The sequence below is a fragment of the Tenrec ecaudatus genome, chromosome 12 (assembly GCF_050624435.1).
Source record: "Tenrec ecaudatus isolate mTenEca1 chromosome 12, mTenEca1.hap1, whole genome shotgun sequence".
Classification (NCBI taxonomy): Eukaryota; Metazoa; Chordata; class Mammalia; order Afrosoricida; family Tenrecidae; genus Tenrec; species Tenrec ecaudatus.
This window is the reverse complement of record NC_134541.1, coordinates 30,559,520-30,612,204: the sequence shown is the minus strand read 5'-3', so window position 1 is coordinate 30,612,204 and position 52,685 is coordinate 30,559,520. Positions and strand designations below refer to the sequence as shown.

General features: G+C 46.2%; 1 protein-coding gene across 5 annotated transcripts; it reads left to right on the top strand.

The window, feature by feature from the left end:
- Positions 1 to 812: 812 nt before the first annotated feature.
- TPX2 (TPX2 microtubule nucleation factor) lies at positions 813 to 48,163 on the top strand. Of its 5 annotated transcripts, none has more exons than XM_075563816.1 (18): positions 813 to 923; positions 3,994 to 4,044; positions 16,460 to 16,621; positions 19,461 to 19,580; positions 23,621 to 23,747; positions 26,765 to 26,887; positions 27,863 to 27,967; positions 29,679 to 29,800; positions 30,547 to 30,692; positions 31,405 to 31,576; positions 33,331 to 33,472; positions 34,668 to 34,884; positions 38,048 to 38,143; positions 39,782 to 39,958; positions 40,300 to 40,446; positions 45,243 to 45,354; positions 45,986 to 46,173; positions 47,773 to 48,163. In XM_075563816.1, the coding sequence occupies exons 3-18, from the start codon at positions 16,516 to 16,518 to the stop codon at positions 47,881 to 47,883; spliced, it is 2,211 nt and encodes a 736-aa protein (XP_075419931.1). In that variant the 5' UTR covers positions 813 to 923; positions 3,994 to 4,044; positions 16,460 to 16,515; the 3' UTR covers positions 47,884 to 48,163. The 5 variants fall into 5 exon arrangements, with proteins under 5 accessions (XP_075419931.1, XP_075419936.1, XP_075419930.1 ...); XM_075563821.1 differs by having other exon boundaries at positions 3,994 to 4,080; positions 46,007 to 46,173; XM_075563815.1 differs by having other exon boundaries at positions 3,994 to 4,080.
- The last annotated feature ends 4,522 nt before the right edge of the window (positions 48,164 to 52,685 follow it).

Below are 52,685 nucleotides of genomic sequence, written 5' to 3'. Positions count from 1 at the left end.
AAAAAAAAAATCATTTTATTGGGGGCTTGTACAACTCTTATCACAATCCATCCATCCATCGTGTCAAGCACATTTGTACATTGCTGCCATCATTATTCTCAAAACATTTTTTCTACTTGAGCCCTTGCTATCAGCTCCTCAATTCCCCCCTCCCTTCCCTTATTATGATTTTGTCATGTCTTACACTGTCTGGTGTCTCCCTTCTGCTGTCCGCCCCCCAGGGAGGTGGTTATATGTAGATCCTTGTGATCAGTTTCCCCGTTCTTCCCCTAGACTTCTCTAAATCTGTGTTTTCTCTTCCACAACACGGTTATAATAAGATCAAGGTTGAATGTCAAACTTTAAAGCTACTACCACACCTGAGGCGCTCAATAAGCTGGGCGGGGACAGGATAGTTGTTAGGATTGGAAGGGACACGGGTTTGTTTATATTACAAGCAATGCATTCCACAATAAAACTAAGCGAATTCTTGTGCTTCTTCAAGGTGCAACGCACAACCACAAGGAGAATAACAGAAATAAATATTTCCTTCCTGGAAGTTTTACTCAGGTCTAGAATACGCGCCATTAGCTTAATTGGTTTCCATCTCTTCAATTAGTACCGTTTTCGCCGATGCTTGGAGCAGAGGATTCTGGGGTTTGTAGTATTTTTTTTCAAAAAGTAATTTGTTTCATTGGCTCACGCTAGTGTCAGAAAATACATTTCCCAGAAGCCTCCAGGACCGGTGCGTTTGCTAGTCCCTTACCCTGACTTCCGGTGTCGTCATGATCTCCCGGCCAATCAGGGCGCAGTGAGTGTGTGTTTCCGGCTCTCTGATTGGCGCATTCGACTAGAAAGCCTTGGTTCAAATCTTCAACGGTATTGAGCGAGGCCCGTGGCGGGTCCCTGCGGTTGCTTGGTGCTCACAGCGGAGGCCGGGCGAGGTGAGCGGCGTGACGGGACGGCACGGCGACTGGGGCGCGGGGCGCCTTCCCCGGGTTCTCGAGCAGCTGGAGGGCGACTCCTCGTCCCTGGGGGTGTTGGCGCCACTAGGCCGCCTCTGCCGCGGCGGGTGCTTTGTGGGGACGCCGCCCCAGCCGAGCTGCCTGGGAGCCCCGGACCCCTCCCTCTTCTTGAGTGGGTTCTCCCGCGAAGGAAAGCACAGTGTTGGGCCTCGTTCTGTCCGGACCGAGTGTAAAGGGTGTCTGTGGAGGTAGAGGAGGGGGCTGGCCGTTTAAATGGGTGGGTGGGCGGGCGGGCGGGGAGGGAGAAAGAGAATTTGGGGAAGGCTAAAGAACTGCGGTGACAAAGGTGATTCTTGTAGGTAAACTAACCTGAATATTGATTGACTCTACTAAGTTCTCTGCCGGCATTTTCTCCTTAATTATCGCGCGAAATCGGGAGGGGTGGGGACCTGGGAGGAGGTGATATTGTTAGCTCCGTTTTAAAGGGGACTATGAGGTTGGGAATCAATGCAATGCAGGTGGGTTTGGAGATGGAGAAATGCATGAGCTAGTAGCCCCACCCGCAAGAAGTGTGTCCTGTAGTGGAGAAAAACAGACGTCACGAACGACTGCATTTCACGGCGGGTGTGTCAGATACAAAAGAGAACGACTGCATTTCACGGCGGGTGTGTCAGATACAAAAGAGAGAGAAATGGGATGTTGTGAGGGAGCGTTTAGTTCCACTTGGGGCTGTTTTTACCTGGAGCTTTAGATGCGTTTTATTCTAGCGACATCTGCCCAGCCCAACCCTACCTTTCTTGTGTCTGTTTTAGGCATCAATGCCTGTCTTGTTTTCCTGTCCTGTGGCCATTTATAGGGGTCTTGGGGGGCTGGGTGGCCAGAATGCTGGCTGCTAATGAAAAGGTGAGCAGCCTCAACCCATTGTGGGAATCTGCACCCCTAAAGGTTAACCCCCTCTGGGGCAGTTCCACTCGGTCCAGTAGTATCTCCATGAGTACTCCAAATTGGATAGCTCGGAGTTTGTTTTTCATGCAAAAGAATATAATATACATTTATTTATAGATCATAAGACAGTAAAATGTCAACAAAAATGGTTCATTTTCAGTCTTACCTTATGATGTATGCTCTCAGAATACATTTTATACAACTCATCAACGAGGCTTCTTTTAAGCTTTTATTGAAATGAACATAATAGACATGAACACTTCTTTCATATAGTAGCTACAAGAGTCAATCGTCCTTTTAAGAAAGAGATTTCATTTCCTCCCAACTTGGATTCACCATAAAGATGATCCACAAATGACATTGGAGCCTCACCAAAAGTATTATTCCATTGTCTTGGCTGGACAATCATCTCCATTTGGAAGACAGCCTTTAGAAATGCGTTTTTTCTATTAATTTCTGTAGGCCTTTTCCCTATAATCTGAAACTTCCTGTTAAATCCGATGTTCCTGGTCTCGGCAAAGTCTGCATTATAAAATTGGCCCCGTGGCTGATTATTTTTCTTTTCAAATCCCAGCACCTCCATTTCCTTTGTATCAAGTTACAGAGACAAGGTCTGTTTTTGTCTGTAAATGGCATTTACAGATTGGCGGGAGAGAAAAAATGGAGTCCCCCTTATATGATACTGTTGAACTAGTTTGCCCTGCCTTCTTTTCTAAAAAACACTTTATGGTGTTTTTGGTGACAGTTTGTATGGCAAAGTAGGTCCCCATTGGAGAGTTTACATACAAATTGTTCAGGGACATTTGTTACAATGCTTTACTTCTTAGTTGTGTTCTGGTTATTTTGTGTGTGGCCTCGTTGTGTCGCACCCACTCTCCATCCACCCCCCAATCGGACGTGGTGTACCTCTCGTTGGTTTGGAGTAAGTACTGTTTGGTGTGTCAGTTTGGTCTTAAGTTGTCCTTTTAGGGTCGAGGTTATTGTGTCTTCCAGCTTATTTAACCAATGACTTGACCTCTGATGGTGGCCTGTGTGCCCAGATTGGCGGTAGGACTGTGGGAATACAGAGAGCAGATGTATTCAAGTATTTTATTGAATGCTTGCATTTTTTCTTTTAACTTTCCTGGACCTCTTCCCAAATTTTTTAATTTCTGGGAGAGAGAGGAGGAGTGGGGATTTTTAATATTCCTGGCCAAACTTCTGTTTTTATGTCTCATGTGGAGGAGAAGTCAAAAGCAAAATTGACAAGGAGAATCAATAGCCCAACGATGCTTTGACTAGATTTGGAGGTGTATTTCCGACCAATGCTTAGTAGCCGAACGTATAATAAGAAAAAAGAATGACCAATGGGTCAGAGGGTTGGGTGGGTTGGTTTGCAGAGAAACTTCCTAAGAGGGAATTACTGTTAGTGACACAAGTATAACCGTATCTGAGGATTATTTAGGACATTAAAAAAGAATTGCCTTTGTACTTTTCTGTAAAAGAAGAAAACGTTTGTTTGTTTTCAATGTGCCTCCTATGGGTCCTGAGGAGCCCTGGTGACGTCGTGGGTACTAGTTGGGCTGCTAACCACAAGATCAGCAGTTCAAAACCACCAGCTGCTCTTCTGGAGAACAATGGGGCTTTCTACTCCCGTGAAGAGTCACAGTCTCAGAATCTCACAAGGACAGCTCTACCTTGTCCTATAGAGTGGCTATGAGTTGGCATGAACTTAATGGCAATGAGTTGGGTTTTGTTTTGAGCTATTGATCCTGATGTTTGAGCAGGGTAGGAGTGCGTACTACCTTGCCTTTGGTCAGTGTTCCTAAGTTGCAGGTTTGGAAAAGATTGCTTTGAAGCGAGAGTATGACATATGTATCAAAAACACTAAGAGATGGCACATGTAGACCCCCAAATGTAAGGAGACATTTCCATTGATGCCAACTATTTGTTTAGAAGTTTGGCCTCCTGGGGAAGCCTTGCTGTTAAGACCTTAGCTCCCAGAAGCACGCTTTGGTTTTGAGGGTGGGTGTACATTGTCTTTTATAGCTCCCTTCTGTTCTCTGTTAAACCTTATTCTGATGAGAGAAATTGAACCTGTCTCATCCCCTTTCTGCTTTTTCAGAGTTCGTGATAAGAAGTACTGTCTACCAGACTTGAAGACTTCATACGACTGGTGAGAGTACCTTGCCGCTTTGAATCAAGCCCGTAGGTGGGTAGACGGGCAGACCCATTTTTCTACAGGGAAGGCTTTTTCCACAGATATGTTGCATTACAAAGGAACAGGGGGAGTATTACTATGTTAGCCTCATACATGCCAAAAGTAACTTCACTGATTCTTTTACAATTAGTTTGATTGTGTTATAAAGAACACATCACACAATTGAGTAGCTCAGTCATCTTTAAGAAGGGTTGTGCCGTCACCACCACCATCACCTTAGGAGCATTTTCTTCCTTTTTGTAGCCGTGGCTGTTGACTTTCTCCCTCAACATTTCTTGTACTTTATAAAGTAACACATGTTTTGGAAGATTTATTTATGATGAAAAAGCAAGAAGGAGAAAATAAAATCATCTACTACCTCACCTCTTAGAGAAACCATGGCTAGTGTCTGATAAATTTCTTTTCCATTTTTTTTCTGGGCTTATATTTGGAAAAATCATATCCACTCATACTCCGCATCGTGTCCGGTGAGGCAATGTCTGACTATATATAGGGGCTTCAAAAAGTTCATGGAAAATTCCATTGTTTTTAAATAACATTTCCCATGAAATATTTGAAATCCTCCCCACTCCCCTGTATCTGTGGGCGCATAAGGTTATGAGTTCAGAAAGCCTGATCCTTAGATGGAATGTAGAAAAAGCTTTCCACATGCAAGCACAAAATGTGTGTCATCTTGTGTCTCCTGTGCAAATCAATTATGCTGCCAGGTGCTTAATAGATGCTATTAATATTAATATATAGTCATAATAGATGCTAGGTGACTGGTTTATGTATGTACCGTATTTCTGTCTAAAATGTTTACTATGTTACAGATTGTCCTTGAACTCTTAAGCAGTAGCATCCAATCTCCTGTATTGTGTATCTGTTAAGTGTTGCTGTACTGCCTGTTTCTTTCAAAAATATTAACCTTGAAGTGCATCATGGCTTTCAAACACAGTGGGATTAATGCTAGTGATAACAGCAAGAGGCAAAAGAGATGTAATGATTTGAAAGTGAAACAAAGGCTATTGCATAGTAGGAAGATGGAAAGCTAGTGAGCATTCTTGCTCAGGATTTTGGTATGTTGCACTTGGCAGTCTTGATGATCTCCAGAAACAAAGGGAAACTTCTCCAAGTTGTTAGAGACTCAGCCCCAGTGAAGGCTAACAAAAATGCAAGAGGAAGGTAGTAAAACTGGTAATGACTGTGAGTTGATGGCATCCAGTCGCTCACAGTACTTGCAGATCACTGCTAGATTGTGAAGCAAGCTTGAGGTGCTTAAAGAACAAGCAGGGCCAAACTTCAAACCACAAAACGCCCTATTTTACAGAACATGACTGTGCTAAAAACCTTTGTTTTGGTTTTTTCACTTAATTACGCTATAACATTTTCTGTGTCGTTAAAGAGTCTGGGTATACTTATTTGTACAGTAGGCCCTGAGAAAGCTAGAGCATCAAGCTGTTGCTGACGCGTAGTGACCCTATAGGGCATGACACAACTGTGCCTGTGGGTTTTTGAGACTGCAACTCTTTATTGGAATTAAAAGCCTCCTGTTTGTCTCTTGGAGTGGCTGTTGGTTTTGAAATGCTGACCTTGGGGTTAGCAGTCTAATGACTACCCACTGTGCCACCAGGGCTCCTAGAAAAGTGGTAAGATCCTGTCGAACCCTGAAAAACAGGGACTCCCGCCAAGTTCCTGCTTTCACAGGTTTCATTGCTACATGGCTCTCCCGTGGTATTTTTAAGACTTGGATATTGATGCCAATTGCCTTATGGAAAGATTGTGCTGATTTGCATAGTCACTAACAGCATACCGTATATACTCATGTAAGTTGAGTTTTTCAGTACATTTTTTAATGGCGTTTTTGTGGTAAAATTAGGTACTTTGGTGGATCTTTGGGTCGGCTTATACTCTAGTATGTATGGTCTATTTACATAAGCACTAAAGGGTAGTGAGTGCGTCTGGATGTAAAAGTCAAAACAGTCTCATAGTTAACAATCTTCCATTCCTATCCCCATCTATCCCCTTCCCACCACGCCTTAGGCAGTGTTTCTGTTAGGTTGGGTTTGTGCAGTAGTGTGTGCCCAGAAAACTCTGGAAGATTAAAAAGCTCCCCTAAGACTGAATTGTTGAGAGTTGACTAAGACTTGCTCTCTGTGCAGCCCACCGCCTATCATTCCTCACAGACTGGCTTCTTTCTGCGGGTTATAGTGGCAGTTTTCTGTTTGTCCTCTTTCAGCGTCACTTTGTTCTACAAAGATCTGTCAGGATTTGACCTCAAGCTAAGTGTGCACAGCATCAACGCTGATTTCTCTCTAGGTCTGGTCCTGTTTGTCGTGTAAGGGTGGATTGTGGTTTGTAATCCTTAAAATACAACGATCTAAAACTCACCACATTGGGAACAAGAATGATAGGAAAATCTAGCTGCTTATGGTTTCTGGACAGTGATAAATTAGGACAAGTGTCCATGTGTCCTGTGCTGACTTCTGAGTGTTGAGACACTGAAGGATTGTCATTGGATTTTAAATTGACCCAATTTTGGAAGCTTCATAGGTCTGTTTCTGTAAACAGATCCAATTTCAACATAGAAGTTAGCAAACATAAATGTGGAAACACAGTCCATTAAACTTCCTTCAGACTTAGTTTGTGACTTTGATGAACAGCTAAGATTGCACGCTGGATTAGGTTGCCATTTGCTGACTTTTGCTAATCCCTAGTGTACAAGGGAAAAAAATGTAGGTGCGTTCTCCCTGGGTACGATGAAAACAACTCGGCTCTCTGTCACTCGTGGTTCTGTAACAGGATCTCTTACCCCTTGTGAAAGAAGGAGAGGGTGTCCCTGGGGAAGTGGCACACAGCCCCACATGGGACCATCTTAATCCTCTGGACTGATGGCCAGACTCTTAAATTGCATCCTGGTTCTCACTACCAGTCTGCACCTACTTATGAAAACTTTAAGAGAGACCAGGGTTTACAGGAAGTTTTCCTTGTGGAAGGACCATTTGAAAGTCTTAGAGCACACCTCTTAGGCCCAGAAGAGAAAACATTTTTGAAGCCACCACACATCTATGGAGGTCTCAACATCATCTCTGTATTATATTACATGTCATTTAACTCTTGATTTTGCCCCCCTCGCAAAGAAACAAGGTAAGAGACACAGCTCGGAGGCTGTGGATTGAGGTGCTTGAGAGCATCCAGTACCCCAGAGTTGTCCATTTGCTTGGGAGAGACTGAGCCCTCCTGCAGCCTTCCCCCAACCCCACTGGGCCTGCAACTTTTGATTTATAGAGCTTGTCAAGCTAGTTATTTTTGGTTTGAGAGTGAAGAGAGACAGGCGGCAGTGGGAGCTTAATTTCAGATGAATGTGGAAACCGCTTACATCTTGCATCTTCTGCAGAGTTCCTCCTGTGTGTGCTCCCCTCCCTCCCCCACGGGTTTCCCTGCCGGCTTTTCCCTTTCCTTGGACCAAGTCAGTACTCATCCTTAGCCTGGGAGCTCTGCAGGTGTGTCTGCCTGGAGTCACTTCCACCGGGAAGGCTTCTCTGACCTGCCCTGCCTGCCTCCCTACACGCCTCTCCCCCCACACCCCTTAGCTCTCTTTTCTGTATTTCTCCAGTGCCCTCTGTTTATCCCCCATAGAAGCCAGGATTCCCCTAGATTGCAATTCATTGTCTGCTTGGCCTCTTCCACCATCCAGTTTTTTCCAATTTTAGAACGTTTTCTTTACTCTTTAAAAGAAAATCATTTTATTGGGGACTCATACAACTCTTACCACAATCCATACTTCCATCCATTGTGTCAAGCACATTTGTACATTTGTTGCCATCATCATTTTCAAAACATTTTCTTTCTACTTGAGCCCTTGGTATCAGGTCCTCATTTTTCTCCTCCCTCCCCTATCCTCCCACTCTCTCATGAACTCTTGATAATTTATAATTTTTTTTCATATCTTACACTGACCGATGTCTCCCTTCACCCACTTTTTTGTTGTCCACCCCCCTGGGAGGGGGTTATAGTAGATCTTTGTAATCAGTTCGCCCTCTTCTCCATCTTTTTCCCCTTCCTCTCCGGGTGTGGCTACTCTCAATATTGGTCCTGAGGGCCTTACCTGCCCTGGATTCCCTGTGTTTCCAGCTTTGATCTGTACTGGTGTACATGCTATGGTCTAGCCCAATTCTAGGTACAATTGGGGTCATGATAGTGGGGGGAGGAAGCTTAAAGAACCAGAGGAAAGTTGTATGTTTCATCAGTGCTGTGCTGCACCCTGACTGGCTCATCTCTTCCTTGTGACTCTTTTGTAAGGGGATGTCCAGTTCCCTACTGATGGGCTTTGGGTCTCCACTCCGCACTCCCCCTCATTCACAATGATACGATTTTTTGTTCTCGGTCTTTGATGCCTGATACCTGATCCCATCGATACCTCATGATCACACAGGCTGATGATGTGCTTCTTCCATGTTGGCTTTGTTGCTTCTCAGCTAGATGCCTTTAACTCCCTAGATGCTATTTGATAGCCACGCACCATCAGCTTTCTTCACCACATTTCCTGATGCACCCATTTTGTCTTCAGTGATCCTGTCAGGAAGGTGAGCATCATGAAATGCCAGGTTATTAGAACAAAGTATTCTCGCATTGAGGGAGTACTTATGTAGAGGCCCAATGTCTATCTGTTACCTTAATACTAAACTTATAAATATTTGTATATAGCTCTATTTCCCCATCATCATGTATAAATGTATTCATATATGTACTGCCTATATGTAGAACTCTATAAATTTGACTCCTAGTTCTTTCCTCTATTTCCTTTTACTTTCCTTTTGTCCCACTGCCATGTTCAGCCTTCATTTGGGTTTCAGTTATTCCTCTTGATTACATTGCCCATGATCAAGCCCTACCAGGCTTCCTACACCCTCCTCACCATCGATTTTAGATCACTTGTTTCCATGACCCTGGGTTTGTTAACACCCACTTCCTTTCCTCGACCTCTTCCCCCTTGTTAAGTCCCCCTCCCACCCCAACAGTCAGGCCTGTTGTTTTCTCCTCCAGATTATTTATCTAGATAGACCTGCAGAGATAATAATATGCACAAAAACAAGACAGCAAAACAAAGCAACAAAATTAAAAAAACAAAAGCAAACCAAGAATGGACAGAGAAGAAGAAAAATGAACTGATTTCAGGAGCCCAAGCAAAAAGCGAGAGTTTTGAGAATGAGGGCAACGAATTTTTAAGTGTGCTTCAAACAATTGATGTATGTGTGGATTGTGATAAGAGTTGTTTGAACCCCAATAAAATGATAAATAAATAGGGAAATAGAAAAAAAAACTAAACAAACCAAGAACAAAAAAGAAACCCTCTAAATAGTTCAAGGTCTGTTTGTTGACCTTTAAGAATGTTTTCAGGTTGAGTCTGATGGGGTGCCATGCCCTGACCCCAAAGTCTATTTTTAGTATTTCCTGGGGATTTTGTTGGTCTGCTCCCCTTGCTGCTTCGTCTCGGTGTGGTGCACATGTTCCGCACTGTGTCTCCAGTGTTGTTCCCCATAGTGCTATGGGTCAGTAAGGGATGTTGTGTCTCATAGTGGGGCCGGTGGTCCTCTCTGTGAATTGGCTGCTCTGAGTGGGAATATCGTCCTCAGGGTTTGGTTGGCTAGGATGTGTTCCACTCTCTTCATTTGCTCCTGTGTGCTTGGATCAAACATGTCCTCTCCCGGAGCTGTAGCTTCAGTGCTGACCTCTGAAGTGAATTCTTGCTTGGAAGCCTGATTTGTTTGGGGGGAATGTGGTTGACACATGTGTCTTTTTCTATTTTTTTTCCCCCCTCTTTCGGTGAGACCTGTTGACAGAAATTCAGTCTTGAATTAGGGACACAGGAAGGGGTCCAGTCAACACCTGTGGTGCGCTCATTTCAACAGTTGGCTTTGGCCTCAACCTGTCCCTTTGCCACCAAGGCCCTGTGGACTTGATTTTTTGAAGGTTTCCCTTCCTCATCATATGTTACGAAGTCAGTACTGTGGTGAGCTTGGCATAGTCCAGTCGGTTTTCTTCAACCAATCCTGTCCCCTTCAGTGAGGTGAGAAGACTTCAGGATGAATATGTAACTGTTCATTGTCCTCTTTTATAGAGGTATGGGGGAGGAGATGGTATCCTCTATTGCCCATACTAGACCAGAGTATTTTTTTTAAAAACCAACAACTTTAAAAAGGAAAAAAAAAATTCTCTTTTAAGATCGTACCTAAACAAAGGTTTAGGTATATTTGGATTTAGACTCTTACACCGTGCTTCCATGAACCTCACCAATGCAAGAAAATCTTAACCCTCAACGTCATTTTTCCCGCTGATGCTTGAATATTTTCATTCCTCCATACGAAGGAGACATTCAGACTAACGTCCATTTTATAGAGAGCAGACACTTATAGACCCAGTACCAACTTAGAGAAAAGAAGGATTGATGCTCTACTTACTCGTGGAAGAAACTAGCTCAAACCTTTCCAAGTGTATTTATAATAGGGTTTGTAAAAGGCCAAAGTTTTCTTTGCGAATGACTTACCAGGGATACTTAAAAACAATCAATCAAACAAAAAAACGCTGTGTGGTTTAGGTGAGATTTTTCCAGAGCAAATTGATTCTTCTTCAGCCCTTGATCTATAGATTATTTGCGAGGCTGGTTATAAGCCCCCGCCTTCAGCAGTGCTCCTCTATTTCCACCTTCCTCCAGGGCTCCCTGTGTCTGTTCACTGCCCCTTCCTGCCTTGTTAGCTTTGCTTTGGGGCCAATGCTCCCCGTTTGATATGAGAAGTTGATTGTTCCCTGCCGTTCATGTTTCAGAAAGGTGAGCTTTAGGAGTGGTGTCAGCTCTTAGCTTAGAAGGATGTCTAAGGGCCCAAATCTCAGGGTTTCCACTAGACTCTTTCAGCCTAGTAATTCTGGTCGTTCTTAAGAATTTGAATTTTGTTCTACCTTTTCTCCCACTCTTGTTTGGTACCTTCTATTGTGAGAGCATGTTTGGACAAGTAGAAGAGGGGCCAAAAAAAGAGAAATTGACACAGTGGCTGCATCAATGGGCTCAGGCACAGGAACAATTGTGAGAATGGCCCACGACTGTGCAGTGTTTTGTTCTGTTGTGCAGAGGGTAGCTATGGGTCAGAATTGACATGATGGCACCTAACAACAACAACAACAATGTGACCCCTGCAGGAGAAAAACAGGACTTTCTACTTTGGTAAAAAGTTATGGTCTTGGATACCCACGGGGACAGTTCTACGCTGCCTTACAGGGCGGCTATGGGTCTGAAGCAATTGGACGTCAGTGAGCTCACACTCCCAGTTGGAGCGCTTGGTGCCATCAGGCTCCACCTCGTTCTTCTGGTTTCAGCTGAGCTTCCTGTGGCCCATTCGCCCGCTGGACTAGTGGTTGCCTTGAGCCTTTGGTTTTCTTCACGCTGCTTTGCTCCAGACGAAAGGGGCCAATCCTTGTTAATTAGAGATATGTTTTGGATACAGCAGAGTTTATGTAACAGTTATGAGCTAACAGTTATGCATTTTGTAGTATTTTATGCTACTGACCTGATCTTCAAAACTCCACTTTGCTACCTACTAATTGGCTATTATGGAGTAGCTGAACTTCTCTGACCCTGCTTTCCTCACTTGTCAGTGGGATGATGCTGTCTACCTTTTCTGTTGTGAATGCAGTGTACGTGAGATGATTCAGTGAAGTGCTTGGTTAGGTGCTTGGGCTGTAATAGATCGTATTTGGAAGTTACTATTATCCTTGAATGTGTCACGGTGTTTTTATTCAGATCTATTTTTAAATAAAAGTGAGTGGCAGTGCGTAGTGTAATGGGTAAGAATACGTGTTGGGCCAAACTAGACCTTTTGGGTTCAAATGCTGACTCTTCTACTTCTTAGCTGTGTGATCATGGTCAAGGAGCACATCTCCCTGGGCTTCCGTTTCCTCATCTGAATGAAGATGGTCACAGTACCTCCTTTGTAGTGTCATTTGGAGGACTTAGTTTATGTCCATAACACTGGATTGTGTCTGGCATTTAAAAGTACACAGTCATTAACTGTTCTTTTTAACTTTTCTCGCTAAATTTATATTCTTAGGTATATTAAGATAATGAATAACTTTTCTATGCAGAAGTGTTAAAAAAAAAAGAATTTGGAACATTTGGATGAGTGAGTGAAGTTAGTAGCCAATTAACAGACCATGGGAATAGGAAGCATATTTCTAAAAATTCCGAGGTTTGACCATTATTTTTGACCATTATTGGTGGACTATCAAGAATATTGCATAAACATTCAAGAAAACCTTGTGGTTGTTTTTTTTCTGAACTGCAAATACTGACTTTAAGGGGAAGTAAATGTTGCTGAACTAGTTTCTGAAGTTGAAGAAGGTAAACCCTGTTCAAAGAGTAGAAAAGCTGGTGTAGCAAAGTCTCCCTCCAGCCCAGACCTCCCCGTTCTTCCCCAGTCCACTATTGTTAACACTTTTGTGTCTTCCTTCTACAAGTTGTGTGTGTGTGTTCATACAGCACCCCTTACTTCCTCTCTTACAGAAGGGGGAGCAGGCTCTTTTGCATTCCACTTTCCTCCCTTCATAGACCTGGGAGTTCATTCTGTGCAGATCAGCACATATGTACAATTATCTATTCAAGTAACTTAATGTTTCATTTTGCATCCGTGGCATGATTTTGTCAGTAACTCACTCATTCATTGGTGAGATATGGGGTTTCAGGGTTGGTTGGTTTTTTGTTCTGACTTATGAATCATGATACGGAGAACGTCCTTATACGTACACAGGTGTTTATCTGTAAGGTAAGCCTCCACCTATGGCACGACAGAGGTAAAGGAAAAATGCTCATTGCCTTCCATAGAGGCCAACAATGTAGCCTCATAGTTTTAAAAAGGATGTGTCTGTGGGGAGGGTAAGCTTGAGTACTTTCCCTGGTGTTCCGCCCCCAACTGTTCTGGTGAGGTCATGGTTCTGAGCTAAGTGCACTTGTTTTGGATTCCATTTCTGTCCCTTCCCTCCCCCAGCCTTAGCTGTCTTCATGACAGCCCTGCCTGGGAAGTGTTCCTAGTGGCCTGGGTTAGACTTTAGGATCATGGGAATCCAAGATTTTCCCATGCCTTCTCTTAGTCGTGTTCTTAAGAGCAGGCTCACTTCCCTTTGGTAATAAGGGACTATTAACCACAATCAGTCATTGAGGGATCTTCGCCAGGCAGAGGAGGGAGGGAAAGTTATCAGTTGGTTAAATGGAAGTGAAGAGAATGGTCTCAGCACATGGAATACCTTCTCATTGATTTCCTGCTAATCAGGTCGGGAGGGAAAGAGCCCTGGAGGGGCTCAGCCGCATAAGAATAGCTTGGTGCTTTGAACTCACCAGTGGCTTTGTGGCAGAAAAGGCCTGGTGATCGCCCTTAAAAATGGACAGCCTTGAAAAGCCCAAGGGCAGCTCTACTCTGTCCCCTGAGTGACTGAACCAGAGTCGCCCCATGGCACAGCCCCCACCACCACAGCAGGTTAGGGGCGAGAGTGACTTGTCCATTATCTAGTAAATATCAGAGACTTCTTTGCTCTAGGTGGGATTGTTTTTAGCTGTAAAGTGACAAAAATAATGCTTAACTGAAAAAGTTACAAAGATTGGCATCTCAATGTCAACGAAATATCGTGATAATGAGTGTTCCTGAGGCATCCTCAGGCCTAGCAGTTCCACCCAGAAGCTAATGAGATGTTGGCCAGGCCCGTGAGCAGCAATGTGAGCAGCAATGTAGACTAAGTATAAGTAATCCCGTGATGTATCTTAGAGTATAGGTAATGAAGGAGGAGCTCTGGTATCCCAGTGGCTGAACAGTTGACCATTAACCAAAAAGTCAGTGGTATGAGCCCTCCAGCCACTCTGTGGGAGAAAGATGGGACAGTCTCCTTCCGATTTCCAGTCTGCTTTGCCCTGCGGGATCACTGTGAGTTGGAAGTGACTTGCTGGCAGGGACTTTGATTTTTATATCTAGCAGAGAACCTGAGCCCTGAGAGCTATGCATGTTGGGAGGGTGGGGAGGCTTGGGACTGGAGCTCTGGAGGTGACAGTGGGCGTTGTCTCCTGAGGGACATTTTCACAGTATGTCTCAGACATTTATGGAAATTTTGCTACAAGGGTTTTTTTTTTGCAGGAGTGCCTTTAAAATGGAAATATTGGGAAAAGCCTAAAAATGGGCAATAAGAAAATTAAGAAGCAACCATTAGTCAATGACTGTGGTATGTTAACTGGCATGGAAAAATACTTAACATGTGAAGCAGATTTAAAATTTTGTCAGTGATCCAGTTTCTAAGATAAAATAATAGTTTGTATATATGCGGGAGATTGGCTGGTATTGCATGGTGTTACGGATTTTTATTTGCTTTATAAAGGCTTATAATTTGATTATTTTTTAATGGCCATGCACTTTTGAATGTTTAAGTATTTTTAAAAATAAATGTGTATGCCTTTATTACTTGTATCTATTTCCCTTCCCAGATACAGAATGTTTTTAAGTAATTGCCATTTCCTGAATGAAAACAACTGGTTCACAGGAGTTTTTTGGGCATATAATTTGTCAGTGAACACTGGCCTCTGTGGCTGTTACTTTTCAAACTACTTACCACTATTTTATTAACCAATAAGGCTGGAGTGACTTGTAATCCAACCCGATTTCTCTAAGGCAGGAAGCAAACCTTTGTTCAAAGGCAAAGGACTTGCCTGTATCTTTGATGGTTTACTGTTCTGTTTGTTGTACCATGTTGTGTGCATAAGGTATTCTCCTAATGCTTAGGAGTGGTGCTTTTATGGAAACATTGATATGGAAAGAGCACATATTTGTTAGAAAATGTATTGAACACATTATACTTAAGGTAGGGTCCCAGTCACCTGGCTAACTGAGATGTCCGGGAGTTAAAGACCAATCTTTAGCTTTAAGACTTTAGAGTCTACCAGGAGAGAAACCCATGTTCGTCGGGCAACTTGGATTTAAACTCTGCAGGTCTGCTTAGACTTGGACTTTTAAAAAGAAAACCGGTATAAAAGCCCCACCATGTTCATCTCCCTAGTGCATTGCAGATCACAGTCAACCCTCATCTCCCATGGCTCTCGTGCCTTTCCCAGCGTGCTTGTGCAGCACGGTGCTCCTGAGGCCTGGGGCCCATGCGGAGAGCCCCAGGGGTGCTGTATGTCTCCCGGAAACAGAAAAGCCATGGCAGGGCAAGGACAAGTTGAAGAGCGTGGCTTGCCCCATAGGCTGAATTCTGCAGCTGTGTTTTTTTTGTCATTTCAAGTTCAAAGAATCCAGTGGAAGAACCACTGTTTTTTGTTTGTTTTTTTAAGGGAATCTGAAGTGGTTCCTACAGCCACACCAGCAGGTGCAAAAATGGCATTTTGGGCAAAATATCTTTCTCATATTGAAAATAAAAGCTTTTCTGTAGGTACAGCATATACTACATATACCAAGTGTCTTTTAATAGGCTGTTGGTGTTATTGGTAAGGTTTCTGATCAACAGTAAAACAAACAAACGAACCAGACTCACTGCCATCGAGTGACTGCTGAAGCGTAGTGACACTGTCAGATAGCGTAGAACTGCCCCTGTGAGTTTTCTGAGACATAGAAAGCCTCATCTTTCTCTCTTGATGCAACTCCTGGTTTTGAACTGAAGACCTTGCAGTTAGCAGCTCATATGACTTTGGAGTCAAAAAGTTATTCATACTTTGGCTGTGCAGAACCATTAGAGCATGAACCTCCTCCGTGACCTCATTGATCAAGGGTTAACTGCGTTTGCATAGCTAACTAATACATGAAAAGGGCTGACTAGGGGTACAGTGGAGATGGAAACCAAGCACTGACCTCAGAGAGGCAACAATTCTGCCCAATGGGTAGAAATTGGGTAAGTGTTTAGAGACATTTAAATTGAGCTTTGAACAGTTAATAAGATTTTGGCTGGCAAGTATCAAAGTTAATGGTGTGAGGACAAAAGGCTAATAAGTGTTTTTCAGGAATTAGGTATTTGAGCAAAATCTTTTAATTGGGTAGGAGAGAGGCTCGCATTAAGGAAGCAGTTGATTAGACTGAAGAAATAAGGACTGTAAAATACAGTCTAGCACAGTGCAGGGCCAGGTGCAAGCACTGCTTAGACTTTCCACTTCCCTCGTTCCAGATACACGGCCTTCTTTATCTCGAGAGGTGTCTGTCAGACGGGCTCCCTCCCTGAAAAGTTAACTTTCAGATTGATTTGATGGAGTAAGGCATATATTCGAGGTGATTCTCAAAATTACAAATGTGGTAGGAACACTAAAGTAACTGCTAAGGATGTGTGCAGTATCTCTGATTAATGTGTAACCAGGTGTCCGAACCGTTTCTTTTCTCAGAAGGTGACCTGTTGAGAAAATCCTGGAGAAAGCCTCTCCGTGTTAAGCAGGGGACAATGTCTCAAGTCACCACTGCTTATTCCTTTGATGCACCCACGGACTACATCAATTTCACATCCTTGAACGACGAGGAGGACAACGAGAATGTCGATTCCTGGTTTGGTAAGTGCCTGCTTCTGCTGGCGGTTGTACGGGTCAGTGGCCTGGAAGGGCTGGTGCTGAGTACATTTCAAAAATAGAAACAGCTTCAAGAAAACAACTAAAATAGCCACTCCTGTCTGGATCTCCGTAGGTACGTTGTCCTCTGAGTTGATGAAATCATTGCAGTGCGTAGTATTTGGGGAATGAACGAGCCAGACAAGCCAATATTGACTTCTGAAGCCCTTCTTGTGCTTTGGGTGAACATTTGCAGAGCAAGTTTGTTTCTCTCTTGACGATGGAGACAATTTTGCTTTGTCCCACTGGGGGAAGTTCCCTTCATGTGGCAATGCTCCTCCCACTCCCTCCGCCCCTTCCCGTCACCCCTCTTCCCTGCTCCTTGCTGTCTTCTGAAGAGCCCCTTCCTCCAAATCAGTGCTATTTTGCAGTTAATTTAAAATAAATAAGTTAGGCTTTGGGGACATATGGCTGAACCCAGATGAAACCTGGGATTGACTGCAGGACTCAGACATATCTATAGTGATGCCCCCCCCCACACACACACACACACTTGCACTCCTGTCATGAAGCGCACTGTATGAATAGTATCACAAACAAGCTGTTGGGATCAATAGAACCCACAGATCTGATGCAGATGCCCCAGCTTTACTTGTACTCAGTTTTGTGTATTAAATTCTCTATAACTTTATATCACCCGTGGAGCTTTGTGTATCCACCACCATCAAGGTACAGAAAGTTCTAGCATCACAAAGATACTTGTGTTGTCCGACACCTACCTCCTCCTTGCAACTACTATTCAATTTACCTTTTTTTTTTTTTTTTTTGCTTTAGTGTTTTTTCTGGTTTGAGTGAAAATGTACAGAACAAATAAGTTTTCCATTCACATTCAATAATTCATCCATGTTTCCTGACATTAGCTGCAGTCTCCCCACCGCTGCAGGGATAGAACACTCTTCCACTGCCTCCTTCGGCGTTCCCCATTTTCATTTGCACATCTCTCCTGCCTTCTGAACTTGGATTTGGGGCCAGTGCTGCCCTCTTGCTCTCCTAGGGTTGATTGTTCTGGGGCACACATTTCCTTGGCAGTTGTTCACTTTTGAGGCCTGTGGTTGTTTGGCTGAAAGGTGGTCTGAATTGGGTTCATTTTAGAATGGAGGCATTAAGCTCCTCAGAGCCCAGTCTTCAAATGGATAGGATTGCCTGATCATTGATGGAACTCCAACCCAGCAACCAAACCAACAAATAAGGACTCCGCTAGGTCTTGCCGTACTTTGCAATGATCTGTGAGCCTGGTGGTAATGTCCGGCTCGGAGTTGTTAGAGTCTCTCCATTTCATTCCTTCTCATGTCCCCTCTGTCCCTCCCTGAGGGGAATCACAAAAGACCACTGGGACCCTTGCTCTTGCTTGTGATGCAGTGTCCAACTGTAATGGCCCAGTTGCTCTTGGAAAAGGACTTTAATGGCGTCCAGTGAGGGCCCTGAGAGAGGAGGGGCTTGTTGGAAGTTGTGGAAATAACTGGGTCTTGAGCTTTCTAAAGTGAGAAGTATTAATACAATAATACTGTTAAATACAGTTTGGGAGAGAAGACAAACATGTTTTCTCCCTCCAAATCCCCTTAGTAGTACTCTATTACTTTTGGACCATCTTCCATAGTCTTGGTGGCACAGAGGTTAAAGTGTCTTGCTGCCAACCATGAGATCGGTTGTTTGAACCCACCCAGCCATAGCCCTGCCACCGGAGAAAGCTGTTTGCTTCCATAAAGACTTCTGGCCTTGGAAACACTCTGGGTCAGTTCTTCTGTTACCAAGTCTATGGGTCTGAATCCAAACAATCACACTTTGTCACACAGTCGCAATTAGTACACAGAGTAGTTATTGCTGGGCTTTCCTGCACTCCTGACTCTTGAGATCTGTCACTGGTTTGGACTGGCTTTGGGATACAGAAGGACCTTAGATAAAATTCTTATGAGACCCAGAAAAACTAGATGGGCTCTGGCTACTACTATTGACCCTTCTGACCAGGGATACAATAGAAGTCACAGTTAGAATGGGAGGAAAACAGAACGAGGATCAGCTTCATGAAGAGACCAGACTTACTGGAGATACATAAAGAGACTAGAAGGAACCTGAGACTCAGACACTCCTGGAACTGAAGCTGCTGCCAGAGGTTTCCTGTTAGCCAAATATGTGCTTAAACCATCAATACCCAAGACCAAAGGGTAGCCTTTTACACCAGAGACAAGGAGGAGCAGGGAAACTGGGAGGAGCGAGGTGGGGCCAAGGGGCTAGAAACAGTCCTGATAGATTATAAGCATTATAACCAATGCCACAAATGGAGAGGGACTTGTTGAATGAGAATCCCAGTTGCTGTCACCTAAACACAAGAAAACACTGGAAAAGAAAAAGATTCCTAGCTCTGTTCCACCCTTACATACACGACACCCCCTTCCACCACCCCACTTGACCAAGCCTCTCTCAGATGCCCCTTGAGAGCCCTGCCATTGCTGGTGGCTGCAGTTTGCTTAGGAGGAACATGATGTGCTTAGAAGAGGCCAGTGGGAGCTTGTGGGGCCTTCCATGTGTATCAAGTACAGATAAGGAGCTAGTCGCAGTGCAGAGCCTGCCTTCTCCCTTTTCTGTACCACATTGTTTAGTGTTGCCAGTTCTGTAGCGATAGTCTTGAACCTTTCCCTGACTGGACCTCGCGTTGCCTGTGCTCCAGTCAAGTGCGTTGAAAGCGTAAAGGCGGGCGGGGGCTCTCAGCCTGACGTTGCAGGGCCCGGCTCTGATGATTTGCTGCGTTGCTGCTTGTTTGGACAGTGACGGTCTTACCTTTTCACAGAGGAGAAGGCCAATTTGGAGAACCAGTTCCTTGGGAAGAATGGAACAGGACTCTTCCAGGGTAAGACTCCTCTGAGGAAGGCTATTCGACAGCAAGCCATCGTCACCCCTCTCAGACCAGGTGAGAAAGCATCTGAGAACCAAGCTCTGGGGCAGAATGGTGGCCCCTAGGGTATTAGGAGCTTGAAGGACTTGGAGAACTTGCCCTTTGGCTCATCAGTGAATGGGGCTGATAAATGTGAAACTATTAATGTGCTACTATACCTTTTAAAGGCAAACAAAAACCTTTTGGAATTTAAGTTTGCATAGAGCCTTATTGCCAGATACTTAACTGTTGTGCAAGAATTGTGTGTAACTTGCATATCTTAGAGCCCACACACTAAATTGTACATGCCCTTGGCTGTTAGTGTTTTCAGGGAGTTGTGGAATTGTCGCCACTGTATTTTAGAACAGGGCTCCTTTCAGGGAACTATCTGTATTTTCCGTGGGCTTGCCTAGTTTGCGCTAGACTGATTTGCGCTAGTAGCTGCTAGACTGACTTCCAAATGATGGAGGAGTCTAGGTTGTGCCTCTTGAACTTGGAATCTGCACAAGGACCAGGAGGAACAGGCTTTCTTGCCTGGTGGTTAGACCTGGGGAGTGTTTTAGCTGACAGGCTTGGAACATCTCAGCCTGTGGCCTTAGTACTGGATCTTCAGGTGAATATCATGACTTTTTTAGACGAGCAGGGTCTCTGTTTCTGTGATGGTTTTTGTGGCCTTGGAGCAAAAGGCACGTAATGCTGCCTGTTGGCACTGGGCCGTCCCCACCTGGTAACTCGCAGCCTCAAACCGCAGGTACCTCCGAAGCGTACTCGCTGGGCCTGTCTCTGACTGAGGCCACGCACGTGACTTGTAGGTACCTCTTTCCTCAGAGTCTTTGTGCTCTGTGCTCGTTTTGTTCTCATTGCGAACACCAAACTCACTGCCATTGGATTGCTTCCTTCCATCTGCCTGAATGCCCCTGCCTGGCTGAAGAGCCCTACTCACCCACCATTCAAGAGCCAATTCAAGGTTTTTCCTCCCATAATTGATTCCAGAGCACAGTTCTGAATGCTGTGTAAATGTCCATTTCCCATCCTGTTGCTAGTACATAGGAATACAGATTTTACATAATGCCTTGTATTCCTCAACCTTCTAAACACACTCACGTTAGTTTCTATACATCCCATGAAATTTCTACATCAACGATTGTGTCATCTGCAAGTATGCCTTTTCTTTCTGCTGCTTACCTATTGCCCTGGCTAGAGGGCACCTGCCTGTGTGATGGTGAATAGGAATGGGGAGAGGTTCCTGATCTTAGGGCAAAAGCACTCAGGCTTTTACCGCTCTGTAGACTGTTCATTGTAGGTTTTCACAGCCGCCTGCCCTTTATCAGGCTGAGGATGTTCTGTTCCTGGTCACCTTGTTCTATATTGTGGGTCATTCTGGTCAGCAATGGATGGACATTGAATTTTGTCAAAATGTTCTTCCTGCATTTATTGAGACGGTCATACATTTGTTTTTTTGTTTTGGGTTTTTTCCTCTCCTCTGTTGATATGGTGAATTGCCCTGATTGTTCATTGTTAGTCAACCTTGCATTTCTGGGATGCATGCCAGTTGATCATGATGTATTTTTTTTTTGATATGCTGCTAGATTCAGTTTGTTAAATATCTGCTAAAGAACTTTTGCATCTGTGTTAATGAAGGAGATTGGTCTGTGACTTTTGTGTGCATGTGTGTTAAAAGAGATAATAATTTGCCTTTGAACCATTTTTTAGAGGACAGTTCAGTGACTTTAAGTACATTCACAATGTTGTAACAGTTACCACTGCCTGTTTCCAAAACTATTTCATCACTCTACACAGAAAGACAGTACTCTTCAGCAATAACTCTCCACCATTCCCTCTCCCCTTTTAGCCCCTATAACTACTAATCAACTTGCGTTGCCATGCACTTGCCTGTTCTAGAGCCTTCATCAAACCAGGACCAGGGTTGTTTGGTTTTGATTATCAGGGTACTGCTGGCCTCCAGCCTCCGAACGAGGTGTGAAGCAGTCTGCAGTCTGTGCTCCTCGCAGACAGACTGTGTGGAAGAGGACAGACTGTGTCTGATCTCTGGCTTCCTTGAGGCCGGGTTCAGGCAAGACTCACATCCATCCCTTTTTCCTACTCTCACACACCACGCTTTGTCTCTGCCTCTGCCGGGGCCAGTAATTCATTGCAACGACCTTACAGAACTATCATCACAATTAAGGAGGGTTATTAGGGAAATTAATAGGTTACCAAAGGTAGGCTCAGCAAACAGTAAGGATATAGGCATTGTCTCTTTGTGGTTCTCAGCCACACAGTCTCTTGGCTTTTGCCATCATGGGCCAGGAAGTCAGCTCACCTGTCACTGTCCCACAATTCCATAGTCTTGGGCAAGATCAGGAGAAGGTACCACAAGGTCTCTAGGTCTCCACCTGGATGCATCTGGTTTCCGCTCTCACCACATCAGAGTTTGGACATCATGTGGGGACTCAGATGTTGCTTTGAGTTTGGGGAACAAAAAGAAGTTGTAAGGGGCAAGAGCAGGCTGTAGGGTAGATGGAATAAGGTTTCCCAATGGAACTTCTAGGACAACCCTTGCTCCTCTTGAAAAATGAACAGGTCAGGTGCATTGTTGTGAGGGGAAAACAATTCCGCAACACAACTTTCTTGGCCTTTTTGGCTCTAATTCAGTTTTCAGTCATCTTAAACCTTCCTATAAGCCCCCATGGGTCGCCCTGTGCCCTTTGAGAAAATCTATCAAGATTGTTCCTTTGGAATCCTCAAAAACGTGTCACAACTTTCTGAGCTAACCTTTCTGCTGTGTGTTTAAATGGCCCAGCAGATCCGACGGACTTGATTGGATGTTATGGAGGCACTGTAGCGAGACAAGTGTATCCCAACCCTGCATTGAGACATGTCCCAACACGTTTTGTTTGGAATAGACCCGTAGCAGCAGCACTTTCTGACTTAGACTTGTATATCAAGAGGAATTTTTCTTCAATATTCCGAAGGCGTTGCCTTTTTCTCATCTTTCACTTGTTTGTGCTGTTGAGAAATCCGGTGTTTGTTTTGATTCTTGAAACCTCTTAGGTAATCTGTTCTTCTCTAGGAAAGTTTCTAATTTTCCTTGATTGTGTTCTGAAATGACATGCATTTCAGTTTGGGATGCTTCTTAGGTGGTGCTTGCTTTCTGAAGTGGCACCTTAGGCCTGCAAATGGGCGGGGCCGTAAATGCTTAATTTCTGTTCCAGCCCAAATACCCTTAACAGGGATTTCTGCATACGATTTCACTAGGACTAAGGGTACATGTGAATATTTGTGTATCCGTAGCACCTACACATACATGTAAACATACACATTCAAGCACACACACACACACTATGGGGACGCTCAAAGGAGCCTTGAAGTCAGTGGTCAAAGTGCTCAGCTGCTGACTGAGAGGCTGGTTGTTCAACCTGCCAGATGCTCCATGGAAGAAAGATGAGGCAGTGTGCTTCTGGGAAGGTTTGCAACCTTGGATACACTATTGGGCAGTCCTACTCTCTATAATGCTGGAGCACCCATGGTGGTGTAATGGGTTACTAGTTGGGGTGCTCACCACAAGGTCAGTAGTTCAAAACCATCAGCTGCTCCCCTGGTGTAAGATAAGACTTTCTGCTCCCTTAAAGAGTTGCAGTCTGGGAAATCCACAGGGACCGCTCTGCCACTGTGAGTTGAAAACTTAATGGCAGCGTGTATTAATTTGAATGAACTTGATGGCGACAGGTTTGCTTTTAGATAAATATTTACAGGTGGAGTGGTTTGTGCTCAGCTGCTGGCTTACAGGCTGGCAGTTCAAACCTGCTCAGTAAGAAAGAAAAGACCTGGCAATATGCAGACATTAAGATTATAAAGCTGAGAAAACCTTATGGAGCTGTTTAACTCAACATGGGGTTTCTGTGAGTTTGAATCAACTCAACCCAAGGTAACTAACAATAAATAATAGGCACACATGTATATACGTGTGTGTGTGTTTCAAATGTATAATTCTATATTAAGTCATGCATACATGTCTCTCATCCTAACTCATACCTTTGGGCTTTGAGTGCTAACTTGTGTTTGGTCTTCCACAGTTGACAATACTTATTACAAAGAGGCAGAAAAAGAGAATCAGTTGGGACAATCCACTCCATTAAATGCTTGCTCTTCCCTGGAAGTAGGGAGGACCACCTCCCAAAGTACCCGGGCCCATCCTCAGAGGTAAGATAAGGTGGTGGTCAATAATTTTGAATGAGTGATTGCTGGACACAGCAGCTATTTTATGACTCCTACTGTAACCGACTTTGTTACTTTATTTAACCTCCATAACAACTTATCAGTTACAGGTAACATGCATAATTTAGTGCTGAGTGACCATAGGGACTACGTTATTTGTCTATAGTAAGTTGACCATACTCTTTCCATCCCTCGTGTTCCCCGCGGCTCCCTTCTCATCGATACCTCTGGGCGATGACGTCGTTTGGTCTCATAAGATGACTGTTTAGGAAGCACGTGTTGCAAGTTGTTCCCAGGCTCATCTATTGCTCAGGTGGAAAGTAGCCCGAGAGTGACTTCAGCTCTCGCTTTTTCAACCCCAGACTGTTAATTTTTCCAGTTAGCAGAAACTGGCAATTTGTCTAACGAAGGAGCCGCTTAAATCAAGATACTACACCCAGCACCACCACACTGGGGGAAAATCAAGTTGCTAGTTGTTTCAGCATTGGCATCAAAGCTGGCAGCCACGTCGCCAATCTCAGTCTCATGTTACATGGGTGTTTTAACATGGCAGTGATCTCAGCTTCCTCCAGTCTCTATTAGTCCCGTAAGTTGTTTTTTTTCTCCAGTTCAAACCAGAACCTTCTCATATGTTCCTGGTTAGAATGGTCATTAGTGGTAGCCCATTCAGACTTCTTTTTCCAAAAACTAAAAAACAAAAACTACAACAAACATGATCTGATTCCCTTGAGGATGATGCCAAAACTACTGTTTTGCCTTAGCCGAAGTTAAAGAGTGTAGAATTCTTCTGGAAAGACATAGAGGGTGGAAATGTGTAGCCCTAGGTCAGTGGTCCTTAATCTGTGGATTGTGACCCCTTTGGAGTTGAAGGACCCTTTCACAGGGTCACCCGGTTCATAACAGTAACAAAATTACACTTATGAGGTAGCAACGAAAATAATTTTATGGTTGGGGGGGGGGGTCACCACCACATGAGGAACCTATATCAAAGGGTCGTGGCATTAGGAAGGTTGAGAACTATTGCCGTAGGTGGAGATGTCAAACCAGCAGCTTCACATTTTGAAAGTTTTGTGTAATAAATGTTTCTATGATTCTTGTAGGGATACTGTGTTAGGCCATGTGGACTAGAAAATAAAATTCTGTGGCAGTCATCTCTGTGTAAGAAAGAGCTTTCTATGAAGAAGTCATTATATATCAAGTAAAACATCCCAGTCCAGTCCAACTCAAGTCCATATGTCTGATACTAGTCCTTAAGTTCGTTGCTGGTCATACCTATTTCTAGCTTGTTGAGGAAGTACCACACCAGTTTCCCCGAGTGATTTTAGAATTTTTTGTAGTCCCACCAGTGGGAGAGTGAATCCCTTGCAGCTTTGTTCCACTCGGTACCATTTCCAGGGATGAGGTGGTACTGCATTCTTCACTTAGTCCGCTCTTAGCAAAATGCCTTTATGGTGGTTTTACAGGTGCCCTCTTTCTTTTAACTCTGTGTTAGTCCGGGTAGACCAGAGAAACAAATTCAGGGAGACTCATGTGTATACGAGAGAGCTTTCTATCAAAGAGCAATTGTATATTAAGAAAACATCCCAGTCCAAATCAAGTCTTTAAGTTCGATATTAGCCCATATGTCCGATACTAGTCATAAGTTCTTTAGACTCATGCAGCATATGCAATGACGCGAGTGTAGGACGGTCACAAGCCAGTGGGTGGGAAGTCTTGGGATCCAGTGGCGGTGTAAGCATCTTAGTGCCAGTGTGGGTCTCCACATGGCTCCTACAGCTCCAGGGTTTTGACTGTCAGTGCAACTCCGCTCCATGTGGTTTGTCACTAGGAATGTCTCACAGGGCGTGAGTCTGTGTCCCACCTCCAGTGAGCTATTTATCTCTTTAACATCTCCAAATGAGGTTATCAAACTGCAACCTGATGGATAGCCTTAATTCCACCCCTTCACTCTTAATAGTCAGTCGCAAGTTGACAGCAGATTATGTAACTACCACACTTACTATAATAGGAAAGTATTTCTATTTGGAAGGTAGGAAATTGGGAGTTTGTATCAAAATCTAAGAGGGTGGGTTGAAGAAAAGTTGATAGAAGATTGACTATCAGTTAACTTTTTAAGCTGATTGATGAGTACATCGAAGTTCACCATATTATTCTCTTTGTTTTCAAATATATTTGATATACTCTGTGCTATTTAGATGTTCTAGTACTTACACTTGAACTGCTAACCATAAGCCAGCAAGCAGTTCGGTATCATCAGATGAGACGTTCGACTACCATACAGAGATACGCCTCAGAAACCCACAAGGGCAGTTCGACCCTGCCCTATCGGGTCGTCGTCAGTCACCATTGACTCGATGGCAGTGAGCGTGAATTTGTGCAGTAGCATAAACATTTGTATACTAAAAATGTCTAAAGTGTCTAAGACTTTACACAGCAAGCATCGAGGGAAATGGAGCACTATCTAAATAAACGATACGGGAAAGAGGTTATTCCTGTGAAACTCAGTAGTCGCTGCTGCCAGTGTTCTCAGTGGCCTGGGTGGTGAGCTCATGCGACTCCACTCATTTAATGACTTATTTTTGTTTTGCACACTTTTTGGCATGTGCCTTAGTTGTAGAAGTGCAGCAAGGAAGAGTTGGTAGCTAAAAGGAAGAGGCTAAGGGCCTGAGCTTTTATTCCAGTTTGTGGGAGACGTGCCCTCTAATTCCCAGCCTGAGAGTAGCTAGCTTTGTAACAGCAAATGACGTGACTGTTACCTGCTATGGAAGGGCGGTTGCTCTTGCTTGAGGCCCATTCATGAAACCAGTGTCGGGGGCACTAGCATTTTATGGTTGAATTTTAAAAGTCTAGGAGAAGATGAGATTTTTTCAGAGGGAAATCACACACCCTACGTTTCCCATCGCCCTCTGCAGTTTGACACACTTGTACATTTCTGAGCCTTGTGTGTGTGTCTTGGGTCGATGCATTCATTACTGACACAGTTGTTGATTCCTCTGCCATAGGAGATCTCCCCGGCTCTCTGCTCAGAAGGATGCGGAACAGAAGCACCGTGTCAAACTGAATGCCAAACGGTGTGCCACTTCTGTTGTCACGAATGAAATTCCACCCTCCAAAAAAATGAAAGTGTAAGTATCTACAGCTTCGGCCAGTTGGCATAGGTTGAAGCCTTGTTGGAGCTTGCTCTTACCTCTGAGTTCAGTATAGATTTTGCTGCAAGTAGCAGCCTCTCCGTGTAGAAGGCAGCAGTGATTACTGTGCTTCTCTTAAGTCTGAGAAGCAGTTCACTGCTGCCTTTGCTTGAGTCACTGAGCAGCGGCGGGCTTCGTGTCACTGCGAATCTGCCCCTTCCCATCGTCATTGCTCCAGACCCTGCAGGGCGCGTTTTGTCGCTCTTCCCCGTGCTTTGTTACCTGGTCATGAGACGGCTTCTGTGTCTCTTCAGTATCACATCCACGTTTCAGGGAAGAGGTGAGGGGCAGGGACCCATATCAAGGGGATGAAATCTATTCCGGAAACTCTGAAGAGATACACCTTCACATGCCCACATTCTCTGAGCTCCCCTCTGTGCTGCCGTCCAGGCTGTGAGGTTGGCTCTGACTCATAGCCAACCATTGCCTGGTCCTCTGCCTTCCTCACAATTGTTCTTATGCTTGAGCCCATGATGCAGCCCCTGGATCAGTCCATCTTGTTGAAGGTCTGACCTTCGTTGTATAGAGGCTACAAACACAGTACTTTTAGCTTTAGTACATTTTTCCCCCCCCGCCCCCCCCCCCAACAACAACAACAAAAGATTCTGTTAAGAAAGGAGGGTGGACTACACCTTGGCAAGGCACTCTCTGTGTTTGTTTGATGGTGGTCACCTGGAATTCCCCTCCCCCTCCCTCTCCCTTGCCAGTGCTGTCTATTGGCGTTCTCAAGGTGCAGCCGTGGTAGCCGTCAGTGTGTCTGAGCCGATGGTGCTTCAGTCGGGCCTCCTTGTTGAGTGTGCTCGATGTCCTGACGAATGGGGCCTGTTAAGAGACTGTGTGGTATACTTGGGGTGCTCGTAGGGAATGTGCTCTCGGGAACTCAGTGCGTATTTTTGCCCTTTCAAACTTAAGTTCTAGCAACAAAAAGAAGCCAGTGGAAGACAGACGTGCTCACCAAGTCATCACTCCAGAGAGAGCCAAGAGCAGACACATGGTGCCATGTACGCCTCCTGTCAGGTCTGTGTCTTTTCTGCACGCCCTTCAGAGTGAGTGGGACACTGTTTGGGTAGACTAGAGAAACAAGTCCCTGGACACACATATGTGTATAAGAAAGAGATTTATGTACAAGAGCAATTGAACGTTGAGAAAACATTCCAGTCCAGAAGAAGTCCATATGTCTGACATTAGCCCATATTTCCTATATCAATCTATAAAGTCCTCTTCAGACTCACGAAACACATGCAGTGATGCCGAATGCAGAAGATCACAGGCCAGTGGTTAGAAAGTCTTTGGATCCAGTGTCATTGGAAACATCTCAGTGCTGGCAGGGGTCTCTGCATGGCTTCTCCAGCTTCCGAGGTTTGGTTGTGTCCATGTGGCTTGTTCTCTGCAATGTCTCGTAGCTACAGGTCTGTCATGGGACACTGGCTGACGGCCGCCTGGGATTGCTGGGGAGAGTTGGAAGCACGGAGAAAACAATGAGAAAATCACTATTCTCACTTTTAGTTATAGTGCCTACTTCCAACAGTTGATTCTGCCTCTTAGGGACCCTGTAGGACAGGGTAGAAATGCCCCCAAGGACTTCCAAGACTGTAACCCCTGTCTTTCTCTCAAAGTCATAGTGCTAGCATTGTTTAATATCTTACTTTTAATATTTTTCTAATAGGTAAAATCACTGCCTTGTTTTCTTGTTATGACGCAGTTCAACACTTTATGTGAACACATTTTGTCATTGGCCTGCGAGCCACCTCTGGTGCTGCTTTGAATGTTTCAAGTGCGCTGTCTGTGCTGTTAGGAAAATCTTCACATTCTCATATTATGAAAGGTTGTTAGTATCCTGCCAAGCGACCGCTTCTGTTATCGTAAGTCCTCCTTCAGGGAGCATCTCTGCGTGGACAGGTCTTCTCAGATCCAAGGGCCGTCTGATCAGTGGGATGCCTGGTGACACTGACTGTCAGTTTTGTCTCTGAGAGGACTGCATTGATTTCCGGTGCTACTGGTTTTGATTTTTGTTTTTGTTTTATTCCCTCTGTGTCATCAGCATTATTTTTTATAACTTCAAAGACGTTTAAAATGTAGTTGACCTCACGTGCATTGGACTGCCACTGACAAGGTTGCACTACTGCTGGTTCCCACATCTCTGAGCGGACTGTCCGTTTCCTTCTTTCCCTGTTGAACTGATTTAACAGACACATACGCTGTGAGGGGTCAGTACTTCAGCCTTCCTTTACAGTGCGCATGCCTGAGACCTTAAACCGCTTTCTCGGGAACACTTAGGCAGAAGGTGAAATGAAGGGTTGAAATCTGAACCCTGGTTGGCTTCATCACACTGTTTATATTTTGTATATTAATGCTTTGCTGTATTTCTTATAAGTAATTTGCCCATATTACTGGTTTTTTCATTTTAGTGTGTGTGTGTGTGTGTGTGTGTGGCTTAGTAGCTAACCATCTGTGAATCTTTTGTAATTTCTTCTACAGTCTTGTAGCTGTTTTTCTTCCAAAACTTAAAATGGATTTTTTTTCTTTCCCCCCCCCTTAAAATGGATTTTAAAGTGTGCATCTTAATTTTTGTTGTTGCCTAATTATTTATCCTAGTGTCATCAATATCACTTTATGGGACAGTCACACAGGTTAGAAAATCTGTGTCTTTACAATGCTTGTAGATGCTTTTGAATTACTGAGCCCTGATCTCTTCTCTGCCTGTCTCCTTTATTGATTTGTTTTCTAGGCAGAAGGTTCTAAAAAGCACCGAGGAGCAAGAATTGGAAAAGCGAATGAAAATGCAGCAGGAAGTTGTGGAGATGCGAAAAAAGAATGAGGAATTCAAGAAATTTGCTCTTGCAGGAGCAGGTCAGTGGGCTCTGGTTGACCCTGGCCAGTGCGGGCTCTTTCTCGAGAGCTTAGTTGCGAGGTTCTTTGCAGCAGCCAGCTCCTGCTGCAGTGACCATTCCTACAGCAGTCTCCCTGCAGTGGCCATTTGAAGGGCATGCTCTACAATGCGCCTGTCTGCTCGTTTCTCAGTACGCTCCCTTATATAATTTTTTAGACCTTTTGTCATTTTTTCGAGTAGAATTAATCCCTCCTTCCTAGTAGTTCTTAATTCTTTGTATTAGAAGAAACTAGGGTTGAGAAGGAAAAGAAAGCTCTCCCCTTTTTGTTCTACTTCAAGGCAGTAGAAAAGATTGTTTAGGCAAATCTCATTGCAGTTAAGGAGAAAGAACAGGGGTGTCCGAGGCGGCTGACGTGGCCGAGCTCCCGTTGTTGCTCTGGCACCGAGTTGTTAGGGTGGAATCCGAGCCGTGGAAAAGCACACTTACTGAGCACAGAGGCTGGTGAGCCAGTCGACAGCTTTGCCTAGCCGAAGTAGTCAGTGCACTGTCTCCAGAGGGATGGCCACACACACACACACACACCCCCATGAGGGACTCTTCTCTGCAGTTTGCCTTGGGCTCGGTCACCCTTTGAGACGTGCCCTGAAGCAATCCCATGCTTGAGACATGGGTCCTGGAAGCCAACTCCATTAGATCCAGGGTACTGGGGCGACCCAGAGGATGAGAGTCAAGGGGTCTTAGCGATGCTCTCTGCTTCTCACTCAGGCCAACCTGTGAAGAAGTCAGCCAGCCAGGTAACCAAGTCTGTTGACTTCCACTTCTGCACCGATGAGAGAATCAAACCACACAAGACCCAGGAGTACAAGGAAGTGAACTTCACATCTGAACTACGGAAGCATCCTCCCTCTCCTGTAAGTCATGAACGGATGAAGATCTCTTTGTTCCTCATTCAGTTAGGATTTCAGGTGTCATTCTTGGCACCTCTTAGAATCACACAGTCGAGTTCAAACCATGTGTTTGAACAAAGCTTGCCCTAAAACCTCCCTGTTAGCTCTGTGGTCTTCTGCCTCTGGGAACCATCTCCCCAAGCTGCTGTGAAAATGAATTTTACCTGAAACAGTGTTAGTGTGGCAAATTGTAGGTAGAGGTGTTTCTGCTGTATACAAGGTTCTTAAAAACCGCCTGTTTGTGAAGTTAGGTAAAAAAAAATATAACCAGATTTATGGGGGAGTAAAATCTTGGGCAGTTTTTGTAACCAACTGCCCCCCACCCCCACTGTCCAATAAGCAGTTTAAGCTTCCTTGCTAATTGGTAGTGAACAATTTCACATCTGTTTCATGGCATCGGATTGCGTCCCCACTTTAACAGGCTTGGAGGACCTAGCTTTGTGTGTGCCTTTGGAGAGAAGATGGCCTTTCTTAAGTGCTAGCTCCTCTTTTCTTTTTCCCAGTAGGAACAGACCTGGCCTAGAACCCTGGTCCAGGGGCTGGCAAGCTTAAGAACAACAATCTTTGTTTCACCCAGGCCGCCTTTCCCGGGCTCTGTGTGCCTAGTCTGTTGTTGATGATAAATAGGGGCTTTTAGCCCTTCCTTTATCTGGGAAAACAACTTCTCTGTTTACAGGCCCGAGTGGCTAAGGGCTGCACCATCATTAAGCCTTTCAACCTGTCCCAAGGAAAGAAAAGGACATTCGAAGAAACAGCTTCTACATATGTGCCTCTTGCACAGCAGATCGAAGCCTTCCATAAACGAACCCCAAACAGATATCACTTGAGGAGCAAGAAGGATGAAATGAGTAAGTTTCCTACCAAGATAGCTGCCAGAAACCTACTTGAACATTCTCTTTGCCTTCCCAGCAGGTGTGAGTACACCTTGAGTTCAGTGGAACTCTGGCATGTGGTGATGTGCAGACAACAGCCATCCGTTGCAGCATGTCTGAGATCGCTCAGCCCTCTGCCTGCATGTGCCTGCTGTCTTGATCCTCCTGGCCATTAATTGGCCAGGCAATCAGGATACTCAGACGGGGACCTTTGCCTTGCATTCGTCGTGTCAGACAGTGCAGTGACTCCTTTACAGAAAATGATGGTGGTTTATTCTTTTAAGGTTGTGTACTTTTTTTGTCCAGTGACGCGGTCCGTTGCTCATTGTTAGAAACCAGCGTGCCGGGCTGCAGAGGGGGTGCAAGCCGGTGGCTGCAGAGCCAGTTCTGGTTCACAGCAGTCCCGGGTGGGTCTGGATTGTGATGGGTGTTCCCTGACTGGCTTTGTCAAGAGTAGAGCACCAGGACTCACTTCCAGGGGACCTCCGGACGGGGGTTTCTTCCTTTGGTTCCCAGAACACACAGGGGCCCTGCTACCCTTGCCTAGAGGGTCAGTATCAGTCGGCACCAACTCCGTGACCATGACTTTGGAGGGGTGGGACACCCCCTAGGGTGTATAGAAGTAAACCAAGGGGATTTGGTAGCAGTCAGCATCAAGTGTCAACTCAGTAAGGCAGAGAAGCAACTCTCCGTGAGTTAGAGGCAATGATGGTGGAGGGAGATTAATAGAGCTTCTTTGAATGATGAGAGGTACCAGACAGTTGGTGGGTGGGGTGGGTAGGGAAGAGAGCAAATAACCAGTGGCTTGAGGCCCTGGGCAAGCAGGTAGGGTCGTAGGGACACATGGACTCTGAGGGAGGATGGAAGAGGGAGAGGAATGGGGGTGTGCTGGTGGGTTTACAGATTAGGGATTTTCATCTTGTAGCCCATGTTGCTATGTTAATGTATCCCAATAAGTTAGATTATTATGAAGATTATCCACTACAAGAGGTCAGGTGAAATTTGAGGAGCTATAAAGCATGCTGAGCAACACTCTTGCTTTTCAACATTTTAAAGAGGTCTTGTATGAAGCACCTCATCAGTTAGCCATGGGGATCTTCTCCTCGAGGGTTACAGCCTTGCCTCCATCGGGAGGCTGTTCTTCTCTGCACGTGCGAGGTAGCCATGAGTCCGCATTAATTCCAGAGCCACTAAGAACAGCCACAGTCGGCGACTGTTGTTGGCAAAAGTCTAAATTGAGGGCTCCATGTGGGGGATTATGCAAATTGACAAGGTGCCCAGGCCAGATAAATGGAAGATGGTGGGGGCTTTAATGTGCGTTGCGCCGTGGCTGCCTGGCTTCCTCCCCTTGACTGCCTCCGAGGGGCAGTCTTGGCGCTCTGACAGCGATACTCTTAGGAAAGTCAGAACATGGGGCATGATTTCCAGGACTGGTCCCTAGAAAGGCCTTATTTTGAAACAGGAGTCAGCAAAAATCTTACTTGTTAATAACAAGCATTGTCAGAAGGAAGGAAATACAGTCCTGTGCAGTGGTAAGGAATATGCATCTGACAAACGATTTTGAGTTCCAAAGACGGGAACAGAGTTTGCTAAAGGCTGTGTTGTCCATGTTCTGTGGTGGAGAGAGTGACAGGGAGGAGGGGGGTGGAAGGAAGACTTACACCACCAAGGGCTCTGACCCAGAGTCAGCATGGCCAGGTAAGCGGAATGTCTGTGATTTTGGTTGGCAGGCCTGTTACCGTCCAAAGCTTCAGCAATCAAGATCTGCAGAGACCCACAGACTCCCATTCTGCAAACCAAACAGCGCACGAGGCCGGTGACCTACAAAAGTGCAGCAGACCAGGAGGCGGAGCTGCTAGAGAAAATGCAACAGTAAGTGCCCTGGCCGAATTTGAGCAAGAGCCCAAAACCTACCCATTTTCTTTTGCCTTCTGGAAGGAGACAGGAGAGACAGTCTCTTCCTGTGTCTGTGTGATCGAAGCGTTGAAAGTGTGTCCTGAAGAATAACTTGATAAAAACTCAAACTGATAAGTAATGCAGAGGTTGGGGTAGGAGAACTTAAGGGATTTTTAAAATCATGTTATTAGGAGCTCTATCACAAACCATACATGTATCCATTTGTGTCAAGCACATCTGTACATATGTGACCATCATCATTTTCAGAACATTTTCTTTCTACATGAGCCCTTGTCTGGTATCAGCTCCTCATTTTTCCCCTCCCCCCTCCTTCACTTCCCTTCCTCATGAACCCTTGCTAATTTATAAATTATTGTTTTTTTCATATCTTGCACCAACTGCTGTCTCCATTCACCCACTTTTCTGTTGTCCGTCCCCCTTGGGAAGGGGTTATATGTAGATCATTGTGATCGGTTCCCCCACCTTCCCCTTACCCTCCGGGTGTTGCTACTCTCATTATTGGTCGTGAGGGGTTTATCTGTCCTGGATTGCAAGCTCTTCTTTGTACCTGTGTGCATGCTCTGGTCTAGCCAGATTTGTGAGGTAGAATTGAGGTCATGATAGTGGGGGGTGAGGAAGCATTAAAGAACTAGAGGAAGATTGCATGTTTCATCGAGAGCTTCAGATTTTTAACTAAGAAGACAATGAAGGAGTGTTCTCTGACACTTAGCACAGCCTCCTGGTCACCCCAGGGATTGCTTATCTTTGAGTAGTGAATTACTCAGACCTGGGACACATCTCTATCTGCTCCTCCCGTTTCCTTTTGTTTGTCTTTAGAGGAGGGGAACATTAGGACACTCTCTTTAATTCTTTGCTGTAGATGTGAAGACAGTGCCTGTGGAGAGGTCAAGCTGCTCATTTGTTCCCCCGCTCACTTGGCTGTTGGTGTTACCAGTTGGGTTGGTAGCCACGAGGCCAGCAGTTTGGAAGCACCCGCTGTTGCAAGGGAGGAAGCCCGCAGAGGCAGTTCTGCCCTGCCCTGTAGGGCAGCCAGAGTCTCTCCCAGGGCACTGGGTTTGACAGTTTTCTGTTTTTGAGGGTTGTGTTGTTTTCCTTTTACTTGCTTTTTTTTTTTGGTGTGTGTGATTGCCATTACACTCTTGTCTCGCAGATACAAATTCAAAGCCCAGGAGCTTGATCCCAGAATTCTTGAAGATGGGCCCATCTTGCCCAAGAAACCACCTGTGAAGCCGCCCACTCAACCCATCGGCTTTGATTTGGAAATCGAGAAAAGAATTCAGGAGCGAGAGCCCAAGAAGAAATCAGAGGAAGAGCACTTTGAGTTTCATTCCAGACCCTGCCCCACCAAGATCCTGGAAGATGTTGTGGTAAGCACGACTGGGGCTCTGCAGGGCGGCAGATGTGTCCGCCCACACACACGTGAGTCATTGCTAGGAGCTGTAAGGAGAGAAAGACATATTAAAAGTGGGTTTCCTCCCAGGGTGTCTAGTAAAGGGAACGGAGTGTAAATAATGTGCAAGGGCGTGGAATGGTTCTGAGAAAGTGACGATGACAAGTGCTGTCAGAGGAAAAATGACACGTCCTCCCGACCGGGACAAGGTGCAGTGGTCCTCGTCCTCACGTCCTCCGCCTGCTTCCTGCCGTTGCCGTGATGCTGACGCACAGCAGCCCTCGTGTACCAAGCCCCGTCTCTCCTGGTTTCCAGCTGCTGACCTTGTGGTGAGCAGCCCCGCTCATGACCATGGTGCCACCCAGGCTCCTCAGCATGAGAGGAGAGTAGCTGATGTCTGGACTTCGGTGCCAGGCACAGCTTAGCCCATTGTCAGGCCACACCGTCCCTGGAGAAGGCGGTGATGCCTGGGGAAGTGGAGAGTCGACAGAAAAGAGGAAGGCCCTTCTGCAGGGGCTGCCAGCGGCACAGAGAGAACCCTCACGAGGACGGCCCGGGCAGCGGGTCGTCCTGCTTGTACACAGGGTCTCTGAGTCAGGGTCCACTCAGCAGCTGACACGACGACCCCTCGCAGACTGGCGGCAGGACTGGGCTGGAACCAGTGTCCTTGCTCGCCCCTTCCGCGGGCTCCGAGGTGTTCCAGCAGAGGCTGCTCTCCATCCCTCTGTGCCCGGTGTGGCAGGAGTGATGGCTGCTGTAGTGCACGGGTAAGCGTGACGGGACATTTCCTCTCTTGGATCTTGTCACTCTGACTACAGGGTCTACAATCCTGGACTTTACTGGTTAGTGCAATGTTCAAAAGCCGAAGACCTTCTGTAGCAGAACTCACAGACATGGTCACCGGGACTATAAATAAATTTTTTCCCCGCTGTGGTCACACACCAAATATTTTGGAAGGGAATTTGCCTGTGGATCCTGTGGTAGAGTCTGGCATCTCCTCAGTCATGGTCAATCTTCAGATTTTGAGTATTAATTTGCTCCTAAAGATTTCTAAGGTTATTTGTAACAGAAAGTCCGGACTAGCCTGGGATCATAGAACTGGAAGTGACTGGAATTTAAAGGAAAGCTTGAGGGGTAGTCTGTGTGGGCAGCTTTGAAAGCCCCTCCAAGAAAGATGTTCCCAACCTGTCTGGGACGGTCGCAGCCTTGTTGGGATTAGGAAGTCTCTGAAGAAGGCATCCTCTTAGAGTCCAGGATGTAAATTATGCCACTCATGCGCCCGTCCTTCCTACTACATTCATCCCATCAACATTTGCTGAATGCCCCTGGCTTGTCCAGCCTTGTACCAGGTTCTCGAAATTAATGGCCTAAAGCACCATCCTCGCCAAGGAAGCACTCCCAGGCAAGCAGGGGGTGGACGTGTGAATCCCTGAGTGTGGCGAAGCATTATATGAACTGTGGTCGAACATGATCGAGGGAAAGATGAGGCCGCTGTACACATCCTGGGAGGGGCAAGATCTATCAAGAGGCCTACTGAAAGAGGAGTTATTTCTGTGGCGGCTTGAAAAGATGGGTTAGATGCTTCTGGGTAGTCAAGGCATCTCAAGCACTCTGAGTGAGTGACTGCAGAGGTATTGAGATTACAGGCAGTGGTTCTCTGTGGTGTGAGCGTGATGTGCAATGAAGGGTGAGCAAGCAGACTGATGAGTCAGGGGATCAACTTGTAAAGTGCCTTGCCACTTGCCTGTTTTGCTCTTGTAGGTCGGCAGCAAGAGCCATTAATTTAAAGTTGGAAGGTAAGGTGATTAGATATGTTTTAGCAAAAACTGTTCCAGCCAGATGCTAGTCGAATGGTACACGTTCTACCCGTAATTGATGAGGGATTATGGGATGGCAAAATAGTGAGCAGCTGAGGGTGCGAATGTGGTGGTGTGTATAATGCATCTCTCTTGGAAGAAGTAAAACATTTCTAAGGAGATGTTCCTTAGAAGCGAACTTGGTGAAGCTTTGTCTCATGTACTTTGGGTAGGTCACCAGGAGGGACTAGTCCCTTTACCATATTTGGTACTGGTCCTCAAAATAAGAGAGGGATGGATGGGCCCAATGGCTGCGACAGTGGGCTGCCCACAGCAACACTGGTAAGACAGCACCAGCCTGGGCGGGGTTTTGTTCTGTTGTGCATAAGGTCGCTGTGGGTTGGACCCTACTAGACAGTAACAGCAGCAGCTCTATGATAGACTTGTTTAAGAAAGGATCCAACTAATTCTTTATTGTCAGATAAGTGAATCATCCATAACATCTGACTTTAAGAATGTTAAAGAAACGACGGTATTTAGACCATTTATCGATTATTAGAAGTATCATTAGGGTGAAAGGGCGCAACCACTAGGCACTTTAATAGAAATGGCATCCCTAAAGGTCGAAGCAGCTCACACCCTCCCTCCATCCAGTCGGTGCGCGCCCGCTTCTCTTTACTCCGCCACACTGGCACTGTTTACAAAATACTGCTCATGGGTGAAAATAGCTGTTTTAATTGTATTTTAAAAGACTACGGAATTGGTACTTTTATTTATCTTTGTGAATTCTTGCTCTTTTCTCATTTCTGGCAAAGGCGAATTGAATTAGGTCTTTGCCCAGTCTCCTTTCCTCATCTGCCTGTGGAGGATAATGGTTTTGAATGTAATTTTTCGTTGGAGACTGCATTAGAAGTAAGTTTGAAGAGACTGGGAAGGATTGCTTTATTTTGTCTCTGCGGGGTTGGCGTGTTCCGAGAAGTGGGGAGAAACTATAAAACACTGGCATGTAGGGGTCCCTTCTGGTGTGTTTTTCAAGAAGACCAAACTAGGTTGTGTGGATTACATTCTGACAGATAATATCTGACTCTGGGCCCGCCTTGCTTGCCGCTGTCTGTCACAATAACCCATCCCTGGCTGCCTGAGTCAGGTAATCAACACACCTTCATTCCTGGTAAATGAACCTGCCCTGAAAGAAAGGCTTACTGATATAACTCAGGGTTGCTTGTCCAGTCACTGAGTCGTACACAAAGCTGCCCAGCATTGCCGGGTGCCTTCCCCTCAAGGACTGTGCAGCCAAACGGGGACTGTCCTGTGGTGTCTAATTGAATTGCTTCTTCCTCGCAGGGTGTGCCTGAAAAGAAAGTACTTCCGATTACCATCCCGAAGTCCCCGGCCTTCTCTCTGAAGAACAGAGTTCGCGTGCTCACGAAAGAAGAAGAGGTGCTTTCCTGGAGCATAGGCTTCTTTTGCCTTCTGCAGAATCAGTCTAACCATTACCCATATTTTAACTCAATGGGATTCCTTGTTGGTCACCCTTGTCTCGAGCTGGCTGTAGGAATGCGGAAGCATGAGTTGTGGTCTGTGTTGCGGCTCCTGACTCAAGAGAAAGCGAGGTGGCATGTGTGAGAATCTCCTGACCCAGTGATAACTGGAGACAGGTCCATTTCTGTAGCGCTGAAACCCAGCCCCTCTGTAACGTGGACCAAGAGTTACTGTGTGGGAGACAGTTCACGCATTATGTATGGAAGTCGTTTAAGGCTAAATTGCCCCCGATGGCCTACTTGCCACATGTTTAGGAGGTTATTTTGTTTTTGTTTTCCTATAAACAGGAATATTCTTATATTTCAACCATCGGAATTCAGAAATTACTACTATTGAATCCTCCCTGAGAAAATAGAGAAAATTGCCTTGTTTTGCTAGAGAAGGTTACTCAGAAGTTGTCCACAGACTGTTCTTACACTGTTAACTGGTTTGCGATCAGAAAAGCACGGAAATTGAAGATAGGACAAACACTTACAAGTTTATAACTTAGAATTTTATAGCTATGCTGACTCTGGAAATGACAAATTTGGCTCGTGTTAATACCCATTTTTCCCTCTTTGAATTTTTAGTAATTCAGCTTTTCTTTTATAAAATAAATCTGTATGCCATGAATTAAATGAAAAACAAAAAACCTGGTCTTCCCCCATAGGTGGCCTGAGAAGCATGTGACAAAGGCTGTCTGTTAGGAGCAGACGGCTGGTGCGCCTGCGGTAAATGGCGCTGTTAGCTTGTTGTGCGCGAGGTTGCCTCATTGGTGAAGAAAGGAAAGGGCAGTGATATGCATGAGGATTAAAGGAAAACAAAACAAAACAAAACACTGGAGCAGCTGCAGGTCCAGTCCATAGACAACGCAAAGCAATCTTTTCAGTGTCCCAGCTGCTAACTGCCCCAGCATCTCCTGCCTCGTCCCTGTCCCTGACCCTTCCCTCTCTCGGCTAAGCCAAAGGCTATGGGGGTGACCGTGTAGGATGGTTCAAGGAGCTGGAATACACGAATTGTTGTAGATCAGGCTAGTTTCTTATTACACCCTCCCATTTTATATATAAATATCCAGAGTTAGGGTAATTTTATAGCAGATCTCAAGCATAAGCCTTTTTATAGTTTCATTTGAAACTAAACTACATGGCAATCTTATGTTACCAGCTTGAACCCAAAGAATTTGCATAGTCCTATTTTGGGTTTGGCAGGCCTTCTCTCCAGTCACACGCTGCAGTAGAGTCTGGAGCCTGGGTCGGTGAGAGGCGAGGGTGGATGCTTGCTTCAGGGCCTTTCTGCTGGCCTCCTCTCCCAATGTTCGCTCCCATCTGTTGTCACAGCCTTCCCAGGGAAAGTTCTAGAGCTTTTAAGAGTACCTGTGTTGACGCTTTACCAAATGTGTCCGTTAGCTGTCTCTGATAGAAAAAGGAAGCCAAGACATCCATCAGGTTGAGGGGTTTGCTCTCGGTATCACCTTGCTGTCCCTAATGTCTGCTGACTCCTTATTCTGAGGTGGGGGTAGCCACGCGGAACCTTGTTCTAAGCTCTGTGTCCCCCCAGGAAGAGGAGGAGGCGGTGGTGATAAAGGCTCAGCCCGTGCCACATTACGGAGTGCCTTTCAAGCCGCAGATCCCAGAAGCAAGAACTGTGGAAGTGTGCCCTTTCTCCTTTGACTCTCGGGACAAGGAGCGCCAGCTGCAGAAGGAGAGAAAAATGAAAGAACTGCAGAAGGGGGAGGTAGGTGTTTGTACCACGACGACCTCTGAGGAAGCCCTTTTCACTGTGAAATCACTCCCCAACTCTGCCCTAAGAGCCCAGTGCAGTAGAAACAGTTCAATTCATTTCAATAGCTATCCCATCCCAGGAAGGTAAGTGACTTGCCCAAGCTCACAGTGCCGGTTGGTTCTCGGCACAATTGGGAGACACAGCAAGAACTCCCCCTCAGGACCTTGCAGGACCGTGCTACCTTGAAAACTGACGGCCTCGCCTGCTTGTCAGCTTCACCCACGTGGTCTGCAGCAGCTACTGTGTTCCAACAAGAGAGGCTTATCCAGGTTCTCTGTTCTCTTTTCAATCAGATGCCCAAGTTCAAAGCACTTCCTCTGCCCCATTTTGACAACGTGAACCTGCCAGAGAAGAAGGTGAAAACGGTGACCCAGATTGAGCCTTTCTGTTTGGAGACTGACAGAAGGGGGGCTCTGAAGATGCAGACTTGGAAGCACCAGGTGGGGAGTGGCCCGAGCAGCTAGAATGGCAGTAGATGGAAGGGCCTGGGCAGGCCCACTGCGCTGACTGATCACTGGGGCCTGAGACACTGGAGGGCTTCAGGGGCTCCCACTCTCAGTCCGAGGTTTGCGTACCTTCTCCGTGCACATACGGTCTCTGTCACATGCAGGGCTTGCTTCTCAACCTCTTACAAATATAAAAATGACTCTTCGCTCTAAGGCAGTATCAGACACGAGACCCAGTTTGCTGGCCCTAGCACTATGTCTTCATTTGGGAAATGGAAGGACCTACTGATTTCTTTGCCGAGTTACTAAGAAAGGACTGCTAAGGTTTGAAGTATGACCCTAGCATTGTGGCTGTGTTTGTTTGTATTTTATTTATCCCATTCCACTGTGTTCCCAACTAACGAGAGACATTGGTTATACACTTAACACTGGATTAGCATTTTGCTCTCTTGTTTCCCTGCCTGCCATCTTCTCATGTGTGCTTTGAAATAGACCATGTGTTTGTGTGTGTGTGTTGTGTTCACAGTACTCAAGGGTGGTGATCTTTACTCTTGTGACTAGGCTATTATTTAGTTTAAAGGTGATTTCAGGTGACAGTTTCTGTTCAAGTTTGAAGAGCAACTTGACCATTGCCTCAGTGACTACTCTAGCTTCCAGGAGGTCCAGCCAGTCTGTATTCTTGAAGAATGTGAAGTTCTGACCCGTATTGCTCTCAGGATCCATCCAGTGTGCTCTCGATCAGAACGCCCAGCTTTGGTCGTGCACACTCACTGTCTGCTGCTGGCCTCAAGGTGAAACCTGTAGATCCATGTTTCCCAAGATGGGCAATACAGCCTCTTGGCATAATCGAGTCGTCCAGAGGGGCTGCAGAAGCAGCTTCCTACACTCTATCCTGGAGAGCGGGCTCTAGTACACAAATTGTTAATTGCCAGAGGAGCACCGAGTCATTTTTCCTTTCCCCTGAAATGGGTTGGTATGCCCCAAACCAGCTAGGAGCCTCGGATGTAGACAGCCCTACAGTCCAGTTGCCTCTCTGACCATTAGGTTTTCTTCTCTCTCATTCCAGATGAATAAAGACCAATAGTCATGTCTTAGATGGCTGCTTGTAAGCTTTAGGACTCAGCACCCCAGAAGGGAGAATATGAAGTTTGAGAACGGTGTTAAGCTAGTTGATTGAGTTGTCTGTGAGAAAACCCGGGCCCTAAGTCTCAAAACTAAGAGCCCTAATCCCTAGAGAGGACTGATCATTTCTAGTTGGTGTCAACCTTGGGAACCCCTCCCCTTTATTTAAACTGTAGCTTTTTGAAACCCATGTTTGCCCTCCCCCTCCCCTGGGGCCACTGACGGGGTCCTGGGGGACTCCTCTGGTGCCACGGTTCCATTTCTAGAACAAAGTGACCCCGTACGCCAACCCCTAAGGACCAGCCGTTTCTGCATATATGCCTTTTTATGTCGTTTCATACAAGTGAGAGTATATATTGGTGAGCGATCTTGTTTGAATATGTATGATTGACTTCTCTTGTTCGACACCACCGTCCCAGGTCCCGCTGCATCGTAAGAGATCTCTCTCTCTCTCTCTGTTTCTCTCTGTCTCTCTCTGTCTCTTTCTCTCTCTCTCTCTGTTTCTCTCTGTCTCTCTCTCTCTGTCTGTCTCTCTTTCTCTTTCTCTCTCTGTCTCATACGGAACGGTGTTGCGTTGTTTGTGTGCTGCGTCACCATTTGCCAACCCATCATCTTGGGGATCGCTGGCGTTGGCGTCGCCATCTCTTTGCTACTGTGCTGGTGCTGCAGCAACGGCGCGTGTGCGTGTCTGCTCCTGTCTCCTGTTAGGCCCCGAGACACACAGAAGGTGTGCATCTTGTAAAGATCCTGTAGTCCACCTGTCAGAGCCCCGCTTTAGGCGACCACTCCTTACTGTGGCTTTGCCGAGAATGCGTTTCACTATAGTGCCCTCTTAGCACAGTGTGCGGGTTGCTTGCTTGTAGGTCATAGATAGTCCGTGAAAAATAATTAGCGGTGGGCTGGTCTAATCAAAATCTAATTTTCACCTCTCACAAAGTTTCCAAAGCCCTAAATTTGCTGATACCTCTATATTATCACTGTGCTCCTCTCTCTCCTAGTGCTTCTCCCTCCCCAGTCACTCTGGACTCAAAATCAGCAAGCGCCATGGCGCCCCTGTAGGGCAGGAGAGAACGGCCCTGTGGGTTTCTGAGGCGGTCCCTCTGCAGGGGAGAAAGCCTGCCTGGGTCCTGCAGAACCCCCGGTGGTTTTGAACTGCAGATCTTTTGCATCATGGCCCAACTTGTAACCACTATGCCTCCAGGCTCACTCTGGATTTAGGACCCTTTTTTTTTTCAATCCTTTTATTGGGGGCTCTTACAGCTCTTATCACAATCCATCCCTTCCATCTGTTGTGTCAAGCACATTCGTATATAATTTGCCATCATCATTTTCAAAACATTTTCTTTCTACTTCAGCCCTTGGTATCAGCTCATTCCCCCCTCCCTCATGAGCCTTTGATAATCCATAAATCATTTTTTCATGTATTATACCGATTGCTGTCTCCCTTCACCTACTTTTCTGTTGTTCGTCATACCCCGGGGTAGGGGGTTATATGTTGATCATTGTGATTGGGGTCTCCTTTTCTTTCCCCATCTTCCCCCTGTTCTCCTGGTATTGTTATTCTCATTATTGGTCCTGAGGGGTTTATCTGTCCTGGATTCCCTGTGTTTCCAGCTCTGATCTGAACCAGTGTACATGCTCTGGTCTGGCTGGATTTGTGAGGTAGAATTGGGGTCATGATAGTGGGAGTAGGGGGAAGCATTAAAGAACTAGAGGAAAGTTGTATGTTTCATCAGTGCTATACTGCACCCTGACTGGCTCTTCTTCTTCCTTGTGACCCTTCTGTAAGGGGATGTCCATTTGTCTACAGATGGGCTTTGGATCTCCACTCCTTCCTCTTCCCCTCATTCACATCAATACGATTTTTTTGTTTTGGGTCTTTGATGTCTGATACCTGATCCCATCGATACCTAATGATCACACAGGCTATAGGACCCATTTTAATCTATTATAATTTCATCTTAACAAACTATTTTCCAAAATTAGGTCACATTCTGATATTCCGAGTGGCAGTGAGTTTTGAGGGGGGACAGTGTCCCCTCCAGCAAGATCACTTCTTTATGCTCCGGGCTCCTCCTGTGGGACGCCGTCCCTGTAAAGCTGTTGGGGATTGCTTTCTTAGGGGACGGAGGGTACCTCCCTTTCTCAGGATCCCAAACAGAGTGTATCTCTGTGGGGTGTTTTCCATCCAAAAAAGCCATTTGTAAAGTTTTCCGACATAAAAAGTAGAGAGAATCACATAGTGCAGTTGTAGAGTAGTCAGTGCCTGGACTATCCAGTTTCAGCTCCTTGTCGCTGTACCAGACCCTTCTACTCGCGGGACTCTCCTGAGGAATCTTAGAGCCGCAGTTCTCACCCTGCAGGTCAAACAACCCTCTCCCAGGGCTCACCTGATTCATCGCAGTAGCAAGATGACAGTGATTACGTAGCCACGAGAATAATGTTATGGTTGGGGGTCCCCACCACATGAGGACCTGTCTGAAAGGGTCACCGTGTGAGGAAGGTGGAGAAGCACTGTGCTAGATAGTTAACTGCACACAGATTCAGCACCTGTCTTTACAGAGGACTTCACAAAGCAGAACAATGCTGTTTTCACACTTAAAAACCGTGAACAGTAATTTCCCAATTTTATCAAACTCAACATTCAGCTATATCAAAGTCTCTAATTGTTAGCCGTTGAATAGTGCACACATTGGATTGGGTGGCTAACTCTCTAGATTCCTTTTAATCGAAAGGTCCCCTGCTTGCATCTATCTTGTTAAATGAACTGGATCGTTTGCCCTATGCATTTTGTACAACCTGAATTTTACTGCTTACATGACACGGATGACATGTACCAAGTTACTCTCTCCCCAATAGCTCCTCTAAATAGGCTTCATTAACTTCTGGTGAGATTTTTAAGGGGCAAGGAGCTGGGATACTTTTGTTTTTTAATTTATTAGGGGCTCATACAGCTCTTATCACTGTCCATACATATACATACATCAATTGTATAAAGCACATCTGTACATTCATTCTTTGCCCTAATCATTTTCTTTTTTTTTCTCCTCTTTTCTTTTTTTACATTTTATTAGGGACTCATACAACTCTTAACACAATCCATACATATACATACATCAATTGTATAAATCACATCCATTACATTCCCTGCCCCAATCATTCTCAAAGCATTTGTTTTCCACTTAAGCCCTTTGCATCAGGTCCTCTTTTTTTTCCCCCTCCCTGCTCCTCCCTCCCTAATGTGCCCTTGGTAATTTATACATCGTTATTTTGTCATATCTTGCCCTATCCGAGTCTCCCCCCCCCCCTTCTCTGCTGTCCCTCTCCCAGTGAGGAGGTCACATGTGGATCCTTGTAATCAGTTCCCCCTTTCCAACCCACTCGCCCTCCACTCTGAGATGGGATACTTTTCAGGTGATATTGTGTAGTCCTAAATAAATCGCACTGGGGCCATTCGCCTAGTTATTTATGGTTTGGGGTTTAAGATGGGTCTTAAAAGTCCCTCAAAGATTCCTTCTAACTCAGAGGGGTGAGTGGTTTCGTTGGGCACACGGGAACTTGTCCATATTTATGACGAAGCTGCCGAGAAGCATTAGCACCTGAGTCACTGAGGTGTGCTGGGCCTGGAAAGTGATGCGTTGCCTCCTGACTGTCTGCCTCTCTCGCAGCTGGAGGAAGAACTGAAACAGCAGAAGGAAGCAGCTTGCTTCAAGGCTCGACCAAACACCACCGTCTCCCAGGAGCCCTTTGTTCCCAAGAAAGAGAGGAAAAATACAGCCGGTAGGGTTTGGGGTACACCTGGACCACTGGGGCAATATTGGTGGCAGACTTCTCCGGGGGGCTACCTGTGACTCAGCTGTGTCATTAGTATGCTGGAGAATGCTCAGGGTTTAGCTTTGCTGAACACAGGGGCCATGTTGAGTTGCAGAATGTACAGGGCCCGAGTCCTAGAACGGGAATGTTGGCATTTCAACGGCAGCCGTCAGCTTTCCTTTACCCCTGGAGCAGCCAGTAAAGTGGGTGGGGAAGGAGGGAGGAGGGCGAGAGCCAGAGGTGTTTCTGGAGTTCTTATTAACACAAGCATTGGATATGAAATAATTGAATTCCTTAAGCATCGAGCAGGGTGTCAGAAAATTAAGATTCTTCTGTATCTGCCCAAATCTCTGTGTAGTTTTAATTTTGAGCAAGTTAACTTTATTTCTGTGGGCTTATTTTCCTGATGACATTAGAAAATTTCCAAGGATCTTTCCAACTCTCAAAATGATAAGACTCTTTCTGAATGTGTGTTTTCCACCGGTGTGTCCCAGTGGGCCCCTCTGGTGCCATGTGTGTCTGAACCCCTTGCTTGATCCCGGGCTGAGCTCACGCACGCCTTGCTTGTGCACCGATGTGCTCTCTGTTCTGCACTCAGAAGGCCTTGCTGGTTCTCTAGTCCAGGAACCTTTTCAACTGGCCACGGAGAAGAGAGCCCAGGAGCGGCAGGAGTTGGAAAGGAAAATGGCTGAGCTCGAAGCCCAGAAAGCCCAGCGCTTGGAGGAGTTGCGCCAACAGGAGGAGGAGCAGCAGCAGGAGGAGCTGGCCCAGCTGCGCAAGGAGCTGGTAACTGCGCCCTCGGGTCTGCTTTGTTGGGCTCACACCTTGGTCTGAACTTCTCCCTTTTTCTTCAGCACTTGTCCCTGCCTCTTGGGTTTGACCCTGTCGTAGAACTGTTTCTTAAGGGGCACTTGGTGGAGGCGGATAAACACATCACAAAGTAAAGTAAATTCACTGCCATCGAGATTCCGACTCATGGCACTTACAGGGCAAGGTAGAGCAGTGACTCTTATGGGAATAGAGAGCCTGGTCTTTCTCCCGTGGAGCATCTGGTGGTTACAGCCCAGTGCACAGCCTCTATGCACCAGGGCTCCCCGTGCAGGCCCACAGGCCATCCTGAAGGCCACCTGCTAGCTACCTTTCCACAGACACAGCTTGATTTAGTGTGGGTCTCTGGGCCCCCGGGAAGGACAGGGACAGCCCCTCCCAATAACTTTTCCTGGTCATTGACGTCCTGTGCGCACGTTTGGTAAGCATTAAGGGCAGGTCACTTAACATTGGACACTGGCAAACTCCTAACGTGTGACAATTCTCTGCTGCACTTGAATTAGAGCTGCATTATACATCATTCCCAATCAAGTTGGAGATAGGTGTGACCTTTCCCCCAACAATTTTATTGATAGAAAGTTCACATATCATACGCTTCAATAGTTAGATCACTTTTTAAGAGTTGTATATACATCATCACAATCGGTCCTAGTACACCTTCCCCCCTCCCTTATTCATTATTTGCTCCCCAGTTCTCCTCAACCACCCCACCAGAGACAATAGAGAAGCAAAAATACATAAAAAGGAGGAAAGAAAGACTACTAGCAATATTAAAATAAGCCAAAGAGAAAACGTCTGCCATGGAACAAGTGACGGTGTCCCATTATACTGTAGCTCCGTCTCCCAGATGCGAGTTTACAATAATCTCTGTGTGGCAGCCAGGCTGTTCTCATCCCCAACTGTGATGAGAGGGGCCTGCCAGAGACTTCCTCTGCCTAGATGCCCAGCGCCCTCCACAGATGGGTGGTCACAGTTAGACTTCCTCTGCCTAGATGCCCAGCGCCCTCCACAGATGGGTGGTCACAGTTAGACTTCCTCTGCCTAGATGCCCACCGCCCTCCACAGATGGGTGGTCACAGTTCTAGCTCGGATGCTTTTCCCTGCGTCATCTTCAGATTTTCTTACCCTCTTTGGCTCATACATACAGGCTGAGGTGCTTCTTCAATGTGAACTTCATTGATGCTTTACTTAGATGGCTGCTTGTTTGAATGTTTGAATACAAGCCCCCCAGACACTAGTCCATTTGATGGCTGGGCGCCATCTGCTTTCTCTACCACACTGCTATCGCCCCCTGATCGTCAGTGATCCTTTCGTGAGAGCCGGTATCGAGCAGGGCCATGAGGTGAGACGTTCTTCAGTGAAGGCTCAGGGCCCAGGAGTCGGAGGCTGGAAACCTCGGGGATGCAGAGCTCACAGACTTCCCCATTGTACTGCTGCCTTTTTATTAAGTTGGTGACTGGGATCTAGATAATGACATGGTTATTTTTTCAGACAGAATGTTAAAAACGCCAAGTGCATTCTAACACCCTCACTAAGAACTTTCCCCTTCCTCTCCAGGTCCACAAGGCCAACCCAGTACGTAAGTATCAGGCTGTGGAGGTCAAGTCAAGTGACCAGCCTCTGACCGTGCCTGTGTCTCCCAAGTTCTCCACCCGATTCCACTGCTAAGCTCTGCGGGAAGCGAGGTGCTGCCTGGGACCAGGAGCCTGCTCTGCACTTGCGCCAGGAGCCTTCCTTCACTGCCATGGGCTTGGGCGTGGCAAAGACTCTGTTACCGACTCTGGCCTGACAGTGCTCTCCTATCTAGGACCAACTCTGTCATGGTTTCTGTAAAGCCCACATTGGCTGTAATAGGATTAGCATTCTCTAGACTAGAATTTTGTCGTAATATAATCTGTCCCTTTTTAAAAAGCCCATTTTATTGTGGAAATAAAGAAAATTAAGTGCCGAGATCGAGTGAAGCCGTGGTTCGTTGTCTGAATGGTAGCATGAATGGAGGAGGGTCCCGGCAGTCATGCGGTGGGATCCCAGAGCTGTTGGCAGAAAGAAAAAAGGTCCTGGCCTCTGGTAGCATGCACACAGCCGCTGTTGGTTGAGGCCAGCACCTCCACAGTAGCAGGTCCCCCCAGGACGGGAAGAAGGGGAGCACCCATGTCAGAGAGCAGGACAGCAGCACCCGAGGGTCTGTAACAGAACCCCACACTCACTGCCAGAGTGGGCTCCAGGTCGTAGTTGACCCTGCGGGAGTGGGTGGAACTGCTCTGTGGGTTTCTGAGACTCTCGAGTCTGTAGGAGAGTAGAAAGTGACATTAAAAAAAAACAAGTATAGTCACACAATTCAGTCATGAGGAAGAGTTGTACAGTCATCACCACGGTCAGTTTGAGAACAGTTTCTTTTTTGTACTCATGGATCTTAGTGTCGTTGACGATACTCTTCATGCTGTACAGCTCTTACTGGTATCCTTTCCAACTGACTCACTTCCATTAACTTAAACTCCTTGCCGCCTCCACCCATGGTAACCATCTGTCAACTGTGCTTTCTGTTTCTTAGTATAGTTTCAGTAGTTTTCTTGATACAAAATTCACATATCATATACTTCCACAGTTACATTGCGTTTAAAAAGAGTTGTGTATGCTACATCACAGTCAATTCTAGTCCTCCCTACCCCCTCCTGCATTGCTTGCTCCCTAATTCCCCTCCCCTCCAGAAGCCTGCCCCATAAACCCTTGCGTCAGTTATTGTCTCCTGTGCGTCACAAACTGGGAAACCGCCCTCCTTCCCACCTTGCCCCTTCCCTCTGGTATTGTTACTTCTGTTCCTGAATTCCATGTGTGTGAACACTCTCTCTTATCTGTACCTGTGCACACGCTCGTCTCGCCTGCAGTGAGAGGCAGGACTGGGGTCATGACAGTGGGGCGAGGAAGCCTCAAGGAACCCGAGCGACGTGTGTGTCATCGGTGTTAGACTGCGCCCTGGTGGACTCCTCCCTTCCTGTGGCCAAGGGATGTCCCAGTGTCCACAGATGGGCTTTGAGTTGCTGCTCCAAACCCCCTCGTTAACAAAAATATGGTGCTTGGGGTCTTCAGTTACCTGTTACCTGGTCCCAACAGACACCTCATGATTGCACAGGCTGGTGTGCTTCTTCCATACCACCAGAAATATTTAAAAAGCCAAGAGAAGAAGTTTCTGTCATGGAACAAATGAGAACCATTTTAGCCTAGGACAAATTCAAGTTGGGTAAAGGGGGAGGTGAACTAAGTATCACACTAGTTCGATTGCTTGATCCACCATCAAGTTTACAATCATCTCTGACAGTGAAGCTGTTTGAGACCCTCGCCTGTGGCCAGAGGCTTCATCCAATTAGGTGCTCTGCAGGGGGATTGTGGCCTCCCACCATCCACCAGAGTCGTCTTTAAATTGGATGTTCACAGTTATTTTATTGGGGGGCTCTTAGAAATTGTATAGCAATCCATCATCCAATAGTATTCAGCACACTTGTACATGTGTTTCAACATTGCCAAAGCATTTTCTTTCTCCCGGAGCCTGTGGTTTCAGCTCCTCGTTTGGTGTTCACAATTTCCTGCTTTGGAGCTGCGCATGGGTTTGCGGCCCAACGGAGCCCACGACTCCACGCGCTCCCTTAGTCTCGTCTAAGGCGCGCATCCTGGGCACGTTTGTTCAGGGCACAGAAAACGGGCAGCCTGCAAGGAGGTCAGAATTCACTCGTGGAGGCTATTTGTCAGCAAATCTGATTATTGGTGCTAGCAGCCCTTTTGGGTCCAACAGGCTGTGCCAAGTCACAGGCCACGTTTGGCCTCTGCTGCTCCTGTGAGGGTCGGAAACCACCGCAGCCATTTGGGAAGCTTTGTGCGGAGTTGCCAGTGGGTCCTTTCTTCGCTTTGTCCTTGGTGGGGGTGAGCAGGGAGGACGGCCCAGCACATGTGTAAGAAAATCTTTAGTGACCCGACATGGAATAAATAGGCCTTCCTAATTTTCTAGTTTCGTGTTTCTTTATCCAAACCCCTTTAGAAGACATGGCTTAAGGGGAAATGGTTAATTTGGGTCTAAGGAAAGTTTTAAAACCCCTGCCTCTGTCTTAAAGGTTTTCAACGTATTTAAGTGTTCTATAATTCCTCCCCCATCTTCCTGGCAGGGGTGCGGGAGGGGTGGGGCAGGGGCATTGCGTGCACTTGGACGGTGGCGGGAGCGAGCGCCTGGTGGCTGCTTTCTGCTAGAAGGAGGTACATGTGAAGTACTCCTGAGGAACTGGAAGGCCCTGGAGAAGATGGGGGGCTCGTCCCAGGGGAAGGGTCCTGATCCTTTGGGGATAAAGCTATTTGCTATGAGCCTGGTGTGTGACTTGGGCCATCAGAGCTAAGGTCTTGATGTAGAGTCAGACAAAGCCAGCAGGCTGAAGAGATGGCCAGGGGCCCCTGTCTGACCTCCCCAAGCTACACAAGGGGAAGGAGACCAACTCTGGCTGACCCAGAAGACACCTGTGAGGCAGTGGTCAGACCTGGCTCAGGCCTCCCTCTGCCCTAGCTGACACCACCTGCCCCTCCGTGGCTCTGCTGGGCTGATCATTCACAACTGGCACCCAGCTCACAGGTGATACTCGGATCATGGTGTTTCTTAGGGAAGCTAACAGGTTACCTCTCTTTAGTCCACAGTACCTCTTAGCCATGCAGAGGGGCATGTCTCTTTGGCCCTCGGCATCTCAGCCACGTGGTCCTTTGACCTCTGCCCTGCTCAGGCAGGTGTTAGCCCCTCAAACAGCGGTCATCGCCCAAAGGAGACCCATTCTGCAAGCCAGCCTCCTGCCCAAAGATCTTACTCAGTGCACGGGCCAGGAAACCTCACCCTGCCAAGCAGTCTGGGCACAACTCCTGTGCTCTGTCTCAGGGCCTCAGTGCTGCTGCCTCCATCACTTCAGACCGAGATCTCAGCTGGTGGCTCTTCTTGGATGACTGGGATTCCTCTTCCTGCTTCTGAAACGGCCCTCATTACCCAGAGGAGTGGTGAAACGGGCCAATCCCTTCTTTAGAGACTTCGACACCCTGATGCCATGCCCCACCCAGTCATTCGGTGGGAGTTACGAAGAGCCCAGACCAAGTCATTTCACCACCCCACAGTCACCCCAGGGTGGGGGGTCTCCACGTGGGAAAACGCCAAAAGGAAGGATGAAGGAGCAGAATATTACTTTTTTCTCCTCTCTTGGTTAATTAGCCATGACTGTTTTGTTTTAGCACTTGCTGGAGGATGTGTGGCTTACATTTTTAACTCCCCCCCAGTCTATATCCAAGTGTTAGACCACACTTCACATAGAGCGTCAGGAGCCTACCACAGTCTACACTCCCAGCCTCTGGGAGACGCACGATGCTGGGTCATGCAGAGGGCCGGGGAAAGAGGAGGAGCCTCCCAAGTGGGATTGGCACCGTGACTGCCACAGTGGGCTCACACGGAGCCCTGGTGAGGGCGGCCCAGGCGGGCGGCGTTTCCTTCCTGCTGTACATGGAATTGCTGACTCAGGGCACCTGACCACACCAGTCTTTGTGCCGCTGTCACTTCCTGCGTGCGTGCTGCTGTAAGGTGCTGTCCACTCGGTTATTCGCAGTCCCCATGATCTTAAGCTCACCTGAAGAGCGTGTTTACCCGTGTCATGACCATGTCTGGTACTCGCCCTTCCTCTGTGCCAAGCCACTTTTCCATTTCTTATCCTTTTCCTTCTGCCTTGAAAGCCTCCCTGTACCCTGGGATCTGCTCGTGGGTTTGCTTGAGCATGTCTGGGAAAACCCTTAACTGCACCTTTGGGAGAGAGTGCTAGGTGCACGTTCTCGGGGTTTCTTCCAGGACTTGAAAGGTGGGTGTCTCTTCTCACTTGAATTTTCTCACCAAGAATCTGGCATCTTCATTTCTGTCTCTTTAAACATTTTTAAAAAATATTTCTGTCTTCTGTATATAATGTCTTTTTTTAATGCCCTCCTCCCTTTTTAGTTTTTAAATTTTTTCTTTATTTTTTTAGTTCCCTTTTAAGTTATTTTATTATATCACTGATTGTGGTAGTTACATCATCTGTTGTCAATTTAAGGCAAGAGTGAAGGGGTGGAGTTTAGCCTGTCAATCAGGTAGCAGCTTGATGACCTCATTTGGAGGCGCTACAGAGATAAATTGCTGGTTGGAGACAGGACACACGCTCACTCCCTGTGAGACATTCCTGTTGACAAGACACATGGAGCTACACTAGCGTCCTGGAGCTGAAGGAGTCACGTGGAAAACCCTGCCAGCGCTGAAATGTTTCCACCACTACTGGATCCACAAGACTTTCCACCCACTGGCCTGTGATCTTGCTGCATTTGGCATCATTGCATGTGTTGCGTGAGTCTGAAGAGGAATTTATAGATTGATATCAGACATATGGGCTAATATTGGACTCAAGGACTTGATGTTTTCTCAATGTTCAATTACTCTT

What these genes read in the sequence shown, in the direction of transcription:
- TPX2 (XM_075563816.1), top strand. Translation starts at nt 16,516, where the DNA reads ATGTCTCAAGTCACCACTGCTTATTCCTTTGATGCACCCACGGACTAC. An exon ending in CTGCTAGAGAAAATGCAACA is followed by an intron (nt 33,473 to 34,667) that starts GTAAGTGCCCTG and finishes CTTGTCTCGCAG; the next exon opens with ATACAAATTCAAAGCCCAGG. An exon ending in AAGAACTGCAGAAGGGGGAG is followed by an intron (nt 39,959 to 40,299) that starts GTAGGTGTTTGT and finishes CTTTTCAATCAG; the next exon opens with ATGCCCAAGTTCAAAGCACT.